The sequence below is a fragment of the Azolla caroliniana genome, unplaced genomic scaffold (assembly GCF_043228905.1).
Source record: "Azolla caroliniana isolate FFs.n. ecotype wild unplaced genomic scaffold, voAzoCaro1.0.p SCAF_7, whole genome shotgun sequence".
NCBI lineage: Eukaryota > Viridiplantae > Streptophyta > Polypodiopsida > Salviniales > Salviniaceae > Azolla > Azolla caroliniana.
The window spans coordinates 2,459,461-2,528,207 of record NW_028230442.1 but is presented as its reverse complement, the minus strand read 5'-3'; the positions used below and the strand labels follow the sequence as shown (position 1 = coordinate 2,528,207).

At 36.4% G+C, this 68,747-nt stretch overlaps 6 protein-coding genes across 6 annotated transcripts; 3 read left to right on the top strand and 3 right to left on the bottom strand.

Moving 5' to 3' along the window:
* Positions 1–3,921: 3,921 nt before the first annotated feature.
* LOC147861518 (20 kDa chaperonin, chloroplastic-like) lies at positions 3,922–7,183 on the bottom strand. The gene is made up of 5 exons (XM_087322900.1): positions 6,973–7,183; positions 6,067–6,246; positions 5,080–5,235; positions 4,900–4,977; positions 3,922–4,233 (listed from the first exon to the last, which is right to left on the bottom strand). The coding sequence occupies exons 1-5, from the start codon at positions 7,144–7,146 to the stop codon at positions 4,060–4,062; spliced, it is 762 nt and encodes a 253-aa protein (XP_087179026.1). The 5' UTR covers positions 7,147–7,183; the 3' UTR covers positions 3,922–4,059.
* A 4,321-nt stretch (positions 7,184–11,504) lies between these two features.
* LOC147861517 (ABC transporter F family member 1-like) lies at positions 11,505–16,110 on the top strand. The gene is made up of 6 exons (XM_087322320.1): positions 11,505–11,592; positions 12,504–12,764; positions 13,310–13,383; positions 13,480–13,690; positions 14,405–14,639; positions 14,734–16,110. Exons 2-6 carry the CDS (start codon positions 12,543–12,545, stop codon positions 15,783–15,785), a joined length of 1,794 nt encoding a protein of 597 aa, XP_087178446.1. The 5' UTR covers positions 11,505–11,592; positions 12,504–12,542; the 3' UTR covers positions 15,786–16,110.
* A 1,754-nt stretch (positions 16,111–17,864) lies between these two features.
* Positions 17,865–20,214, top strand: LOC147861516 (guanine nucleotide-binding protein subunit gamma 1-like). The gene is made up of 4 exons (XM_087323034.1): positions 17,865–18,146; positions 19,462–19,514; positions 19,604–19,648; positions 19,741–20,214. The coding sequence occupies exons 1-4, from the start codon at positions 17,982–17,984 to the stop codon at positions 19,811–19,813; spliced, it is 336 nt and encodes a 111-aa protein (XP_087179160.1). The 5' UTR covers positions 17,865–17,981; the 3' UTR covers positions 19,814–20,214.
* A 6,470-nt stretch (positions 20,215–26,684) lies between these two features.
* On the bottom strand, positions 26,685–31,886 carry LOC147861515 (uncharacterized). Its single transcript, XM_087322642.1, has 10 exons — positions 31,299–31,886; positions 30,825–31,005; positions 30,559–30,692; positions 30,284–30,396; positions 29,751–29,877; positions 29,314–29,469; positions 28,880–29,035; positions 27,790–27,869; positions 27,658–27,707; positions 26,685–27,445 (listed from the first exon to the last, which is right to left on the bottom strand). The coding sequence occupies exons 1-10, from the start codon at positions 31,875–31,877 to the stop codon at positions 27,309–27,311; spliced, it is 1,713 nt and encodes a 570-aa protein (XP_087178768.1). The 5' UTR covers positions 31,878–31,886; the 3' UTR covers positions 26,685–27,308.
* Positions 31,887–40,820: 8,934 nt separating this feature from the next.
* On the bottom strand, positions 40,821–50,073 carry TPLATE (ARM repeat superfamily protein). Its single transcript, XM_087321960.1, has 6 exons — positions 48,249–50,073; positions 47,790–48,154; positions 44,005–44,308; positions 43,491–43,613; positions 42,709–43,161; positions 40,821–41,609 (listed from the first exon to the last, which is right to left on the bottom strand). The coding sequence occupies exons 1-6, from the start codon at positions 49,971–49,973 to the stop codon at positions 41,094–41,096; spliced, it is 3,486 nt and encodes a 1,161-aa protein (XP_087178086.1). The 5' UTR covers positions 49,974–50,073; the 3' UTR covers positions 40,821–41,093.
* Positions 50,074–54,555: 4,482 nt separating this feature from the next.
* On the top strand, positions 54,556–57,377 carry LOC147861513 (multiprotein-bridging factor 1b-like). The gene is made up of 4 exons (XM_087323000.1): positions 54,556–54,827; positions 56,314–56,397; positions 56,503–56,585; positions 56,696–57,377. The coding sequence occupies exons 1-4, from the start codon at positions 54,686–54,688 to the stop codon at positions 56,813–56,815; spliced, it is 429 nt and encodes a 142-aa protein (XP_087179126.1). The 5' UTR covers positions 54,556–54,685; the 3' UTR covers positions 56,816–57,377.
* Positions 57,378–68,747: the final 11,370 nt, after the last annotated feature.

Sequence of the window (68,747 nt, the reverse complement as noted above, 5' to 3'; positions counted from 1 at the left end):
TAATTTATCGTATAAGATCATTACTCATACTTCAGTACGATTCCTCTTAAGGGGAAGAAGACCAAGGGGAACCAAAACAAAAATTATCCTTGACATAATGCTCGCAAGAGACACTTGCCTTTGTGGACTAGACAATTTTTTAATAAATAAAAAAACATGAAGACCAAGTGGTTTATCGTGAGCCTTGCCCTCAAGTATAACATGTGGGTTCAATAGGATGGCCATTTATTGCACATTTATCCAAAGATTGAATCAATAAATACGTGCTTTATTCATGAGAGCCTTAGAGAAGTGCTTTATAATGATCATGGATGATAGGGACTATTTTGTGTTTATGATTTTTTAGAAGGTTAATGATAAGAACTTACTCCATTCCAATACATAACCTTATCTTCAACTTTTCCTCAAAGGTATCGAGAGCAGTTGGCTTCTAGTTTAAGCACCCAAGCACACAGACACGTATATGTGCTTTCATGGCAAGTTAAACCATCTTAACTAGAAAGCAAACATCATACTTGAATTTCTTCTCCTCAATGAAGAAAGATGAGAATGTTCCTTTGAAAACATTGCTTACTCATTAATTTTGAATATGCTTATTTCGTGTTAAAAATTATGGAATGATCATAGTGTATTGACATTTACGACATCATGTCTTACCTATAGATTTTTTCACAATTTGAAAAGTTTGAAGCAATATGTCTTCATAATTTCCCCATATGCTTAACATTGTTGGTATTACTATTGCCTCAAATTAGCCCTCGTCAATTGCATGTGTTATTTCAGCAATAGTAAGGCAATATGTTTATTCTTTATTCTTGTCTCAAGCAATATGTTAAGTGGGCAATAATATGGCAAAATTGTTCCCTTTTTCCCAATTGTATGTGCTTTTGAGAAAGCACATTGTCAAAATAATCTCACTTTTCTCTCTTTTCTGGGATTGATCAAGGGCATTTTGGAAAATAGAAGGCCGTTTGTTTGTTTTTCTTTACGACTCTTATAGCCCTCGGGAACTAATTAAGTAGAAAGTGTGTGAATCACAAAAGCACATAAACTTGAGGTTGATATGACCATAGTTGGGAATCATGTCTATAATGAATGTATTATATATTTGACAATCAAAAAACTTGTTTTCTTTTTAAGTAGAAACATTGCAAATACATTTGTTGTCTTTTAGTTTGATATATACATAATTCAAAGTTTCATCATATGAACTGTTATGAATCATTAAACCAATACGCACGTTGCCATGCCTATTATCTTTACCTTTTCAATCAAATAATTAGAATGGCGAAAGGTTATGTGTGAATTTCATGTTATCCCATTACACATGGTGGATGTGTTGCTTCTAGTGTGTTACACCAAGCACACATCTTTCTCGCAATTGGAGCTACATTTCCTCATTGAGGTTTAATGGGATCCAAGCTATTGTTTTCTATTATGAACATAATTGTAACCATAGCAGTGGGCTAATGCATAAGGAATGAAGGGTGAGGATTGAGTTATCTGAATCCTACAGGGGTGATAACTTACTTTAGAGTGTTTCATCACTTGGCTACTTTTTATTAAAAAAACCAACCAAGTGGGAAACACACGCAATGACCTAGGGTTTGAGCCTATATAAGAAGGCTAGGTACCTTCACCAAGGGATCTCTTTTCTGTATTGTTTTGAGATGGAGAGTCGAGACTCTGACAATGTGGCAAAGCTTTAGCCTCATACACATGTACATCCTCCTTTGTCAAACCCAAGGTATGATCCATGTCCGTACATTGTGGTATGGGACATCGGCAAGGGAATTGGATCCATCTCTCACCTTTGCTAGGGGGTGCTCAGGAGGATTGGCACCCTTTCTTCCTTATTTTCCCTCTTTAATTTTGCTTAGCATTAATAAAGATTCTAACATTTACCCTAATGTTGGTTGGATTGGTAAGTATGGTTATTAATCATGCTTAAGCTATATGTGATTGTGTTGATGATCTAAATGAACGTTGATAATCACATACTACCATTAATCAAGGTTATTATGAATACGAGATTAATCCAAGTCATAGAGTGAAGCACTTAACACTAAGGCTTTAATCAAGGTTATCATGATGAGCGAGGGGGGCTTTAGCTTAGATTATGAGGAATGAAGTAGTAGTAGTATTAGTAGAAGCAAAAGGCTTACATTTTATACTTAGAATTTAAGTATTATGGCCTTTGTCCCCTTTCATATTATGACATCAAGCTCTTCACATGGTATCTAAATGTTCTCTTTCTCTTCTACTACCAATGCCAATGAAAGTAGTTGGTCAAACATACACTAGTACTTAATAGTTTGATTGATATGGATCAAAGGAACTTACTTGTGGAAAGTATATAAAAACAACATAAGGTTCACAAAGTGAAGGTGAAACTTTCACAAGAAAAATTGAGTCAAAAGCTTTCACATTCCATATAGGCAGTTATGTACATGAGTAATATATACAAATGTATCCCAATGGCAACAACATACTACTAAGTATTTGCAGAAATGATTGAAACCATAGGAACGTGTGTTTGCACCCACATATAAGATATGGTGTTGATCCATTATGCTACATGAGATTATACCTTTCCATAATGAAGCAGGTAGTGCCAAGACATTCGCACATTAACTCCTCTTGTTATCGATGACCTCTTCAATATTATTAAACATATCCTTAGAAGTTATGATGTTTTGTACCACCACGATCCTTGGTTTAAGTTGTTTGATGGTTGATTAGGATTGTTGTCAATTATTATGTCAGCCATGAGTTTGGTATATTAATGCAAGTAAGTGGTAAAGACATCATGGAAAAAGCATGGTGATGTGTCCCATAAGCTTATCCAATATGATTATATGACCATACCAAGGGGATCCCTAGGTTCAAGAACTCTTAACACATTTTTCCTTAGCACAACCTTTTCCCCCAAAAACCAAAGCCAAACATTGCTACAAAGAAATAACCCATACACATAAAATGAGAAAGTTAAAAAGTGGATGGTACCATCAAAAGAGGCAATGGTTGGAGTATTATCATCAAGTGACACTACAACCATGAGTTTGATATATGAATGCAACAAGTGGCAAGGTCCTAGCTCTATCTCTTGGACAAAACATTGTTAATTGTTCTATAGCCAACATATATTTCAACCATGCATAACCGTGCTAAGAGGATACCCTTGGGTGTAGCATTATTTAAGACTTTGTTTTTTAGACCCATCATTGCTTAGATCCCCAAAGGCATGGGTATGCATAGTAAAGGTGCACAATGTCTTACTGTCTAGCCATTAGCACTCACTGAAGCAAAGGTTACAACACCTATACATGAAATAATCCATGCTAATGGGGCAAACATGATTAAACCTTACATTGAGCCAAAACATACAAGACAGAGAATCTAGGGATTCATTGAAATGGTGAAATGATCCAACAAAAATCTTGTATTCCTTTGCAATACATAAATTTTTTAAATTTCCTTAGTAGTACCTTAATAGTTTTCCAACAAAAAACATTAGTAGTGATAGTGGTTAAGGTCTTTGATCTGCAAGCACCATCTTAGGTAACGCTTTACATCATGTATACAGTAACCATTTCCACATCATATCCTTACAGTTTCATACAAATTTCCACATTCTATTTCACATTAAATATACTGCACGAATCCACATACTCTAAAGGGTGTTTGCCATCAATTATACCAAAGTTTCATATTATTACACAAGAAGTTAAGAAACAATTAAGTAGTGTTTGCATATAAATTATACGCGAAGCATTTTCCATATCACATCCAGGGACTAATAACAGAATTACAAACAACATTTTCACATCTTGGAATCTCGCCTAATTGGGTATTTGCAGTTACGCTCCAACAAATATCATCCTTTAACACGACACCAATCACATACCAAATATCAGAAAATAAAGAAACACAAACACAATTTGAGGCAAAAAAAGAAACTAAACTCTATAGCTTTTCTCATATGCCAGTTGAGATATCCCAACTCATCTCATCGAAAAAATGGCTTAAGTTTCAAGAAGACATTCCACTGCAAATAGCTTATGGTAGGACAGCTAAGATATCCATAGCTTTGATCACTACAAACTCCTTTCCATCTTTTGATTTGAACTCATGGCCAATATACCTTGAATACATTACGGTGTTTCCCGGGATGATGTCGAGAGGTTTTTGCGTTCCATCCTCACAATATGTTCCTGGGCCCACAGCTTTAACCTACCAAATACACAAAATTACCAATCTTAAGCTGGATTTATAAAATTAGGGTTAAGGGGTTAGGGTTTATGAGAAACTTTGTGTTTAAAGTGCAGCTGCCAAGTAGACATAAATCAACCATCTTGATTTTTAATTTTGGGATTAGGATGCGGGTTGGCATTGCAGCTTACGAGATGAGTTTAGGATTTAATCTTTTGAGTATAATAAATGGCAGCAATCTGATTTTAGAGTAGGTTTTTTGAATTTTCTACACGGGTTTTGATTGTGCAGTACGGGTTAATATGCTGACTGTAAAAATATAGGAATCTTACCTTGGTTGAGGTTTTCTCAAGTTTAATCTGCCAAAATAGAGATGAAAATGGGCAAAAGGATTAAGGGAGGGGTAGTGGGGTTTATATGCGGTTCAGAATATATGGTTTACTGACCAAAAGACACTGAAATGGGGAATCTAAACTAACGGTTTAGGATTGAGTGTTGGGCTTAAGGGTTTATGAGAGGCCGCTACGGTTTAGCCTGTTGCATAGACATCAATGTCTGGAATTGCAGCTGTGGTCTAGGGTTTGCAACAAAAAACAGCTTAGAGTATAAGCTTTCTGAGAGCATTTTACAACAAAAATCAGGCTCAACCAGCACAATATAACAAAAAGATTCACGAGCACAATATACCGTTCCGACAATGGGCTTTTCCTTCGATGAAGTAGTTAGCAATACACCTCCTGCACTTTTATCCTCTGATTCAGCTATCTGAAAAATATACAAAATAATGATGAGATACATCAACAAGAATCATTTACAGCTTACAAAATACACTAGGACTGTTGTATAACCGACTAGGTTCACAAATACCTCAATAAGAACTCTATCATGCAGTGGTTGCAAATCTCGAACGTCATCAGTATCAAGGAAGCCTAAGATGTCATCTTCTTTCAGCAAAAGGTGGTTTACACCATTAAACTCAAGCTCTGTTCCAGCATACTTGGAATAAACCACATTACTCCCTTTCTGAGCAAAGGTCATTATACCAAGAGAAGGCACAATAAGTCTACTGTCATGGCTGTTAATTATAAAAGCTAAAACCAGGACTGCTCTTGATTGTACTACGTTAAGTTATCCTTTAACCAAACAATAATACAATACGTATTATCAGTTTTGGTGACAAAATGCATGTAGTGCATGCATAATTCTACATATAAATAATCATGACGTAACTTTCTAAGAATAAAATATCTAAATAAATCAGAGATTTTAGGTACAATATTAAACATTCCTTTTTTAACCCATTTCATGTCCAAAACATGCTCGAAGATTTCAAGCTAATAACCATAACGAGCCCAACATAATAACCACCATATAGAACTTTGTGCAACAGAAACCATAAGGAGAGCAATGTAATAGCCATCATAATAAACTGCTTGTAACAATTTGATAGCCGTAATAAATCGGCTAGAAACAATAAATTCAATGGGCTTAATAGCAACCTTATATAAGGCTGCTATAAAAGCAATCTAATGCAATAGCAATCATGGTCCATAATAGACTAGTGCAATAGAACCAATAATAATCCTAGTGCTAGAGCAATGATAATAAACTTTAATCAATAAGAAACCATAATAAGCCAAATACAATAGAAACCCTAATAACCCTTCTATACTATCATCCAAAATAAGCTTAGTTGAATAGAAACTACTCTGAACCCACTGTAATAGTAACCATAATGATCCAAGTGTGATACTCACCAAAATGATCCTAGTGTAATAGTAAACATAATTCACATAAATCTTTCCATAAACCATACAAAATGTACTTAGAAAAACAGAAAAAAGGAGAAAATACCTGCACACTTGGCTCTAATTTCTTGTCACCAAAGGACTTCCCATCCCCAACCTCGACCACTTGACCACTCTGAGGCTTACTCTGAGCAGCCACAGGTAATAAAATTCCACCTGAAGTCTTCTCCTCTGTTGATTCAATTTGAACGAGAACACGGTCGCCAAGGGGCTTCAGAGTAGTGAACTGAGAGAATAGTTTGGCATATCTTCATTAATTCTTCATGTACACAAAATCATGTGCCTCAAAGGTAATGTAGTAAGGTAAAGCTTAACATTATCTTCTTGCATATAAAGATCATATGCTTCAAAGCAGTGTGTGGAGTGAGCTAAACCTAGCTCTATCTTTATATGTACAGAACCAAGTGAAGTAAACCCTAGAATTATCCACATGCATACAAAATCATATGCTTCAAATTGGTGACGTGAGGGGAACATAAAAATTGAACTGAGATAAAATAAATAATCTCTTTACATATACCCAACAATATGCTACGAAGTGGTGCATTGAGGTAAATTACTCCCTAAAATTATCTTCATTTATGCTTCAAAGCAGCATGAATGAACCCTGCTTTTGGATACAAAAATCCAATTCTTCAAAGCAATTTACTACACCATAAACCCGTGCAGAGATTTTCATGCATTCAAAGAATTTGTATATATGGAAAACCTAGAATATCTTCATCCAAACAAAACCATATCCTTTGAAAGTCATAAGTTAGAAGACGAAAAAACCCCAGCTGCCAAATGCTCATGTGTTCTTACTCCACATGAAAAAAATTACATAGCATAAAGAAGGTTACATATATTACAGCTAATAATAATGCCATATTCTATCGAGCGAAAAAAGACTGTTTTCCAGAAAGACAGGACACAGCGAGAGAGAGAGGGAGAGGGAGGGAGGGGGTTATACCTTGGTAGCAATGGAGGTAGCAGAACGAGCTGAAAGGGATGTTCGTGATGGACGATTGGATATGGTGAGAATTGGTAAGCTTCTGATGTTGGTTCCAAAGAGGTTGCTTCTGCTGGAACCCAAGTTGCAGGCTGAGCTTCCTACCATCATCGTCATCATCGCTGCAGGTGCCATGGAAGACCTTGGAAGCCACAGGGGAGCAGACACACAACTCGTCTCTGTCTTAATCCACGCACCAAAAACAGAGGAACTTAGATCTCCTCTTCTTCTTCTTCTTCTTCTTCTTCTTCTTCTTCTTCTTCTTCTTCTTCTTCTATCTTTGATGGCTAAGGTTTTGCTTGACACTCTGCTACACCCCCCCTTTTTTTCTCTTTATCTTCTTTGGCTGAGGTTTTTGTAAGTCCTTAAGTCTACTCTAATTCTTTCTTGTCTATCCAATTTACATACTTACTCTTAATAATCAAATGAGAGACTTCTCTTATATTATTTGATCGGGCCTTTTAATCCTCGCACATCCGATCCTCCTTTTCCTGGCCCTTGCTTGTATCAATTTTGTTGATCGGATTTACTTATTCCGAATCATCGGAGAGACATTGATCTTTGATTGGGACCTTTTAATCCTCGCAGATCCAATCCTCCTTTATTGGCCCTTGCTTGTATCAATCCTATCTTGTCGATCTATTTACTTCCTCCGAATCATCGGGGACTTTGATCTTTGCTCAACCCCCTTTTTAATATGTGCCGATCCGATTCACCTTTACTACACCTTTGCTTGTATCGACTCTATCCAGTGTTCATTTTGGCACCTCCTTATCATACTCCCAAGCAATCGCATTAGGCACTTCACATATTGCTGCCTAGAGCTCCCTCTTTCTCTGCAAGCCAAGAAATGGTACTCTCTTTGTGCGATCACTCATCGAGTTGGTAATCCACGATACAAAATGTGTTGCAATAAGTCAATTGAAAAAAACCGTGATCCCTAGACAAATTTTTTATGCTTGGCAAAACGAAGATTTTAACTCCCAAACACCTCAATTGCCATACCAAACCCAAATTTGTTTGTCGATCATGGACCCAAACTTGTGCACTTGTGAAAAATGATGTTTCTCAATGAAATGCAAAATGCTTTAACCTCTTGAAGGCATTGATGAAACATTTCATTTCATTTCTTGCGATGTGAAAAGGCCAGTATCCCCAATAATCATCTCTAAATTCCCAATACCTTGTTCAATCAGCATATATAATAACCACATCTCCTTACATGGAGATTAGCTATAGACTATGGTCTATCAATATCAAAGCTATATATTGATTTTCCCAATATTTTGTTTGAGTAAATGGAATAGCTAGAAACCATCTTCGAACACAAACCCAAATGTAAATTATGTCGACCGTATCTTATATCCCAAAATCTAACATCTATGCTTCAGTCCTTATTTCAAAACCACATATCTTTGTTCATTGATGGTTAGATAGAGCTAAAGTACACCAGTGGCAAAGTAATTACAAGAAACTAAAACACCATCCCACATTTTTCAAATCTCCCAACAAAAAGAAATGCAATACTTGCGCGTTGAAATAATGGAGCTCACACCACTATGGCTATATGTTTTAGACTCTCAAGCTCTTATAGAAGGCCATACAAAATGCTTATATGCATTCTAGAACAAGGTAGGCGATGATAAAGCACGAGGGCATGATACCTTGGATTTATTGAATGGTCTAGATATATGATTATATCCATGCTCATCCGATACCCATTTTGCATTACCCAATACTTATATATATATCAATGCAACAAACACATGGCTTCATCAATACTCATACTATAACAATGCACGTCATAGCTCGGGTTAGATGTGTGATTACCATAATGCAATCAAATTCAATTTTAGTTTGAAGGAGTCATTCACGTGGATAAGGAAATGAAGGCATTTTAGAACCTCTTCTTTTTCTCAAAAATTAAAATGTTTGGATCCATATCAATTGGGTGATGACCAAGAGACCACAAAAAAACTACCAAAAGGTTTACAAACATAATTACACATAATCTCATGAAGACTAATCATTATTAATTAATAATAATTTGGTAATTATGAAATATTGTTGTTAATATTTTGTTCGAGTCATGGAAGAGACAATGTCCATTTTCTACTTTCCAATTTGTTCCATGCCTCTCATGGTGTGGAAGGTAGAGCGTGGCAAAGATGCAATTTCCTCTAACAATGTTGGACATTTCTTTATTTGTTGAGTTCCAAGAGACTTTGAACTACCCTCATACATAGTATAAGCAATTATGATGTTTTTGTTCCCCATCTTACAACCAAATTGTGTACCAAAGGAGTGGGGTGTACAACAAACCTTCATCAACAAAGATGATGCTATCCAAAAGGGAAACCACATGAACTATTCTTTGTTCCTGAAAGCATGGGCAAATATGTGTAAGACTTGATCACCATTGAAAATCAATGTGCGAAGGTATGAAATCACCACACCACCGTTGAAATTCATGGAAGAAATCTTGTGGCTTGCAAGATTGAGATCCAATGATTGTGTATGATGTTATAAAGTAGGCAATACATTCTCACACCAATTATGTCTCTTATGAATGTTGAAAATTAGAAGATTTCCTTTATCCATTTTATCCATTTTGAACAATGTCATCAAACAAGTGGTGTAATGACTGCACATGCAAATTTTGTTGAAGAAAAAACAAAACTCTAGGAGTATCCTTGAACTTCCATTTATTTACAAGAATAGCCCCCCTCTAAAGTCAAGTACTACTCCTAAAAAAAACTCAATACATTCCTTTTCTTTTCTATTATTGTCAAGAGGGGATGAGGAGAGTTGGGAGTTAGGAGCTTGAGCCTAGGAACAATACATTCCATCAGCTTTTGTCCGAAACAAAAATGACATTGTGTATGGTAAGGTCAAGTTAACCAACATGATACAAACATACATGTCATATCTTTCTTGTGTTGGGGACCTGGACATTCATGCATTCCCTTGAGTAAGTTTTCATTTGAAATACAAAACAATACATCCTTTTAGGTGGGGGTTTGGGGTGCGAGTGAGGACATATGGGGTTATGAGGAAGAAATAACAAGAAAAAAAGTCAAGGATGTGATGGGCTAGTTAAGTAATGGTGTTTGGGAAATCATGGACACAAACTCAAGGCCATAAAGGGAATATAATAGAATCTATTTTTAGCAACCACGAGCGGGCCAACAATTTTTTACTTATGGGACCAAACCAACATGTCAACTTGTATGTGGCTCCTTCCTAAGATGGGGGTTCATCCTTCTCGATGGAGTTTTGAGTGCAACATGAAATTTAAGTGGCCATCAAACAAGTCATCGTACTTCTCGTGAATTAACTTGCATATTGAGCATGCAAGAAGCAAGTGACATTCCTCTTCCTCTAGGTTCTCTCCTTGTGCACCTTATATATCTTCATGCTTGGGTGATGATGCCATATGAATGCCACATCAACACAACTTGTGCGAGTAAGTTTAGGTAAGTGTTAAGGCTCTTTGAGAGCCTAGGCTCAATAGTAAGATGCTCTTGGATGGATATATCTTGAATCTTGGATTGAGCCCAACATCAAGGGTGAAACACTTGCAATGTAATGTTCCAATTTAAAACCCACATTAACTATTCATTAGATAATCTATGTTGTAGGCTTTGATAGCAATGGGCACGGTTCGGTTTCAAAGCAAAGAAACCGAACCGAACCATTTATATAAAACAAAAACCAAACCAAACCGTTTAGGGAAAGGTTGAAACCAAACTTAAACATTTTATAAATTTTTTAAACCAAACCATTTAATAATATATTTTTAAACCTAACCATTTAAATCAAACTAGTTAAACATCTAATAGAACAAAAAAACATTAAATTAAATAAGCATTTAAGTTAATTTTATTAAATCAATAAAAGAAACTTTAACTGAACCATTAAATTAAATAAACATTTAAGTTAAATTAATTAAATCAATAAAAAACCATTAAATTAATAAGCCATTAAGTTAGAAAAAAGAAGTTAACCAACAACTGATAAACCTTTAAACCTATAAACCCGAGTTTTAGAACCGAACCGAACCGTTTATCGAAAATCCAAACCAAACCAAACCATTAAAAATTCTTGGAACCAATAAACTGTTAAAACCATGGATTAACGGTTCGGTTCGGTTCGAGCCAAAACCGTACCCATTGGTAGGCTTTGATATAATATATATATACATATATAAGTAGGAGGAGGCTATTTATGTAGATATATGTAATAATGGGCACATAAACAGAAGTTATAGAAGAACCGACAAACCACAATGAATGAATGGCTGAACCAAAAAACAGAAGACTCTCTCTCTCTCTCTCTCTCTCTCTCTAAACACACACACTATATACATATATAAACAGAAGACAGAGAAAGATCATTCATTCTCTCTCTCTCTCTCTCTGCTCGTCTGTTCCTCTGTTCCTCAGTGATTAGACGCACCGCCAGACACAGAAAAAAAAACAGAAGAAGCCTCATCGAGTTCTGCCGCTGGCATCTTTGCTCTCACCGGAAGAAAGAAAGCTCTTCGTTTTTCCTCCCTCCATTCTGCGCCTTCAAAGAGAGGTATTTCCTTACCTTCATTTTTGTATGTTTTCTAGCTTCCCTATATCTTCTATGTCTTTCTTGCCTATCTTTCGTCTCATACAGACAGAGTCAGAGAGAAAGAGTTCAGAGTTTAGAGAGAGATACGAGTTTAAACTGATAGAAGTTTTGGATTGCTAGATTGCAGTCTTTTATTGTAGATGGTTAGATTGCAAAACTCTCTTTTCTTATAGATGGTTAGGTTGCAAAACTCTCTTTATTGTAGATGGTTAGGTTGCAATACTCTCTTTTGTTGTAGATGGTTAGGTTGCAAAACTCTCTTTTATTTTAGATGGTTAGATTGCAAAACTCTCTTTTATTGTAGATGGTTAGGTTGCAAAATTCAATTCGTGGTGTGATTTTAGATATAGATTCTGGCAAGGTTTTTAGACTGATAAGAGAGTCATTTTAGGTTGATTGATTTCTTGGTTCTGTATCAACAGTATGCAAATTGCAAATTTACCTATTCTCTATTGATGAATTGTAGATTAATAGATTCTAGATTGATGGATTGTAGAATATATACCTCTTCATCAATCATTGATTGATCTTCTATTGGATTCTCCTCCCTTGCACTAGAATAGATAGATTCTCAATTGATATGAAGACATGATATCAGATGCAAAGGATTTTGGATTAGAGTAATAGATTCTAACTCTCTAATAGATAGCTTTTAGATGGGTAGATTCTTCGTTAGATATGAGATTTCAAGTTAAATTTTGGTATTTGTCCTGTTACCTCATACATGCTAATCTTCAATCATCTTCTCAACTGGATTGTTCCATCACACAGGTTTACAGAAACAGTGCGAGTTTTTCTAGGAGAAAAATGATGTTAGTCTGATATTTCGACTTATTTTCTAAGAATGGAATCCTTTGCTCCCTCTGTCGCAGGTTTTGTGAAAATCATTGTAGATTATCTAGCTAAACAAAATGGTATCAGATGCAAGTAAGAAAAAGATGGCTCAAAAGAAAGCAGCAGCTGCTGCCAAACGAGGCTCAAAATCTGTATCTGCATCATCGACTTCATTGAAAACGAGCGAAAACTCAAATGGAAATACAGATGGAATTGTTGAGAATATTTCAGCTATGCATATCAGTGATAGAACATGCACTGCAATTCTCTCATCACATCCACTGTCTAGAGATATACATGTAAGACCTTCTTTTCATGATCGTGGACAAGAATGTCAGTTTATTGAATGGTTATTGCTCATAAAATGTTCTTTTGCATGGTTCGTAACTTGTCATGTTCTGCACGATTCTGACATGTAAAATGTCTTATTTCGTATATTTTTGTTGTGAATGCCAGTTTTTTGCATATGATAGTTTGTTTGCTATTTAAATCTTTATCGAAGTCTCGAGGGGGATGATAAATTTGATGACATTATTTATCAATGCGTCCTGAAAATTTTAGGGCTTTTTCTAATATCTCATGGTTTAGAGTTATTCAGAGACATTGATTTCTAAATTTCAAACATACAATGTTCTGGGTTTGGTTCCTCAATGTTATGTTTAGCACAATTCTTGCTCACAAATGCAAGTTTTCTTTATACTTGGTCATAAATGCTAGTATTTGCATAATTTGATGAAAGGTATCGTGCATAATCATAGATTTTTATAGTTTATCAGTGCTGGTATAGTTGTGGATGTTCCTACCTTGGTTTAGGTGTTTGACTAAAAAAATTCTTACATTTCAGATTGAGAGTTTAACGCTGACTTTCCACGGACATGATTTGATTGTTGATTCTAGTCTTGAGCTGAATTATGGGAGGTACTATGAATTACAAAATCAACTCCTTTCTCTATATGCAGCTCTATATTTTATTGATATTATTGGCTTACAAATTCATACTTGCTGATTTGCTAGGCGATATGGATTACTGGGCTTGAATGGCTGTGGTAAGTCCACGCTTTTGGATGCAATAGGATGTAGAGAACTACCTATTCCAGAACATATGGATATATACCATTTGGCACGGGAAATTGAAGCAACAGACATGACTTCTCTTCAAGCTGTGATGAATGTGGATGAAGAGAGGATAAAGCTTGAAAAAGAAGCCGAAATCTTATCTGCAAAGGTAGTTTCCATTCTTAATTATATAAATTCTATATCTGTTATCTTGTTGGGCAAAGTTTTTTACTCTGGAATCTAGACCTTCCCCTCCTGCCAGAAACTGAAGCGAATGAATATGGTGATATGCCATTAATTGAATCTGGAATTTTCTCTCTTATTATAAAGGGGGTTATACAAGTAAATCTCTTGATTCAGGTTTCTTTTGTATTTTTCTGGTTTAGGAACCTCTATTACACAGTGGGAGTGCAATAACTTTTGCAGTTCATGAGTGTTAAGGTGTCACATGAAGGTTGCAATGCATCACCATGTAATTTGCTGTGAATGCAATGCTACTTGTAAACAATTCATCTAGACAACAAGTTCCAATTAGTATACTACAAGGACGTCAGCTAGTCTTTGCCTTATAATGAGTAGTGCACCTAGTGGTGTTAAGTCTCACTCTTGCTATGTAAGTAACTGAATAGAATTTAGATGGCAGTTGTAACCATAAAAATTATCCTAGTAGTGTATGCGCACCTGAAAACTGGGGTATTAATTTAGGCTGTGAATTGCTACTAAAAAAGTTTGCCATAGTTCTTCTGGAAAAAATACAACCAAGTTATGCTCTACGGCGTCTACCACTAGAGGTTGAAAGCATATTGCAGTACTGGTATCCAAAAATCAAATGTTAGTGCGTTATCCCATGATATGAGTCTGACAAAGTTCCTTGTGTTTACAGGATGATGGTGGTGGTGAGGCATTGGAAAGAATATATGAACGTTTGGAAGCCATGGATTCAACTACAGCAGAGAAGAGAGCAGCTGAAATTCTCCACGGTTTAGGGTTTACAAAAACCATGCAAGCAAAGAAGACTCGAGATTTTTCTGGTGGTTGGCGAATGAGAATAGCTCTAGCTAGAGCATTGTTTATGTGCCCAACTATACTTCTTCTAGATGAGCCCACTAATCATTTAGGTAAGTAGTTTCTCAACTAATTTGAACCCAAAGCATTTGACTTAACCTAGTGTGGTAGAAGCACGTTTTTCTAACAACAATGTTATCCATGCAGACCTTGAAGCATGTGTCTGGTTAGAAGAAACTCTGAAACATTTTGAACGCATCCTCGTGGTAGTATCACACTCACAGGACTTTTTGAACGGGGTCTGCACAAATATAATACATATGCAGAACAAGAAACTTAAGTTTTATACTGGAAACTTTGACCAGTATGTACAAACGCGAGGAGATTTAGAGGAGAATCAGATGAAGCAATATAAGTGGGAGCAAGACCAGATAGCAAACATGAAGGAATATATTGCTAGATTTGGCCATGGTTCTGCAAAACTTGCGAGACAAGCCCAGAGTAAGGAGAAAACGTTAGCTAAGATGGAAAGAGGTGGGCTTACAGAGAAGGTGGTGAGAGACAAGGTGCTTGTATTCCGTTTCACTGATGTTGGGAAGCTACCTCCACCGGTCTTGCAGTTTGTTGAGGTAGATTTTGGCTATACACCTGATTACCTTATATATAAGAAGATTGATTTTGGGGTAGATCTGGATTCCCGAATAGCCTTGGTTGGTCCAAATGGAGCTGGAAAGAGCACACTGTTGAAGCTAATGACAGGTGAATTGACCCCACTTGATGGCATGGTGAGGCGTCACAACCATCTTAGAATAGCACAATTTCATCAGCATTTAGCTGATAAATTGAACCTTGATATGCCGGCTTTACAATACATGATGTCAGAATATCCTGGTCTTGAAGAAGAAAAGATGCGTGCTGCAATAGGAAAGTTTGGGCTAACTGGAAAATCTCAGATTATGCCGATGAGGAACTTATCAGATGGACAAAGAAGCCGAGTTATTTTTGCATGGTTAGCATGGCGGCTGCCTCATTTGCTATTGCTTGATGAGCCAACAAATCATCTGGACATTGAGACAATAGACTCATTAGCTGAAGCATTGAATGAATGGGATGGAGGGCTTGTTCTTGTGAGCCATGACTTTCGACTTATAAATCAAGTTGCAAAGGAGATATGGGTGTGTGAGAACCAGACTGTTACAAGATGGGAGGGTGATATCATGGACTTCAAGCAACACTTGAAGGCAAAAGCTGACCTCTAAATCCATCTCGTACTAAGAAAAGGAATAGTGTTGTATTGTTGCTTAGAAAAAACTATTGTCAGAAATGGAGTAGAAACATGTCAACATTTAGCAAATCTGTCTATGAAATATCTACACAGAAATGAGGCGCAGGAATCTTCGACACTATAAGGCAAATATTTTAATTCTTTGTGTTATGGTGAAGTTTTCGAAGCCCAACCTTTGTGGTTGTGAATGCATACATTCACAAAAGTTGCGGGCTTCTTATTGATATGTCCCATCATAAGAGAACATCCCTAACAAGAGGACCTGGTTTTTAAATATGGAACTTTTTGAACTTTAATATATCATATACCTGAGTATTTTGTTGTTTTTTATTCAAGAACTTGCTCATGGATCTGGACTTGGTTTGTAAAGAGGTTGTAGTTTTTTATTCTAGAACTTGTTCACATGGAAGGATCTGGACTTGTTTGTAAAGAGGTTACTAGCTTGGTAAGTTTATGAGAATTCTAACTACTAGCTAATTGTAGTTGTTAATAGAATGGTTTATAGTCATGGTTATTCTCATAGGCTGTCTGTTTCTACATGAAATCATTGTGGAAGATACAGAATTTGTAGATGGCAAACCTTTTTTTCCTGTAAATAGTCTCTAACATTGTGAAGTAGTGATCAAGGTTTTCATCTTTTTTTTCTTTTCATGACATAGTTGTGCTGTAACAGTTACGAACTATTGAGGGAGCTTGATTCTCCACTAACGCAAAAGTCAATTGCGAACGTTCTCTTGTCTGAGCCCAACTGCTTGGATTAGGACCATTTGGGTATTGACTATTCTAGGGCTGTGTTTATGGCTCCTTTGTTAGGTTATTCGTGTCTTTTAAATTAATGTTTAGGTTATTTGTATGTTAAGTTTATGCTTAAGTTATTTATGTAGTTTATGTTTTGCGTGTGTGTTTGTTATGTAGGTTTATGTTAAGGGTTTCTATGTTCTCAGTTTTGGTTTTTGTTTATGGTTTGTAGTTTAGGCTCATGTTTGTAGTATCATCATGAATATGTATCGCCTGACGATGTTATTTTATAAAGCTCGTGGAGGGGTAGACTTTGTTGAGGAGATGTTGCCAATGTTGAGAGAGGCAATGAAACAATTGAAGGAATTAGATGTTTTTATGAGTGAGAATTAGCTCCATCAAATTATGTGGATTATTGCATTGGGATAACTGATGGGGTGTTTGATACTCTTTTTTGTGGCAAATCGCATTATTGCATTAATCAAAGAAAAGACACATACATGTGCATTATGATTAGTTCTCTCATTGTTAGTGTCATCATTGTTGGCCGAAGAGAATGCCTTTGCTTATAGTGTGCCTCTAAAAAACTCCCTTTGGACACACTAAAATTTTTGTGGCAAACTACGTACTACATCTCAATCAAAGGGGAAGGCAAATGCATGTTCATTGTGATTAGTTCTCTCATTGTGATCGTCATTGGCCCAACAAAGTGCCTTCGCCTATGCTGTGCCTCCATCAAATTCCCTCTAGACACCTATACGCACTTTACACCCAATCATTCCTAAACACTTGCATTTCTTGTCTTACTATGACTGCTCTCATAAGAGCTAGCCAATGGTTAATTCTCAAATACCATTAATTGCGTCTTGTTTTAAGGAAAAGGCATTCATGAGTTGTGGACCTTCTTCTAAGCTTTTAAGCATTGTGGAAGAGTCACAGTCTAGCCTTCGATACGAGTCTAGGTCATGGGAGCAACTACCTCCGAATTGAAAGGGGTCATGTAGAGGCCTCAAATTATGCGTTATTTCACTCGGATAGAATCAATTACTCTCCGGTAGATCCCGACAGAATCAATCAGTCAATGGCTATCAATCAATCAGTGGTAGATCCCAATAGAATCAATCGATCCACGGTAGATCCTAATAGAATCCATTAGTTTGCGATAGATCCCGGTAGAATCAATCATTCTGCGGTAGATCCCGATAGAATCAATCGATATACATACATATTTGGTAGCTCTATGCTATTCTTGGTATAATTTATGAGCCTTCCCACTACTAAAAGTAGACAAACCGTTCCTCTTCAGCTCTTTCTTTGGATCCAAATTTTATATGATCAGTAGTTGAATTTACACCACTAAAGTGATCTGCAGAAGAAGAAGAAGAAGAAGAAGAAGAAGAAGAAGACTCAGAAGCGGAGAACCTTGAGGAATATGCAGAACCCTAATCGATCCCCCATCCCTCCTCCTTCACCATCTGATAGACGGGAGAACGAATGGAGGCCCCAGCCTCGCCCTCAGTCTATCCCTGACATCCGTGGCAGACATCGCAAGCAAGCGGAGCTCAACCGCCTCAACCAGGAGATTCGAACTCTTCAGGTTTTTCTTTCTTTCTCCCCGCTGCTTTTCGCTTTCTCCTTTGCTTCGATTTTCGCTTCCTCTGATTGATTAGTAGTTATGGGGGAAATGGGACTAAATTCTTTCCCCCTTCATTTCAATTTGGAGTAGAAATCAAATGCTTCTGTAGGAATGAAACTGTAGAGTAGAAATAGAAGGTTAGATTTCAAACTACAGACGGAGTCAGGAAACAGGTAATAGGTTTCAAGATGTAGTAACAGTAAACTGATGGATGCCAAGTTGCAGTAGAAAAGAAATAATAGTTTTGATTGTATTACTAGAACTAAGATTTATTAAGCTTTGGAAATGTAATAGAACGAAAATGGCAGATTCCAACTTAAAATTCCATCATTCTTCACATCTTTCAGATTCTTCTTCTTTGCTTTCTTTGCTTCCATTTCTCCCTCTGTTTTAATTGAGCAGGTGCAAGAGAAATGAAATTTTAGGATTTTGTCTTCAGTAGAAATAAGATGGTAGGTTTGAAGCTATAGTGCAAAAATGATAGATTTCAAGATACATCAGAACCAAAATTGCTGTTTTCAATGTGAATGTCAATATTGCCATCGAATCCTTCAGGTTTTATTTTTCTTCTTCTTCAGTTCTAGTTTTCCTGCTTTATTTCATCCTGAAAGTACCACAAAAATGGTGGATTTAAAGGTTTAGTAGAACAAGAAGGGTATAGTCTACAGTAGAACAAAAATGGCAGATTCCAAATAAAAATGTAAATCTCATTCTTTAAATCCGTGAGGTTCTTGTTTTACCTTCTTCAGTTCGATTTCCTGCTTTCATGATTGATCAACTGCAGGAGAATTAAAATGAAATCATTTTTGATGAATTTTCCAGCATTTTCTTTATTCTTCTTCACTTCCTGCTTTTCCAGAGGCAGAACTAAATTGGCAGATTTTGAAAACAATTGCAGAAGAAAAAATGGTCTTCATTTTCCATTTTATGAATGAAATGGGTAGATGTATAGACCCAATAGAAATAAAATTTCAGGGTATAGTAGAAGTAAACTGGTTGATATGTATGGTAGAACTAAAATGGTTGATTTCACTCCATTGGTGATCGTTACTTGCAGAAAGAAATTGTCATGTTTGGTTAGTGAACGTAGTTAATTATTTTGTTTTAAGTATTCATATGGCAGTAGAAGATGGTAAAGACTTTAATGGGTAGGGCATTTTTCTATGATTGCAGGCATTACCAGATTGTTTTTAGTTAATTTACTAATTGTATAAGCATGTGAACTACATTTGAAATTTGAGGTTGATCTTCTACTAAGCACGATTCTGATGAGCAGGAGGAGCTTGAGAAGCTAGACAACACTGAGGTATCTTCAGTTGTTTGCAGAGAGTAAGCCATTGAATATCATGAATTGATTTCTCTCTTTTCTTCTTAAGTTTTATGCCCTATTAAATTGTTTGTGAGATGTTTTTGATCAGACTGGTAACACAAATAACTAGCAAACAAGATCCACTTCTTACAAGGTAATTTGAACCTCATTATTTGTCCAGTTTTACATTGGAGCATGTTAATCATACCGAGGCTTTTAGAGATGCTAATGTATGCTTTCTTTTAGGACCAATGCTGATCAATCCACGAATAGGTGGTTTGAACAGCCCCCCCCCACTCAGGGCTGTTGCTGGATGTGATAAGAGTTCGTGTTGAATAATAATTTCCAGGGCTTCAGTTTTATCCTACATATGTAAATTACTATCAACAAATATTCTGTGTATTTTACTTCATTGCACGTGCTAAGTCGGATGAAGGAATATGGGACTTGGGATGCTCTATTCATCCGCAAAACTGCACTAGCTCTTCCATGAACTATAACGAAGAAATTATTGTTAGAGTTATCCATGATTAGCTGAGCTCTGTAAAGACACACATCCCTTCTGCCATTTTTCATGTGACACATCATGATGTTCTTAGACGTGGTATGATTTATTTGATTACCAATTCCTCGGTTGCATTGACAATGTCTAGGGCATTCAAAGTATTTGTTTGGCTTACTATATGTCCAGCCTCCATTTGAATAATGAGTCATTTCTTTTATGAATTTGGATGTGTGTAAATAAGGCTAAAATGAAGGTTTTAGCACCACAAGTTGTATGAGAAGCAGGGTTTGCAAAAGTGTAAGAATTTAGTATTTTCTCATAGTATAAATAATTAACAAATTTGAACTCTCCTTTAAGCAAATGCCTATTCATGGATTTAACTGGCAGAAAGAATACCAAATTGTGTGGTTTGATGGTAATGCATCAGTTATTTTCACTTAACTCTTATCTCACATTTTCATGGCGTTGAGTGTTTGCCCAACCCTTGGTTATTATAGGCTTTTTGAATATTATTAACTTTAGTTAATTCTACAACGGAATCTCCTTAACATCAATTATTTCTACAACGAAATTTTATGCCTATAACAGGTATACATAGTATTTGTCTATGATTTGTTACTCACCTTTGTCACATTCTTGACATGTTCATTGTTCTTTGTATGGTTTATTACTCCCATATTTTGTAATGGATAGATGTCCTTTGATCCTTCATATACTTTATTTCTCACTTTGTTTCACGTAGGATGTCTTTTCTTCTTCATGTAATATATTATTCACTTATTTTTTGCATCCAATGGATCCATTGGCACCTACCCAGGGTAATGGGGAATTGGTCTCTCCCCCTCTCCAATCACACACTTAGAGAGCTAGTTCCACAACCGTTTTTCTAACTTCTTTAGAATCTAGGTGTGCTTACCCATTGTTATAGAAATAACTTGCTTGCGTGGGAAACATGAGTGGCACCATTGAGGACTTGAACTAGAGAGGATAGGAATGTCAAGTCATTGAGAATAGAGCGCTTGAGGATGTTATGTTTCGCACTTGGTCTCCTTCAGGGAGTTAAATTAGCAAGTAATCTCATGTGAATGGGACTTTCTGAGTTTGTGTTGCTTATATAAATGTATACTATTTGTATGTGTGTGTGTGTGTGAGAGAGAGAGAGAGGGAGAGAATAGGCATAAGTAGATAGATTTGTAAAAATGTGTACTAATAGGTGTTTATTTATGTGTAAAAATGCAAGTGTTTTAATATACTCAAATGAGCTATAATTATGTAAATGTTTGTGTATGTGTCAAGGTGTAGGGTAGATTGGACATGTTAGTGCGGGAGTAAGACTAAGTTGATTTGTAGGTGTAAGTAGGGATGTGTTTGTATATGAAAGTGAATCTCTGGGGTATGTTTGTATAGGTAAATGTATATTGGTAACAAGAGGGATATTTAGAGAAATAAAGGTTCTCTTCGCTTGTGGCTAGGGAACCTTAGGGGAAAATAAATGTGAAAAGGAAGGGTAAAACGCAAAACTTGTGTATAAGTGATGTGATAGAGTTGAGGTGATGTCATTGGTTGATGTCACCCACAATGCAAGGAAAAATTCCTCGAACCTCTGGGAAAAATTCCTCAATGTTGACGTGGTACTTGAGGAAATTATTTGTAAGTAATTACAAATTTGTCCCTTTGTCTGAAATTTCTTCAATCGCATATAACTTTTTGTTAGGTGATTGGAATCACGTTTTGAAATTTCCATGTGATCCTCGACACAAATTGTTTGTGATAGTGTAGCGAGCTTTGATATGGTATTTTGGATATTCACTTTCGATTTAGTTCTGAATTTGCATAACACCACGCACCCTACTTTCATCATTATCCTTGTTCGATTATAAATACACTAGATAATAGATTTATTGAAATTAACAAGGGAGAATACATCAACAAGTTAATGTTGGCTCTGTTACATGGAGTAATTTAAGGGCAAATAGTTAAGAAAGATAGAAATATTATAGGAATAGGCAAAGCTTTAGGAGGAGATACTTGAGTTTTGGTTCAACGAACCTAGAAGTGTTGGGTTCATTGTCTTTTGTCATCGGTCTTGATTCGCAATCTTGAACTCTCAATGAATTTCAATTGTGCATCCACCTCGTACAAAATATTGATACTTGACAATGAGCTCTCTTCTCCCTTTGATAGACCTCTCACATTTCTAACTTTTGCATGCACCTTTACTTATCTTTCTTCCATGCCTAGAATGAGGAAAATATTGATCACCGTGTTGACCTTTCTTTCTTGAAAATTAGCTCTTGCCAATTGGGCCACATTTTTCTATTATCTTAGAGTTCGTTTTGTCAATTGTTGTCCTTATAGTGCCTATCCTACCCATCAATCTTGTATATAGATCTAATACATTTCCTCATGTGAGCTTCCCACATCACGACACCATTCAACACATTACTGGAGATTTTGATGATCTTTGCCCATGTGTAGGTGCAGATATGAGTCTTTACCTTCTTCAAGAGTTTTTAGCTTCGCTTACCAAACCATGCCTAGTCTAGCGCAAGGTGTTAAACTTTAGCAACACATCCCCTTCATTTCTACCACACATGAGTTCCAAACTTTCCTTGAAATTTTGGTTTATGCAGGCATTCATAATAGTTGGTTATATTGTCAACAAAAAAGTTCTAAGCTTCTTTTTGGGTTTGAGAAATAGTTTTAATCTTGATTGATCCTTATCATTGCATGCATTTGTTTCTCAAATGCTTCCCCTAAAATATGGCACAGCCTATTAGTGGACCAATTCCAAAGGACTAACTTGTATTAGGCACTACAATCTCAAGATTTCAAAACATCGATTGCATGTATCCTTGCTAGTTTTAGATGCTCATCCCATTCATTTTTTTGTGTGAAGGCAATAACCCTATTAGGAAGCTTTATATAGCCTACTTTCTTTCTCTTGGTTCTTATATTTGTTTGTTTAAATTTATTCCTTAACTCATATACATTCAATAAATATCACTACTTCCTCAACATTTGCATATAACCTAGGTTGCCCAATAATCAAGCCTATGTAGTCATCAACTCAAATATTCATTAGAGACCATTTACCATATGATCAAATTGATGGTGTGGCATTCCCTTTAGATCTTATTTGATATATGGTTCTAAACCCAATGATCCACATCTCATTATTGGAATGTCATGCTTCTAGTTCCATTATGGATTGAGTGGTTCAACCATCACCTCTCGTTCAAATTGTTGATAGACTAGAGTTTGAGGTCTATGTTATTTTGAGCTCCATAGCTATGCAACTTGTGGATTATTTAGGTTATACGTCCAGTGATCGAACTTGTGAACCCTTAGGGAATCTTCCAAATGCCCAAGCCTTGATCAAAATTTCATTGTTGGCATGGTGATAAACTAAGTTGTAACTCATGCACTTGGAAAACTCATCATTGCAGGAGGGGAATAGTCTAATGAATGTACAAAATACCATTCGTTTAGGGAACCTTGACTCTATGACCGCCTTGATGTGCATGTTAGACTTTAACATTATCATATGATAACTATGTCGGATCACCAAGTGGTAATCATGCACAATAACTGACCAAGAAGTCTAGGAGTACAAATTGTAGGGAAGATCCAATTTTGGTTCAACATTAGTCTTTGGTATAATCTTGCTATTCTTATTGATAATAAAAGTTTCCTATGTATGTTAAATTTGAGGCCACAGTGAAATATAGGGGTTGAATGCATGACCTTCTAGTCTTTCCCAAGCAACCTTACCAATTGAGCTATCTCTCTACAAATAGGGATTGAATGCATGCCCTTCTAGTCTCCCCCAAGCAACCTTACCAATTGAGCTCTCCTCTACAATATAGGGGGTGAAAAACACTACAACGGTACCCCAATTGAATAGTGTGATTGCCACACTAATAGTGGGACATGCTAAATCGTTACTACGCAAGACAAACACCCCATTGAGGAAAGGATTTCATACCTAATAAACAAAACTACCACATGATTACTTCCTTTAACTTTTATAGTTATACTCACTCTATGCCTACCATCAAATCCAAAAGCATTGTGCATATCCTAATTATGATGCAATCCCCATATCTCGAAAATAGGAAAACAATCTCCATCTCTGATTTTGAGTCGACTTTGAGTGAATTGTACAAATACCCACTATCTTGGCATCAAATAACAATGTGACAAAACTTTCCAAATCTAAGATTTAACTTCAAATATGATGAGTGATCAAACATTGAATGGAAAGATGAATATTATCTTCCACTTCAACATTGCAATAGAAGAAATTGCCTATTGTTAGTCCATGTCTCTTTCAAGGTAATCCCAAAGACAAACCCTTAATCAATACTCTCCAAATGAAGACCTTTGCTAGATGTGGCAATTTAGAATTCCAACTAAAATTTAAGATTTGCCACAATCTACGCTTACGTTGGTTCGAATCCAACTCAACCCAAATATGAGACGAATACACTCTTGTGTATCTTGTTGATTTTTTTAGAGAATTATAGTTTTATATCTTCAATTCTCGTTTAGTGTTAGACAATGACCATCTTAGTAGTCACTTGTAAAAATGGTGTAGTCATTTATAAAAATAATGCTTGACTTCGTAAACATCAATCAAGCCACAATGACTCTTTTGTTTGTATAGGTAATGGACATTGCATTGATGTTACATTGTGTGGTTGCTATCAAATAAGCGAATAATTGGGTGGGATGTATAGTAATTGTCCCACTTCAACAAACTCCAAAATTCGTTGGAATCGAGCTTTAACTATATCTCCACCTCTTTGTTCCCCAAATGATACAAGCAATTAAACTGAGAGTGCAATATTGCATTATTGGGGCAAAATAATTACTAGGAAGTCGTCTATAACTCTTTTTGCAAAGAATTACAACGTTGCCCTCTTAATGATGGTGCCTATACAAATAAGGAGATGGCTTCATATGATGAGACAACTAAATGTTTAGCACATGAAGAATGAGGAATACTTAGATTAAGTAATTGTCACCATAATATCTTAATCATTGTCCTATGTTGAGAATCAAACTCAACTTCCCTATGGTGTGAACACGTTCTACAACTACTAATGTGTGGACCCACCACCACTACTATGTAACATAACTAATGTGTCATAAGACTTAACTTCTATGACACATAGTTAGTAGTAGGTAGTTAAGTTCCCTCCTCTTACCCAAGTGGTAGTTGTAGTAAGAGAGTGTAGAGAGAATGTGACCATATAAGCACCTTCTCCTCTTCTTTGTGTGGTGGTTGGTTATTATTCTTGTGAATAGAGTTTCCTAGAGTTTCTGTCTATCTTGTGTCGACTCTCTCTCTCTCTCTCTCTCTCTCTCTCTCTCTCTCTCTCTCTCTCACACACACACACACACACACACATCTATTCTGTTGCACAGAATCATACACTTGATTCTTTACATCCTCGCATGTGTTTTATCCTCACTCTCCATGAAATATTAAGACAATCGATATCTATGGTTGTGTGTGAACACACGTCTTGCAATAATGAAAAACTACAAACCATCATTTGCATAAATAAATCCAATATTGCCGATAACCCTAAGCACTTAAGGGTTTATAGATGATTCGACATAACCCATGTGATTCCCATCTTATCCGTCATTTTCCAGTAAAAATATTGAAGAGCTTGCAAAATAGAATGCAAAACCCTCTTTTATTCAACTCAAAAGAAGGTTTGATTTGCTAATATAGATGAAACAATCCTGAAATATCTTAATTAGATTATTCGGATTGATTCATATCTTGATATAGATGAAGCACAAATTGTCCTTGGTAGTAACAAATAATATAATATCATGGGTTCCATAATATATAAACTTATATGACATGGCTAAGATTGTTACTTCCAATACATAAACTTATCCATCCAATGAATTTGGCATAAAATTCACTCCCAGTAGACCCAATTTGACATTCCAAATCTCTCTCAATACATAGGATGAGGCGAGACTTCCATTATGCTCTAATATGCTCAGACAATTGTTTCTTGAGAGTGTGTAAATGAAATTTATTTGATAGATAGATAAGATCTTAATGATAAACTTGAAGGCTTGCGTCAAGTACATACAAGTGCCTGAGCTTTTGCAAAAAAGCTTGGAATATGATCTCTTTTTGCATGCTTGATCATGTTGCTCATGTTGATAACCGAAATCTTATCTATTGTATTAAAATAAACCATGAAATCGAGCACCTTCTCTTCCAACATCGTCCAACATAATATCCATGTTATTGTCCTCTATAAATTGCATTTAGTGTATGCATTTGGATAAGAAGAGCCGAGCATAACGAATTAAGTGATGAAGAAAAGATATTCATGTTATTTGTCATTATCTGTATATAATAGTGATAAAGCCCAAGCGGATAGATGACATATAAGAAACATTGTTTAATCTCTGAACACATATACAAACAAGTAAAAAAAGAGATGTATAGAGAAAAGTACCACCTTTTTGACGAAGTACAAAAGAACAAATAGACCATCAAACAAGCATTTGACACTATTCATGTCAGACACATGTAAAGAAATAATAGGGGGGAGAGCCTAGACACATACAATCGAGAGTGCCAATGGGGAGTGTTAGGGAAATTATGTGAGTGTGTAGAAATGGGTATCCAAAGTCAAAGAAATGGATTAAAAAGTTGAAAATTACTTGTAGACTTGTGTCTAGAAAAAGTGGGTGAAACAAGAAATTTTGGTTTCATCCAATGGTGATGAATGGAGTCCCTCTATTAAACCAAACCAAAGGAAAAGGCAAAACCAAACGACATTTCACTTCAACTTTTGATCTTTTTCAAGTTTGAAGTCTTTTATTGGTCCAATAAATTCTAGAGCTATTGATATAGACTCTAGAGCTACAAGTAGAAAAAGCTACCTACACAAATATATGTAGCGGCACATCGACCAAGGATTCATATCGACTCAATCGAGACAAATAACTTATGCGCACGCAATATGAAATTATTTCTTGCCACAAAGATGAAGTTGATTGATTTTATAAGGAGGTGTCTATAGCACAATACAATTTTAATCATGATATGGAAACTCTAGTATATTTCATTATTATTCTTGTTTCCTTAAATGCATTGGATATGGACTCAATAAAGAGGATAGCAATTCCCGAAAGATTCTTGCACTAATAATGGTGATGATGCTATCATGAGCCCATGCTACCATGGGCACATTCATGGTTCATGTAGAAATGTCTTCAACCATGACAATGTATAGACAAACTTTTGGAGTTGATCAATGAATCATGAAGAGCTGAAGTTGAAGTCGGAATAGTATCGATGAAGCCACCGACTTATGTGTTTCTTTTCCTCATCGCGTTGTTTACGTAGCCAATGAGGATCTTGGGACGTAGATGCCCGTAAGTCCAAATGATGTGCACCTTAAGTTGCATAAAGAGCAAGCTATCATTATCACTTGTTTGTTGGTATATAACGACACTCAAACTTCCATGTGAGACACCCCGACCCAATTGTTGTACGTGAGATATATATATATACCTTACACCCCCAAGTAATGTAACTCTTAATACATACCGACACACAAGGATTATATGTAAATATTAGAGAACTAACGTATACATTACATATGTACCTTTGGGAGTCACTAAAGCAACCACTGTCTTTGAGATATCTTCTAAAACCCTGGAAAATGAATAATACAAATCAATAAAAATTATCACAATGTGTGTGTGTGCGTGTGCGAGAGAGAGAGAGAGAGAGAGACCCTCCATTGCTCCACGGATCTAGAAGGCCATTTGAGAATATAATATTGCTCGCAAAGTGCTTCAACACACTCCGGATATCCTGCCAATTTAGAAGTAGAGTTTTAGAGGCTTGAGATACATAAAGACATAAATACATATCTACATATATCTATAACCTTGGGGCATATGCTATCTTTATCTAAGAAATTTCAAGTACCACGGCCCCTCATAAAATACATCTTCTTGAGGAAAACCTAGTTCTAGTAAAGGAATTCATAAAAAGTAATATCCTCATATATATAAAATAAAATAAAAAGCATATGAATCCTTTGCAAGTATACCAAAAGTAAAGTATTCGGTTTCATTGAAAGTATCACCCTCGTAATAAAGAAGTGACATAATTTTTTCTTCCCTTTACGAACCGAACTATAAAAGTTTCATCTTTTCCAAAAAGGATGGTTTTTCCTGAGCCTTGATCCCATTTTGGAGCATGTTTCCTAATTGATGTACATACTTCATGAGCTACTACACCCAACATATCATGACATTTTACTCCTTAGTTCAACATTATGAACTTGTACAAGTAAGGCTCCGGATACATCACAACCCTCACAAAATTGTTTCTTAAACTCTCTCTACTTCTCTAATTATTGAGGGGATTTTTGCAAATAAAAGCTTAGGGGTATATATATATAGGATTCATTATTAAATATGGGTTATTCGAAATCGAGGCAAGAAATTAGGCAATGGTTATTCACTTCCATTAATGATTGCGTAAGTTAGGCACCACCAAAAATGGTTGGTGAAATGAAGGCAATGGTTATGCACCTCCATTGACAAAATTGCTTAAGTTAGGACCTCCTTACTTTTAACCAAACCTTCACATTGCCAAACCTCTATAGAGATTTTAGACCTAAGCACTACCAATGGGACTTGGGGCCCTAGTTTTGCTCATGTTTCAGTTTGTTCTATTATTATTTCAAAGCTACACATTATTTATTGGCAAGGTTTTGCATAATGCTTATTCCTAATGCCCAACATTGGGAAATCATTGTCGTTAATAATTTGTGCCTAATATATACACAACTTATATAGTACATACAAACTTACATTTCCCCCAAACTCTTGAATGATCCAATGGGGCCTCGGTGAAACTCCAAATTCTTGGATACATTCCTCTGCTGCGCTCTTGTACGAGTAATTGGATGCAGGGAACATGCTATTCTCTGGGTTGCTACTCAGAGGCATCACCATCTCTGTACAAGCCTAGGATACAAATTACAAAGTTAATCAAATGTACTAAAATACCATCGTTATGTATTGCTAGCTAACCCAGTATACATGTGGTAATATAGGAACATTGGCAAATGAGTTATTAGTGTATTAGCCCAATATAATATAAGTTTGGGACAAATTAAGTGTGAATCTTATACTCTTATACTTCAATCATGTAATTAGCACACACTTTTCGCAGAGCATGTCATGGCGTGAACCCCACTTAAACATTCAATGAATCAAATTTGAAATTAATTGCTTGGAATTACCTGCCAACTCCACAAGGCAAGGCCATGTGGATCGGAATTACTCATATTGAAACATTGCTGGACTTGGCCACTACCATTGTAGTACACATTCGCACCCGCTATGACCCTTGTCAGAACATCAGTACCTTCAGGGAACGAATCAATTGCTTCGCATGCCTATAAAAGAAAATTTTGAGTGCTAGGATTTCTAACAACATTCAGAATGACTCATGTTTCAGGAATTTGCATGATAAGCTTGGGGTAATAGGGGGGAAGTTTTCAGAACCATGATTAGGAGAGGGGGGATGTTGCCAAGAGAGCATTTTCGATTTATAATATAAAGGATAGTCTAAGGATTTCATGGGAAATGAAGGGTATTCTGGCGAATTATCAAAATCATATGAGATGCGGTTTTTATAGTAGACGTATATCAGGTGTATGCAAGTGTAATTTGTTACCACTTTCACTGGATTTGCAGGCATTGGCTCTAGGAAGTTTGCTTCATAGGGATAGTTTGTCATCGCCATGTATATCCATGCAGAGTATAAAAAATCCTCCACTGAGCTCAAATCCACCATATTGTTGCTATGTTATGATCAACCAATACAAACATACAAGTAGTCATTAGTATTAAAACATATGCAATTTAGATCATAATTCTTCATTAAATCAATCAACAGAGTAGAGTAGTAATGTCACGTAGCATATGAAATGAAGCCCCATTATACTTGCAATGTGAATATCTTCAATCTTCGGAATAGAAAACATATTACAACACTCATTATCATAATGAATGAATGAATGAACGAGTGAATATACAGTTGATATTAGGGTATAAAATGGATGAATTTATGGCATTGCTAATATCTACAGTGTGGAATCCATATATGAGAGGACACACAAATGCGTCCAATCAATATGAATAAATACAATGGAATTGTGTTCACACACACATATATATAGCGAGAGGGAGAGAGAGGAAGAGACTTACTTGCAAAAATTGAAGAGCTTTGACACTCTCTCTATTCCTCCATCTTCATCATAAGCATCATTCAATGCGTCCCATGAATCCTTGATAGTCTCAAAGCAGCTTAGGCTCTCATTCTATGAATCACATCGATCCCTTAGTTCCCTTTTTAAAGGCATCATTTTGCTCAATCAATCAATTCAATATTTAAGATTCAAGATTCAAGACTCAATCTTGATTGAGATATTATCACACTTGGCTATACATTATTAATATTAATGATCATTGATGAAACCTACCTTAAAATTCTCGGATACAATTCGAAAGAATCCATCCCAGGGGACAAGATTATCGAACTCAAGGATCGGTGCAGACGCTGCGAGTGCCCCAATTGCAATGTGTGGGTATTTCAGGCGGAACCAAGCCGCTAACACTGATAAAAATATTTGCAAGCAATTCAATAAACGTTAATGGTTCATTAAAACCAGAATACATCATATTTTAACAAATACAAATGATTTTGGGTGAAAAAGAGCTTGAAAATAGGTATAAGAGATTCTCTTACTTCCACCATAGGAACCTCCGAACACAACCACAGGGCAATCCTCAGCAGACAGGTTCGCCTTTAGGTCAAGGATGAGGGTAGCATAATCCGCGAGGGCTTGTTCCGAAGTCAGGTAGCCAAGCGTTTCATTCGTATGCTCCTCCACTGCAATTCCTGGGATCGATTCTCCATAGTACCGATGCTACACCAAGATTTGTTGACTCAATAAGGATATTATCATTACTAAATTGCATGAACTAAAGGGTTATATCATATATATACATACATACATACATAAATACATACATATATATATCATGAATGCGGTAGAATGATGGTATCAGAAACCAGTCAACATCTGGCATGCATCCACACATACACATGAATGCATGCATGAATGAATGAATGATAATATGGCTACATGAGAAGCATTTGACATAGACAATATGGCTACATGAGAAGCATTTGACATGATGAATGAATAGAAGTATATACCTCAGGAAAGACCACCAAGGCTTGATATGTAAGGGCGAGTTCCCACAGGAACCCTGTGTTGTTGGCGAACCATTCTATGTCGCCTTCGTTTCCACAGTAGACAAAGATGGGCGAACGGAGGCTTGGCCCGCCCCAATAATGATCGTTCAGGAGATAGCGCTGCTCAAAGGTGCCATATGATTCAGGTGTGAACGAGAAGTGGTCCAACTGTTGTGTGAAGAACATGGTCTCATATGTGATGCTAAGGTTAGTGATGGCGGGAAGAGATGTGGCATGATCATGACTATGGTTTCTGGTCCCATTAGGGTTTTTGTGGTCACTAGGGTTTATGCTGAGTGCGATGTTCCTGTGATGAGCTACGCCATGGTAATTAGCAGGGCTGAAGGTGGATGTGTATTCATGACGATTACTGTGTTTGGTGGCTCCACAATCCGCAGTGAAGCTAAGCATTAGGGTTGAGAACAAGATCGCCCACATGGAGAGATGGTGCGCACACATCAGATTCAGATTCCGATTCAGATTCAGGTACAGATTCTGATTCTGATTCCGATTCCGAATCATCTCCGAGGCCATCATCATCAAACTCAGAAGAATCGAGAACCGATTGTCAAGATCAAAGTCAAAAAAAACGACACCCACCTAAGAGAGAGAGAGAGAAGGGATTTGCTAGGTCTCTTTAATTAATTATGGCCGATGGAGAGGGGGAGGATATGCTGTTTTTAGCGAGAGAAATCTGTTGTTTTCCATTGATTTTGCGTTCTATAACGAGAGAACGTCTCTAGAGTTTAGAGAGAGAGACGGGGAGAAGATGATCTCTGTTTATGCAAAATTATAGATTTGGCCTTTCCTTTTCTTCTTTTTCCCCTTTTGGCACTTTCCATTGCCCACCACCAATGATGCACTCATGAGAGAGAGAGAGAGAGAGAGAGAGAGAGAGAGAGATGGATCTCGCAATAAGAGATATCTATGGCGTAATAAAGAGGTGAGAAAATTAGGTTTCGAACCCAAGACATAGCGATGTACTATAGTGTAACAACTTACCACTAGAAGTTAGGCTAATTATGATGAGTCTGGGTGAGTGTGTGTCTAAGAGACTCTGTGTGTGTGTGTGTGTGTGTGTGTGTGTGTGTGTGTGACCAATGCAATCCTTGGTTTGCTTCGATCCTCACATGTGGATTGATCATTCGCCAATCCAATGCTTTGTTTGCTTCTCTCTTGACATGTGGATCAGCCATTCGCCCATCAAATGCTTTGTTTGCTTCAATCCTGTCATGCAGATCGATCGTCGCCAATCCAATGCTTTCTTTGTTTCTATCCTAACTTGCAAACGGATTGTCGCCATTGCCACCCACAAACCATCCATCGAATCCTTGCCCCATGGCACTCCTGATCGAGTCGCCTGACCAATGCATCTGCATTTGTTTTATTTGTCACGGTCACCAGTCTGTAGTTGTATGGCCTATTCCGTCTCGTTTTCACCCATATTACATCCACCATATGTTCGTTTGCACTGTGTACATGTACTCCCTCACTCAATCGTGCTCCTACGACGAAAATCTTGGGTACAGTCATCACCTATACCAAGTAGGTTGCTCATCTTCCAACTCCACCACGCCATAACTCAATTCTTGAGACTCGATCCTACACCTTAAACAAATTTTGGGACAAGTGCATGTCTAGTCAATAATGCGGTTGGATATCCCTCCATTTTCTTTATGTGAATGTGTGCATACATGAACCTATTTGTACGTTATCGTGCATTCATGTATATGATGTGATGTATATTTTCAAATAGAAACATTATGTAGAATTGTTTCCATGGCTTCTTTTCCCAACCAGATTAGTTGATCTTTTTATACCTTTCTTTGCTTTTTCCCTTAGTTACTCCTGGAATGACACAGTCTAATAAGGAGGATGATCTCACTATGAGTGATGACCTACATCATAACACCTTTTCATTGCAGAACATGTCATTTCCCCTTCCAATTGTTAGGACTTAGAAGTACGTCATGGCTATTTTTGTTGGAATGTCTTAGGAGCTTTGACTATTTTATTGAGACATTGAAGCCACCGGTATTTGTGGAACTTACAAGCCATCAATATTTTTGAGCTCAAAGTACAATGACTGAATATAGTAAAACATATGTGCAAGTATACTTATTGGATCATGCATAAGTGCAAATGTTTATCATATCTCCCATTTACGAATAATTAAACTTGGTTTAGCGAATACATTAATGCGTTCATTTCACAACAATAATCATTGAGCCTTTCCCGAATGAGTTATGAGAAACAAGTTTGATATATCATTTTCATTATGAATCTATTAGTATTATTTTCATGGGCCTTCATACAGTTCAAAATGCATCCATATCTTCATGAGGTATCTATCATACGTAATATGAACACAGTTGATGAATTAAATAGTACCTTTCCAACTTTCACAAAACAAAACAGTTGAAATCTCTGACAAAAAGTTTGCGACGACCATGGAAAGATTATGTAGAAATATTTTTTTCAACTACCTCGAGGGGAAGTTATTGACATAAGAACAACTCGAACTCCTAGTTGGCACAACACAATTTCAACAATGGCAAACATACTTTTTATGTCCACTGAAACTTTTAGTGCCCTTGGAAGGATACATTGCCCTTACGAATACAAGTCCACCATGAATCGATGCAATCGTAAATTTGTTGTACAAATGTAATAAAAGATCATTAGTATGTAACAATTGGGAAACATAAATGATATTGAAGCATTTTAAAACGTTCCTTATTGTTAGGTTACCCAACAGTAATATTTCACAATGCCAACTAGGTTAACATGGACTATTCTAGATAGTGTACAATTTTTAAATCTCAGTATTTTACCAACTTCTTTGTCAACATTTACAAAGCTCGATACAAATGCTAAGTTTGACTTTCCTTTGTCCTTAGTATGTTGCATATGTTCCTAATCTATTGGTAAGCAAAAAATACGCTAAAACCTATCCATACATTCACAACTGAATGGATTTGACGAGAGTAGCAAAGCCCAAAACAACTTATATACATTGGCTTTCTCTCTTTTAAATGATATGCATGTGTGATTTCCTTTTTCTTGAACTCATACATAGGTCATGCTAATACCACGTACACAATCATGCATGCCTTATAAAAAAATTCCATGCAAAAGATATAGTGAGATATTCAATGGCACTAATTTGGTAAAGTAAGACTTAGTTTGGAGCATCATGTCCAAAATCATGCATCGAAAGTAAAAATGAGGACCTTAGTCACCTCACACATGAAATCAATCTAAGTGCAATGAATATATATTCTTGAGAATTATTAAAGCTAATACATCATCCTTTAATCTCCTTTTACATTCATTTTAGAGGCGATAAGATGTAAATGTGTATACTTCACTTATTATTCCCCTTTATAGAATGCCCATCATTTCCTAGGATTATTATATTACAGGAATCCTATATCCTAATTCATAATCTATTGATTGTGGTAAATCAATCAATCAATCAATCAACAAATTATTGTTATGCATCTAGAGACTAAAGACGAATGAAACCTCAAAAAGAAAGAGACAACCTAACAAGATATATGGATTTCTTGTTTTAGGAGATCAACATCTGACAAACACTCAAGGTAAAATCAATGTCAAGAATTTGATCATTATGTTGGCCCTTTCCTTGCGGTCCCTATTTTGCTTTATAATGTCATTTTCATTTAAGTTTTTTATACATTGCCTTTATTTCACCAATAGCTTACATTATACATACACATAGAACTAGTGACAAGAAGCAATCAAAGTGCGTAATCCACGCACGTATGGCCTCAAAAGTATAAGTACTATGGGTGATAATGTTAATAACTTGCTTCCATGCTATTTTCAAGAGGGAAAGGTACGTGTAAAACACATCCCATAACATAAAATAGACAATGCTAGTTCACAAAACATATTTGTAAGGAAAGGATTAAAAACATTTCAATAATGGAATTATGTGATCTCATGTTTATCTACAAAAACATTTCCTCTCTTTCCCTTTCTTGGATGGATTCTCCACATTCGTTGCACCAAGGCTTCAACATGGAATAGAGAAATGGAACATCAATTCTTCAAGGTGTGTTTGTCCATGCACATGAACGATATGACATATATCAATACAAGATAGTCTCTTCTACCTCGAGTATTAATGTTTGTTTGTGTGTGTGTGTGTGTGTGTGTGTGTGTGTGTGTGTGTGTGTGTGTGTGTGTGAGAGAGAGAGAGAGAGAGAGAGAGAGATCTTTTGAACATCGATGGGAAATTGGTTGTGATCTATTACACGGGACCTATCCCATGACAAAGATTGAACTTGAGTTCTCAACCTCCTAGACATGATTGTATTTGGTGAACATTATTTGCTTTGTCTATTTTATTGCCTTTCCACACATTCCAAATTGTAAAATGGTGATACCAGGTAACGGATGTGGGACGACAATCTCATATTCCATTCTATGCAAAAGTGTTCTTTGACGGGTATTGATGGAAAATAGACTTTTGGTTGGTGGCTCTCAAACTTTGCCATATTCGGTACAAATACAATGTCATGTATAAATTCCTTATGTGCCTAGTTGTTACAACCATATTGGTTGTAACAGTTATGTTACACAAATTCTTTTTTTGTGTGAAGATTCACCTTGGTATTAATGGAAAGATGCCCAAAGGCTACAAAGAACTCATACATGAAAACATAACCATCATCCACCTTAGTGGACGATATCTCCACTTTATTCTCTCCCCAAAAAGAGGTGAAGACCTCTTTGCCTTTGTCCACATTAGTGCATCATTAGTTGAGATAAATTTGTTATGATTTTAGTGGACTATGGTTCAAGGTCTCATAGCTCTACCCTCATTGTCCATATATATTAGTGTTTGACTACCTAAGGAATTCGGCTCTATGGTACTATTTGAGCGCAAATGGGTTATTGTTTTTTTATATGCATGGAGTTCACATACACAACATAAGCTTAAAGGAAATTTGATGTGAAAATTTTCATCATAGAGTTTTGTGGGCTTTTTCCCTCAATGGAGTTGCCTTTACCTTTATATCATCTAATAACAACTCAGTGGGCTTATTTTACCATAAGATCAATATTGTATATTTGGAAGGCTCGATGTTTGAAGGTATTTCAAAATGTGACTGAAAGACCTGCCCAAATAATTTCGGGAATTTGGATAGATATTGTGCATAATATCAGAGGGTTGTTGGATAGTATAAAAGGTAATACGCACCAAGCGGAGCTTAAGGGTTTGGAGTTTCATGCCATATGGGACATAAGTATATTTTATAGATGGCTTTTTGATCAGGTGGAGTGGTTTTACTCAACACCAAAGTATTTATTTAAGCCGATGGTTAGAATTTAGAAAAATATAGGGGATCTATGGATATCTTGTATGTTTAGCCTTATGGCGTTTTCTAATACTAATACATATAGTATCAATTTTTTGGAAAAAAATAAAAAAAGATCAATATTGTAGAAAATCTCATTTGTTAGGGTTGTTTGGTGGAGATAGGAAAGTCAGATGTTTGCCCAACTCAATGGATAATGATATAAAGGATAATGTTGTCCAATGGAGACCAAATGGTCACATGTTCAACTCCTACACTTTGTAAAGTTGTGCATCCACGAGATTTGAAATAGGAACGAAAAAACAATAATTCTATAAATCTTCTCAAAGTTCAAGGAAATGCTTCAAATGTATCATGCGTGAAATTGAGTAGTGATTTCAATGCTACACTAGAATCCACATTAGGTTCATACACAAAGGTGCATAATATTCTTGAAAATGAGGGGAAGCATGTTATATAATGTGTTCAAAGGTTGAGCATTCAAGTAGATTATCATTACTCAAAACTCGCAAACGTATTTGAGGGAGTAAGTTATAACATGAATAATCAAAATTTTGAGGCCATAACATACAAAACCAATTAGATTACTCATCAATACCCCAACAACTTGTCTACTATAAGAGAGAATGAGCTCTAAAACGAATGAAAGGGATAGGACAAATTTTGAGTAAGGGGGATTCTCCCACATCATGACGCATGGGTTGAAGATGGTTTATTGGTTGCTCATAATCAAAAGCTTCACATTCTTCCATATTGTGACACATTATGCCTTCCAAAAATATCATATTCATTGTAGGATCTATTTACATGTCATCAAAGAGATGTATTACTTTCCATTTTTTGGAGCACTTATCGATGTCTTGCAATGATCTTGGCACCAAGAGTTTTTCTTTCATGCATTTTTAGAGCTTTTGTTCTTGCTTTGTTAGCATTCCAAAAAGTCGATGTGAAGGTTTGTCACATCATGTGTGTAAAGTCGTGATTGTGACAAGGTTCAATCCGATAATTCTTTATTCAACCATAATCATGTTATCAAAAAACTGATCATAAGAGGGTCATATACATGATTGCCAAATAATGATCCTCTCATTGTTGCTTTGATGTAGATTTATGTCTATACCATACCTTTTATTTTACTTATAATGCATGAGATACCCAGCCTTTGTTGTCTAATCACGATATAAACTCTCACCCATAATAGTGGTGTTTTGATGTCCTTTTATATTTTTTATGGCATGTGGGTTTCTCAAGAAAACCGATGATTTTATAGAAAAGAATACAATACTTTTTTTAAATTCCAATTCCCCACCAAGCCATCCATATTTGAGAGCATGACTCATTTGTCAAGGCATTTCAGTATTTTGATCAACCACAATTCAATTTATTTTCGTTAGATATGAAAGAATGTAAATGTATGTATACATATATACAAAAAAAGAGTGATGATGATAAATAGATGCCCTCAAGAGTTCTACAATATAGCTAAAGGGCCCAGTAAAATAGTTATAGAGAGAACCCCATTTGCTTATATAGAGGGTGTAAAACATGCATGGTTCATGGTTTTCTAATAGATATTGATTGGTCCTATAATCAAGTAAGGTGATATATATGTGCCATTTCACCAACTTGGAGAAGTTGTGTAAAGTTGATGCATTTGGTGATTGGTGGTTGAAAATATGTTTTCATGACGATGCATGCTTCACATTTACGAAGCATTGCTCATCCTCATATGATTGGGACAAGGTGTTCATCAATATGTAATATGCTCTAGTTGCAGTTGTGATCTTGGGTTCTTAATCATGCCTACCAACACGAAAGAGATGGATAGTTCATCTCACTTTCAATGGTATGGGTATGACAAGATGTGGTTGGATACCTTGCTACATTTGCTTTTGAGGCCTCCAATGTGTTGAGTTTATGTGGAAGTAGTAGTACCACAATTTGATGTCCCTTCCATTATAGTCCCAATTATCTACATGTGCATGTCTTGAGCATATCCTTCGTAGGTAGCTTGAATTGTGTCTACATTCTTTCTCTTAAACTATTTAAACAAAATGTTGTGTGCCCACAGCCCAACTAGAACTTTGCTTTTGTTTGTCTTTTATATAATGCTTACGTCAATTCCAATCTTTGATTGACATGCCTCCATGTCTTTCACTTGGACTACAAACTTATAGACTCTCACTGATGTGATGATTCGAGTTATTGAAACTATGCATTGACGAGATTAATTGTAAATATTACAATGTTCGTGGTCAACATTGGAGTAAGTGCTCTTTATGCAGATATAAATAACAAATGAAAAACATGTTTTTTATGCAAAGGTAAAGAACAAGTGGAAAGCATGTTACCCTTCTTCCTACATTGGTAGAGAATGGTTGTAGTTCGGTACAACGGGAAATTTTCGTGTGGCACTAGAGGAAACATATTGCAAATGTTCTATTATATGTAGTAATGTTCTAAGCTTTGGAATTTACACCTTGTAGCATTCGATGAATCTGGCAAATAAGAGTGCTCAAAAAACTTAAAGCGTACGATCTTAAAGTTATGTAACTAAAATTTACAAATAAATTATTATGAGCATCTTTATTCATATCATTTATTGGTTTTCAAGATCAGATCAATCTCATCAACACCATTCAACCTTTTATACTACTTTGCTTATTTTCAAGAGAATCAAATTACAAAACAGACACAATATCTTAGGACAGTGCAAAATGGGTTGAAATATAAACTTCATTTGTAAGATCACATGCGAAATGGATTTAAATATAAAATTCATTTGCAAGATCACACTTAATGAAGGTTAGGAACATTTTGGTTGCATGAAGCATTTTAATACATTGGGTAAAATCTTAGGACGACAAGCACAAACTTGAATTCATTTAAATGTTCATCTACCATTAGAGAAACGTCCACAAACCACTTCATGCCCAAAAAGGGAATAAATCATTTGCCTTTATACATTCAATACAACTTTATGCATAGAACTAAAACGTGTAAATGTGATTGGTTTTGTGGATTGTGTAATGAAAGGTCCTAAATTTGAGTTTAAAGCCATTAAGGGGTGTTAAAATAGTTGACATGTGAATTCAGCACTAAAAATCTAATAACATAGTTAAGGGTCAGCATGCAACCAAGCAATCGCATCCCATTAGTGGTTAAGATACATGAAGAGTTTAATCGAAGGACATGATGGGTAGAAGTGGAAGACAAAGACCATTTAGTGATCCTACAAAGGTAATATGTTCCTATTGGGGTGAGGGAATATGAAGGCTCATTTGTTGATACTATATGGAAGAAGAAAAATGGTGATGAATGACTTGTTAGGGTAGAACTTCAACATTCATATATTGAACACCCTTTGTAGAGGAAGATGGATAAGGCATAGAATGATTCATGCCAAAAATAATGAAAAGAGGTTTGTTAAGGTTAGAACCAACAATTATTGTAGATGCAGCATGGATTTTATGCCAAGAAAATTAACATACAAAGCAACAAGAGAGAAAACTCAAAGGGAAGTAATTGATCATACATATTAGTTAGGAGCTACTAAATCTAACTACATTAGACTTGAAGAGATTGGTATTAGAACTTGCAAATAGAAAGCAATGACTACACATATTAGAGTCCTTGAAGTTAGCAAGAATGATATGCAATTGTTTTAAGTTTTAACTATACCCAAATTTTTTATATTGCTAACAAGTTGTTTTGTTGAGGCTCCAAATTGGTCAGATTGGTGATCTTAATGTTGAGAATTTTCTAGACACATCTACACAAGAACAATACCTCATTACAACTTGAATGCATTTACTTTCTCCATCGACAAGTGTTTTAATATAGAAGTATTTACTTCTACATACTTGTTATATTCATGACGTGTAGGTGTGTTTCTGATTAATATAATTAGGATGATTATACATGGCTTATTTTTTGTTACATGTATCCCTAGACAATCACATGACCAATAACCAACTAATAAACATGCCTGTTTTTGCAGAGGGTTTGAGGTGCATCCTCCATTATTTCTTTGTTTTTAATCCTATAGATGCCAAGCTATATTCATATCCACCATTTGGCAAAGGTAGGGAAGCTTCTTTGTCAAAATATGTTGATGTTTTACTCAATGAAGTCAAGAATTATGGAGACATGCATTAGTTCTTAAACCAGGGAAAGCAATAGTATTTGCTTTTGCTTTTTTCATGATTTCCTCATCTCAAAAGAAACGGGAAATCCCCAGATCAAACTGCACGATGAAAGAGTCTCTACTCTTGTTTTTGAATAAGAATGAAGCATGTTAACTGTATGGAGGAAACCAAAAAATGAACCTTAAGAAAAAAAGCTCGGCAAACAAAAAATAGCCTTCCCTACCCACAAGAAAATGACACGTGTGTTTCCAAAGTACTTATAATTTAATAGAAGATTGGTTTGTGCGAAAGACTTCCCATTCTTGTAGAATTGCAGCTTGCAATGCACGATGCTCGATCTCTTCAGCACTAAATGTCGTAAGCGTCGATGGTTCTTTAGGAACTTTTGGTTTTTCCGTCTTTCCATCACCATCTTCAGGTGATGGTTCTTCATCTTCTTCTTCTTCTTTGGCTGGTGGTGGTGGTGGCCTTACAGAAGCTGCAGCTTTAAACACTTCCATTTGCTCCATTGATCTCTTCAGTTTTTCAGCTGCTGCTTGTTGAACTTCTTCCTCGGTAATATATGCTACAGCCCCATCTGTCAGATCATCCAGCCACTGCTGCAAATCTGATGTAATCTCGTTCAGTATTGATGCGGATGATGCTCGAAGAACAAACTTGCAAACCATGGTGGTTGTCTCATCCCCAAAGTCAACATTCCTGCTCATCTCACTAGCACCAAATATGACCATTCCTAAGAAGTCTCCATGCCAGGTCTTCGCAGCATAACACATCTGGAAAAGGCAAAATGGCAGAACCCAACACTTTTTAAGGCTATTCCCAATACACACCCTTAATTGGATCATCTACTTCTTCAATACTCATAAAATATTGTTTAGGGTTTTGGGGTTAGATATTTTTTGTTCAAGCTATTATGGCATGAGAATGGACAGAGGATAGCAGGAAAGAAGAGAAAATAGCCATTGAACAGTCGTGGGTTGAGCAATTGAGAGAGATGTTCAAGCTCTCAGCCCATCACTTTTCTAGGTTTTTGACACGGAAGTAAGTCCACCATTTTTCTTGTTTTTTGTCACATGAGGAGGTCCTTTCTAGTTATTCGATGGTGTATCATATCTGAACATCGTAGCCCCAGCGTAAAAATTGCATCTTTGAGTAATATCTTATGTGTAGTCTGTGGTCTTTTGTTAAGTATCTTAGTTCCATATAATAACACAACAGTTTTACCAAAAAAAAATACAGATGTTTCAGCCCTTTGGAATCTACTATGAGAGACAACGCAGAGCAGAGTGTAGCAATAACAAACAGCAGAAGAGATCATTCAATGTCATGAATTATTATAGACACGGTATTAACTTGAGCACAAATGCATAGGTAAAACAAACATATAGTTCATCGCAAAGCAGAGGCCATCCAGTTAAAGGATCTCATGTCAGTCAGTTATCATCAAGCACATTCATCTTGTGGTTTTGTTGGTTGAATTCTTCCTTCTGTAATTTATACCTTCCTAATAATCTTATTGGAGTTGCACAAGTGGGTGTTCAAGTTTTATGTTCGAGAAATGACTGTCTGTTGTCTCTTCGCGTGGGTCTGGGCGGCATTAAGTGTTTATAATGCCAAGATTTGTCTAATATTTAGTGGAGAATCCAGCATAACAGTGGTCTTCCTTCATGTTCTATATCACACGAGACCTATTTATCATCTCGTCTGAATTTTTACTTCGCATTTATCACTCTTTGAGAAATGCCACCCAACGTTTATCTCTAATCCAATCAATCACTAACAGTTTTTTTATATTTTTAGTATCTTTAAAACCAAGCCATGACTTGAAAAAGAAGATCATATATTAAAGGAAAATATGAACTCAAACCATACCTGAAATCCTGCCACAGTGCGTAGTATGTGTGAGGATACTTGGAAAATTGGTTTTGACGCCAGAGTTTTCAGGCCAATGAGGAAAGGAGGTGTACCACTCTCAACCGCAGCGGTTGCCTTGAATCCACTGCCCTCATATACATAAGCTCCAGTAAACTCACATATAGCAGGTAAACTAGGCCAAATTCTCAAAAATTCAACTGGTGAGCATTTGTGTGGCAGCAAAAGCTCAGTCAACGGAACTAAATAGGATTGACAACGCAGAAATGCTGGTTCTCCATAATCGGCTTTTAAGGTTCTTTTGTGCCTCACTCCATCCTCATCTGCAAAGTCTGCATCATCCATATCACCCACACTCGCACCACCATGAAATGGATAATACATAAGTTGCACACACAATGCACAACGTTGAAAATGTGATACTGTCACAGTTATGCTACAATGTGTAGGTTCCTGCATCAGCAAACAGAAGCCATTTGGATGACAAATCAAATGTATCCCTTTTCAATATACAGATTGTAAAGACTTAAACATTTACAGTTAAAAAGTGAGGGATATCCCCACATAAAGAGACAATTTATGATGATGTTAATCTGGATCTCTTAACAACAAGAAATGGAACAATACGAAATTGGCAGCTCATAAGAAAAAGTCTTTTCTATATTGCATGACTTTGAGACAATGTAAGAAACATCAGAATTAACCAAGGATCATGGCAGGGAGTCTTCCTTTGATTTTGGACACGTGGGTTTAGTAAAGATCAACAAGTTGAAAGTGCAAACCTGAGATTGGAGATGTTGAAGATTTCGAACAGCTTGTGGAGACCCATCCATGAACTGTAATGCACCAGTCAGACCAATGCGTACATCTACCCGATTTATCTCTTGCTCAGTCATATTCAAGACCTATAAATAAGAAAAGCATTAGATATTACAAATGTCCAATGTGAATTTCTTTATGAAAAGGAAGTGATTATGAAGAGCTTATAAACATATGATCGGGCATAAAATTCAGATTCTAATGGAAATTGGAATTGTTTTATTTCCTCTAGAAGCAGAAAGAAAGCATTTATTGGGATTTTTGTAGGTTTTAACCTTGATTAGAATCTGTAGTAGCTATCCTTTATTAGAAATTATATTAATTCCTCACGCTTATTTTCTTATCTATATTTTGTATCTTGATACTATTTTCCACTGGCTGCTCATCATGTTTGCACTGATAGAACAATCCAGTTCAACAATCTGTGCCAGAAAAAAGGAAACTCAAATTATCAAATAAAAAGGGACTGCAATCAACCTTCATATGAAGAGTCAAGCGACCATCAACATGATCCATCAAGTGATATGCTTCAACATAACATGGATCACTGCTTGCAGATAACGTGCGAGTCGTTGGAGGTGATTTTAAGAGTGAAGAATCAGCCCCCTTAGTAACCAGGAGAAACAATTCACTTGGCTCAGGCCTCCAAAGCTCTTGGACAGCTTTGCGGACAAGATCTTCAATTTTCCGGTCTTGTGCAGAAGATGCATCAAAAAACTGCACAGAGAGTTTGTGGTGACTGAATGGATAATCCCCTGTTGCACCTGCTGACCCTACCCAACTGTCAAATGTTTTATGCTTAATCATTAGCTTATTACTCAATCAGAAATCGGAATTTTGAACAAAGAAAACTGCTTCTATTATACAGTTCATTACATGTCACTAATTACAATTAATAAATGTGAATAATATCTTCAGAATTCCATTCTAATAAAACGCCTATAGCTATTAAATACATACATGGTGATTCATCGTTAACTCCCTACATCAGAGATCTCATATCCAAGAAAAATCAAATATTCTTGCCAATCTTTAGTGAAATACTCGAAACATGGTAATGTACTTATTGCACACATATACAAATCTCAATATGGAACTGTGGAACTCAAATCTCAATATGGGCCTATGGAACACAAAACAGAAATATATTCTCATGAACTTACTCATGGATACTAAAAGGGTGCCAAATGGCAAAGTGTGCTTATGATTCATTAAGTAGTATGCAATCAAGCGTCTTCAATCTCTTATGTTCAATGAAAACAATAATGGTTATGTCTTTCACCCTTACTTTTGAAGTTTGTGAGATGTACTTGAAATAGAAATCTACATTAATGTGCATTGTCAGCAAGGGTTAAGTAGACAAATCAATTGTACAATGTGAACCTCTGATTATTGTCCAAAATACTGAAAAAAAGTCCCGTTTAAAAAATAGAAGACAATGGATGAGGTTTATACATAAATTAGGAATGCTCAATATCCACCTTTCTCTCTATTTCCCTAAATGCTCCCCATTTTCATTATTTAATCAAACACCCTTGACTAGGGGTGGGGAAACCAGGGGCACAATAGGTGACACGTGGATCTCTATTCTGCCATATGCAATGACTTCGTGCTCATACCAGACTCACAAGGACTCCAGCACCACCTTGATGCATTACAGCAGTTTTGTTACCATTGAGATCACAATGAAACTAGGGAAGATCAAAGTGATGATCTTAACACCTCTTACACTTGGATGACCAGGAGTGTATTAGAGTTTACATACATAGCTAAGGCCATCAAGATTGTAACTTCACACACATACCAGTCACTTTTGTGAGGTCTAGTTCCACATGATGACAGCAACTGAAATCATATTGACAAAGAGATGTGCTTCTTTAGGATCTTTGGAAGAAGCATGCTTCATTCACTTCAAGAGCCGTGGAAAAAGTTTTGGTTGTTCACATATAGGTCCCATTTTGCAGTAATTTATGGTGCAGAGATAACGACCACTGAAGCCTCTGGGAATGAAAATGATGTTCTATTACAGACCATTCTGATCTTGATGACTGGTAGCTTTCTAGTTCGATCAAATTACATGGACATACACCTCTCTGGTCACCTATGTACATTACATCAGCTTCAGGTGGAAACAGCTCGATACCTTCATCAAGTGCACTGACAAAGGCCAGTTGATTCACAATGCCGCTTATGCCATGATGCGTCAGAAATAGAACACTACACATTTAGATGCTCAACTTCGCATGACTTCAGGACACATCCTCCCCCATGACCAGTCCACCTTCTAGAGCTTGTGGGAGCCCCAGAACAGAGAGAGTTGTGACTACTCCTGCTAGAGCTCTTCAATCGTCAAAGTAATTAAAAGAGTAGATACTAGGCCCTACACAATGTTACAACTAGCTATTAATGTAAGCATATGATAAGGATAACATAGATAAGACAGGAGAGAGGAGAGAGAGAAATAAGGGTGCCAATCCACCCAACCACCCCAAGCGAAGGGATCGAGAAGGACTTGAGCCTCGATCAGCATCCCATACCACCGCCGTGGCGTCGAGTCGTACCTGGTACTGTCCCGCTCGCTACAAGATCCACCACAAGGACAGAGTCTCAACGTAGTTGATAATGTGTCAAATGAGGGTAGCTAGGCCTCATATTTATAGCCAGACCTAAGGCCCCCGAGCAAGTTCACACTTGGCCTTAAAGGGTTGTCTCAATCCCAAGGATTAAAAGTAATCCTTCCCTTCTTTACACTCTTGTTTAACCCTCACACTTTATATCCATGTGTATAGAATACTACGGTAAAATCTTACCACAGGATATTATATGGTCATGCCCGTAACACACAGCAGTTAGTCACCGACTATTTTGACCCTCCACACCTTTCAGCTATTGTTCTACTAGTATTCTCAAATCCCTCTACAACATGCATTGGGAATATGAGCATGTTTGAGGTGTGACTCCAAAGAGCCACTGAGATTTCTATATTAAACCATAGAGGAGATTTGAGAGGCAGATATTACAGTCAGATTCAGTCTATCATCACTCACTTTCAGGATCTACTTCTGTGATCCTATGATGAGGCACAGATACCTAACATGATGCAAAGACCTATGTAAATCATCTTAATATACTGTGTCATTAATAATCTTATGTTGGATGTTGTATCATGCACCTCTTTGATAGCCTTGTTCAGTACCTATCACAAGGATAGCTTTGTCATTTATTTAGTAGATGATTTTGTAGTTTTTAGTTCACCTAACACAGTCTTGATGTCATGATTGGTACAGTTTGTTATCTCGTAGGCCATTTCAGCTACACAGAGAAGGTGGTATAACCTTTCTTTCATTTTACAGTTCCATGCTAGTATCCAAATTGACAGCTGCAAAAATAGGGTCTTGTCTCCAACATTTCAAAGGGGTTGCAATAGATCAGGCAAATGCAATTTGACAAGCACATAGACTACATCCATCTGAACCACAACCCTGTCACCCTTGTTATCAACAAATCAAGGTATTATCACCACACGCCATCAAAGATTGTTTCCTCACTTTGGAGACCTCTCCATCTTGGATCTCTGCACATTGATCTTTCCAAGACTGGAATTTCAGTTCATCTAAGCTCACAAGGTTAAGTACTTAGCTAATGGGAACATCTTATATTGTAGGAAGTTTTACTAATCTAGCTATATTTATTTTCGTTTATTATCCAAAATGAGACATTAGTTTAAGATATAATCTCTTATTCGGTCTCATTTTGGCCTCTTAAAATATGTAATGTATCTTCCTTTCACAGAAGACAGGGGTACCTGTTACCCTAGGCAGTATTATTAATCTAGCTATATTTCTTTTAGCCTTTTAAAAGACATTAATATATTCTTTCTCTCATTATACAACATATCCCAATCCTCAGTCAGTTCCACCACTAAAGTTTTAGCATTCCCACTGTTTCAAATTAAGAATATTCCATTAGAATCAACTCAAATCTTTTTCTCGACAAACACTTCAAGGGACACAATTTCAAGCAGCAATAATTATTATTATACTGCAAGCACCTAATGTTGAAAAGAGAAAAAAACACTGAATATGTGAAAAGAAACTTTTGAACTCCCTTCACTAGCACTATTTCTTAATAAAATAAGATCAATTAATATCTGAGCTTAACCAATGCGTAGAATAGACCACTGATGTCCATCAGTCTGATATGCCTGAAATCTATTGTAAGCCACACCTCATGGAACCCAAATCTGGTGAAGAAATTCTAACCTGGACTCCGGGTGCTTTAAAGTATGCTGAAATATCTGTAAGATCAGACGACATTGATGCTTGCTGACGGAGTCAGAGAAAGTGCTATTGCGAAAATCTTCTAATTCCTTTGTGAATAGCTGCGCAGCTCTAGGATACCGTGAACCAAGATGTTGAGCACACAGTAATACTGCTTGGACATCCTGAAGCCTGTTTGTTGATACATTCAATGGTGAATCGCCATTGAAAAGCACTTTGTGAACATTTGCAACAACTATGTTGAGAGGATCTTCAGGATCATCTGCAAGAAGGGGATCCAGACCATGCAAGTCAAAATGCTCTCCAAGTGCCCAAATCAGTCTTGCCAAAAGCCTTGATGTGGATACCTGATCGTCATAAATAGCCAATATAGCCATGTTCAATTTGATAATATTACCAACCAATTATTAAAATATATTTTTTCATCTACAAGAATATTACCTCAGATAAGTCTTTCACTAGTTCACGCTGTAACATTTGGAGACGAGTTTCATTCAAAATCTGTTCTTGAGTTGCTCCATCTTTAATTTTCTTTACTCCCCCTCTTGTATCATAGATATGGCATAGCCTCACCAGAAGCTTGAGGTAACAATCCATAGCATAGGTTCTTCCTTCACAATCCCATTTAATACAAGGCTTACAAACTTCCACAACCTCAAGGGCAGTCTGAGTCCAACTCATAGCTTCATAACCTGCACCATATGCTAAGGCACCAATCACCCTACTTTCAGTTCCTGAAGAAGTTTGCCTCGGAAGAGGTAATGAGAGCTGAAAACAACTTTCTACTAAACATGCAACTAGCTCCTCTCGGAAGAGGCTAGAGCTACTTGCATTTGTGAGATCCTCTTTCGTCTTTGGGTCTTCAAATAATGATGCAATATCTGTTCCAGGAAGAGGTTTTTGACCTCTCCTCACACTCTCTCTCGCAAATAAGTCTACACACAAAGCTGTGCGACAAATGCATGCTAATGCATGCATTCGATCAGCCTCGAGCCTTAAATTCCTTACCATTGTCAGCAACCGTTTAAACAAAGAAACTTGCATGTGTAAATCAAGGAGTTGAAGATTCTGAACTACTGCCTTAACAATACTTTCTCGACCAGCGATATATTCCTGCCGATCCCATAGAGTCAAAATTGCTGTAATGGACGCTGATGCCCACTCGGGTTTTCCTCCAGGAACATCAGCAAGTGAAAGCAGATTGATTCCCACTTCAAAGACCAATGCAGGATCTAAAGAGGAAAGGAATGGTACCAAGTGTGAAACCAGATCTGAAACAGCCAATATCCTTTCAGCATTCACAAAGTCTCTCTCGCCCATAGGACCTCGAGGGCTACCATCTCCTCCTGAAATGGCTTGCATTTCTTCCACCATTCCAGTTGCAACAGCTTTAATAGCAAAAACTAAGGGTTGCACGGTTGAACCAAAGCTCTCAGTAGGAAGCACTAAAGATCGAGCCATGAGTAGGTTTCTCTTTTCCCATACAAATTTGCACATGGAAATGACCCAATTGGATCGAATAGCTAAAGAAGCTTCAGTAGAAATGAGCCTATCACCTGCTAGTCGGCTCATTCTCTTAGTACTAAATTCCAGAAATAGCCTTCCAACTGCCTCAAAAGCTACCCGAGAAACCGCATCCGATACATCAAGCATAGTTTGACCAATCTGCATCCACCAATTACTAACCTTGTCCGACAAAGGAGCACTTGATTCACATAGTGTAACCACATCATCTCGTGCAAGAATACATCCTAATGTCTCAGTTATTGCATACCGAAGGTGTTGATTGTCACTAGTGATACAATTCGAGATCTCTTTATTACAATCGGAAATGAGCTTCCCAAGGCGCCAAGAGGGGATGGCGCCCAAAAAGGAAACTCCGGCGGCGGTGACATCCGGATCAGGAAAGTCGAAATCATTCTTAATTCCACGACACACGGTTTCCCATTGCTCGGAAGTAAGTCTAGTTCCTCTAATAAGGTCAAAAGCAAGCTTTTTGCATACTGCATTTGCAGGGCTGGCTATGATCTCATCACAAGCAGATCTAGAAACAGAGGATACGTCCTTACCTGCTGCGGCGAGCTGAAGTGCGGTAAGGAGAGCTTGTGATTGTCTCAGAGCATCGTTGGAAGCTAAATCTAACCGGATCTGAATCATCGAATCCATGATTGGGCGTAATCAATCTCCTCCTCCCCCCTCCTCTTTCCCTCTGGCGGCGATGATGTGAATCGCTGGGTACAGAGAAATTCTCCTGCTGCTCTGTTCTTCTTCTTTCCTTCTTGTTCCTCTGGTTCACTGCCATAACAAAGTCATGAAGAAATCGATGCCGATGTGGCACACAATTATTGGAAGCCGATGCTGATGTGGCACACCATTAATTGGGCACGACGCAAGGCGGCCCCCGAGACCTGGTCGGATACAAAACAAAGTCATGCAAACCGATGCTGATGTGGCACGCACTTGTTCGGTCGCAATTCAAGGCGGTGCTGATGTGGCATCAAGTTATATGACCCGGAAAATGTAAGAGCGTAGTAATAATTCTGCCACTTTTCGCCCGGTCCAGACTTGGCCGTATACAAGATTGATGTTGATGCGGCACACCATTGTATGGAATGCATGAAGAAAGTGGGTAGATCTGAAAAGTGGTCTTGCTTATAAATAGACGGGATCAAATGTCTTATGATGGAAGTTTGTGCTCACGTGGTACACAATTATTTGATGCAAAGGCATGAAGAGTGTTATAGAGGTTGATTTAGCTCTTTAGCGGGCCAAGTCTCGATTAGAAACTTTGAATTCGATTTGATCTTTTTCTTATCACCTCGAGATAGATTGGATAGGGAGACGTGTGCAATACGATGCCAAAGAATCCACCGATTTCGCCTATGGATACGAGTTTTTCCCAACAAACAAATCACCATGAAACTTGTTGAAACACACATTGGCTCTAGAAAAATGTGGCTCATTTGAGCCGAAGCAACCCTATGTTTATGTGGACATGGATGGTACACAAACTAGAAAGTTGTGGATATCAACAAATTTTGCTTAAGCCATTGTTAATACTAATTGTCGAATGAATATCCATGCTCTTTGACATACGATTTTGGACATGAAAAGGTTGCAGTTTTCTTAATGCTAGAAACATAAGATTAAACTATCCACTTTCACATACATATTTATTACGCTATATATCACTTATCTTCATCTACATGCCACATTAGTATATTGAACATTTGACATGACCATCTCGATTGTGGCCCAATCAGTTTGCTTCTGCCTTTTTTTCACGAATCGTTGTTACGTCATACATTGCATCTCATAATTCACATGGTACATTGGTATATGGACCTAACAACCCTACAATCTCCAAACATTTGATATAATCATCTCACATATAGCTAAGTTGCATGAAGTCAAATGTTCAAATGGCAAACAACGAGGTGGGCTCTAACATGTGTTGATGTGAGTGGTTTTCTCATTTGGCAAGGAATATAGTTTTATAATTAGGTGCAACATGTAGTGTATTGTGTCAAGCATGGGACTCCACATTTTTCCATGTCATGTATACATTGGTGTTACAAAAAGGCCTCATTCACAAAGGAATATATTGATGCAGCATTAAACAAGTGTGTTGCATCCCATCATCCAAACCATTTTTCCATATATTGTATCCAACTAGAATACAATTTTTTGCTTTATGTGTCTTTTAGATCTTTTTCCTTGGTCTCAATTATATTTTAGGTAGACAATATGAGGGACGTTTTTGAACCTTAAGCATGTATTCAATAGCCCTTTATATGGCCATGATGTTAATGGGAAGTGATATTACCTGAAGAAGCAGGAGGATATATGGCGTTTGTTTATTGACTTGGGGAAACAACGATAATCAATTGGGTCTTGGTTAATGGTTATTGATAGTCATCCAAATTATTGTTTGACTTGATGATCGCTCGAATCTCAATCAACGATAATCAATTGTCAAGTTAGTTATTGTACAAATCTCAACCATCGATAGGGTTATTTTTGTCTACTTATGAATATTGCTAATGAATTCCACACACCTCAACAATATTGTCTGTAAACAAAGAACAAATGTAAAACTAAGGAAAGAAACAAAGGAAGAAGGACAAGGACAATATAATAGAGAGACTTAAACATCAATGTTAAAAGGCCCAAGGGCACTTGTAAGTATCTAATGCTATAAAATGAGACTTAGATAAGTACTTTATGCATTTGCCCAACATTTTAGAGAACTTGAGATATACCTTATGCTTCCCCTAGTCCTCGCAACCTTTTAGGTTATGATATGTATTCTAATATTCTTCTTTGCTATTGTAATACTGAAGCTTACACATGAAATGTTTGGGTTGATTTTAACTTTGACCTTCTAATCCTGATGATCATGCTTAAATTTTCCTTTGTTGCATATTTCCTGAATAGTTAACCTATAGTGTTTAAGAGTGACTACATGAGTTTAAACTTGCTTGTATGTATTTAGGTATTAGGATTAGAGCTTACTTTGTTCATTCTTTAGTGCTTGTTCATAGGCTCATGAGTGTATTGACACTCGCTCCTACTTGACTTGCCAACAAATGAGTAGAGGTTGTCTTCTACCCTATAGATCTTGGTAAAATGTTAGTTAGGTAAGACAACTATCAAGAACAATGTATGATAAAGTCTTAAAATTCTCCACAACAATCAACCATCAATTGTCATCCATGTTATCATCCGACTCTCGAGTCTCAACCATAAGCTTGATTATTGCTCAACTCTTGAAGACCACTCATCAACCATCAATTGTGTTATCGCTCCACTATCAACCGTTCGTTTGACTATGGTCCCACGTCTTTATGCACTCTTGTGTGAGTGTTTTTTTGCTACATTCTTCACATTCGTAATCATTTGTCTTCTTCTTCGTCACTTGTGTGATTGAGAGTGGCATATTCAATGTGTTGTATCACCATCAGGGGGGTTGTTGCCCCAATAGCAATAGTGTATTGATGGTTTCATTAGTTGTAATGTGACTTTTCCCATAGTGGCAACCCTCGAATGGTGGTGGCATACCTCTTAGCATTGACAAATCCGTTGATAATGACAACCCAATAATGATGAAATTATTGGCAATATTGGGATATTGACAATCACATACGATGTGTTGATTCCTAGATTGAAGAGTCATGTTTTGATGATGCGAGTAGTAAGATGATTCCAAAGAGGTACAATGTTATGCTTATGTAATGACTTTCTTTGTCAAATTATATTGTTTATATTATGTAACATTGAGTATTTAAGCAATGATAGTTTTTTAGTTTTTACTTGATAGTTCACATTATGTATTTGCTTCAAGATTATGTAGGTATCAAGTAGGAATACATTAAGTACCTATGCTCCTAAATGCCATGGTCTCAAGTTACTATTACATTATTCGTAATAGTCGAAGTGCACAACATATGGGAGATGTGTCCCATGGTATTAGAAGGATCTACATGAAATCAATGGATAATTGTATTACACATTATCAAGGACATCATAAGAAACAAATGAATAGGGTCAAAGATTTTTCTCAACTAAAATGCAAGGGTTCAAACTGGACCAACACACATTCTTCTCTACTCAGTGGGTGTGGATAACATGCTTTTGCTTTTCTACGCCAGATGTGGACAACTCCTTTGTATTGGGGACGTCTGTGATAGTGTGATTGAGATGTTTGGAAATGGCCTAGGAAATGATGAATAGATTTTGAGGCACGTTTCAATCTCGTTCCTTCCTTCCTCTCTGCAACTTATTTATCAAGACAAGGAGGAGTGCCCTTACTTATATTATATTCTTCACTTATCTTCGATGTTGTTGGAATACGAGATAAAGCAATGAGGACAGTGGGAACAAGACCTTTTGGTGGTGGGACCTTGGACCGTTTAAGTGTTGGTCCTGGGGCACCTATCCTAGCACATTCTTGCTTGCTAAACCCAAGTTGCCGTTAGCTAACTGCCTACCAAACTTGACCTGCTTTCATCTTGGGGCCTAACCCACTTTATTCCTCGTCGTTGAGGGAGCAACAAATTGTAAATGTCAATTCAATATCCTTTACAACAACCTGAAAGGTTATCTTTATTTAATTTGTATAAGATTGGTACATGAGCACATTTAGTGTGGTATGTGGCTAGATATTAGGCCTCCAGAAAGCGAAATTAACACTATTGTGGGTGGAAAGATTATTATCTTTTAATAGCAAGGAATCATCATTATTGGGTATTTCAGACACTTGCTAAAATTTATTTACAAATTAATTCCTATCTTACTGCATCTGACATACCTCCAATAAGCATCAAGGCTTTCCATCAGACAAACATGTACTCTTCTCACATGTGAGTCTTCGATGGCAGATGGAGTACTTTTTGAGCCGCCGGTGCAAGGCAGGCTTCTGTCACACACGAGTTAGAGTATGTGGAGAGGCCAAGTGTAAGCGACACGATGAGTCGGATGGGCATGAACCGGACATTTCCCCCGAGCATATATATGGGTTTCATATAGGAAAATTTGGATGGGTTGGCTTCTTCTGCTTCTGCTTCTACTTCTTCCTCCTCTCAATGGATTTCATTTTAAATTTTTTCAAAACACGCCAGAATTTCAAAAAAGAGAGTAAAAGTGTATAAAACAGATAAAATAAATACATAAATAAAAATATGAAGGAAGTTTCGAGAAAGTTCGAGAGACTTCATCTTTTTCGTGCAGAAGAAGGAAAGAGAGAGATCAAAGAAGCAAAGAAAACGAACGAAGAAGCCAGAGAGACACAGAACTAACAGACAGACAGACAGACGAACGTCGAAGAAAGCATCTCCATCTCCATCTCCATCTCCATCTCCATCTCCATCGCCATCGCCATGGCTGGAATTGGACCTATCAGGCAAGACTGGGATCCTGTCGTTATCAGAAAGAAAGCTCCAACCGCCGCCGCTAAACGAGATGAGAAGACTGTCAACGCTGCAAGACGTGCTGGAGGACCTATCGAGACCGTGAAGAAATGTATGAATCTCTCTCTTCTCTTCTTCCCCTTCTCCATTTCACATTCCATTTCCTTCTTTCTTTCGTTTGTTTATCTCAAGGCGCGAGTAACTGTATTTCCCCTTGTCATTCTTATTTCGTCAGTTATTCCACCATGATCTATATTTTCTCGGATCGTGAAGTAGTTCATGTTTTCGTGCTCCTTGCTTCATATTTTCGTTTGATCAGACAGCAGAGAAGTTTACGTATTCTTTTTCCTCTTGCGTAAATTATTTATTTCGAGGCGGTGGAAAATCGTGTTGTCTCTTCTTTCTGTTGACTGATCAGCGATGATGCTTATGTATTCAGCCTTTCCTTTCTCTTTCTTTTTATGCTTTTCCTTCCAATCTCTCTCTCGAGCCAGGCAGTCAAGTTTCCGCCTTCCCTTACATTTCCGCCTGTTCATATTTTGTTCTCTTACTTATCATCTTTTGATACGTCGAAGAAAAAACGTTCTTGTGTTTACTTTTTGGTTCGCTGATTTCGCGTTTGAATTGATCCGATTTCTTCAATTTTCATTTACTTACATATTTCCCTGGAAGTTGATTAATTTGTTCAGAGTTTTCGATTTGAGTCATTTGTTTCTTTAGGAAGGGATAAAATCATTACCTGAGGCAGAAGAAGATTCATGATTTCATTTTTTCCATTGATTCACTTTTATCTTATGTCCTTGTAACACACATTTGTTTATTATCTGAACTGCGTGAGATTTAACTGTCGGAAAAAGGTGATACTACGGTTGAAATGATTTTCGTGTGCTACTAATCCTGTTCAGAGTTTTTTTTCTATTGCATCACTTTGTGAAATATGTTGAAATGTTTTCAGTAAGGAAGGGGTTTTGCTCGAAAGCTAATCTTTATTTATGTTAGACTCCGAAAGTTGTGGTAGTGCTAATTTCTTTTTGAAGGAATTCGTGGGTGTGTTTAAGAGTAAAAGAATAGTAAAGTGCTGTTGTTTTAGGCTTGTGGATGGCTCTAGGGATGTTGAGATGATGAGTGGTAATTATGCACAGCCAATTGATTGCATCTTAAATTTGTATCATCCATCTGCAAAACTTAAAATATTTAAAGCCAACTGTTAATCAAATTGAACCTTTAAGAGCAATATAGATGTTTATGAACTATTACTGAAGAGAAAAGGTGCTGTGTTATAAATTTGATCCTCATGATGGCTTTGCAAGTTAGTATTGGTTTTCATACTTAATTACAATGAAGACTTCTAAAACAATTTTTATGACAAGTCTTCAGATCTATTGTAAAAGACTGAATTAGCTATTTTGCATGTTTGAATTAGCGACATTAATAATAGGAGTGAATTAGTGGTTCAACATTTTATTTATTGCGATCTTTCATCTTTTGCTCAAGATATTAGGGTAATACAATGAATCTAGTGTTTTTGTGCATCTTGGATGGAGTAAGTATTGGTTATTTATGTTCCTTTTGATAATTATTTTTATATTTTGTAATAGTTAATGCGGGATCCAACAAATCATCTACTATTACCCCTGGACTGAATACAAAAAAACTAGCTGAGGAGACTGAAGAACTTGCTCGTAAGTTATGTTAAATTTTTTATGTTTATTACACATAAGTGTATGTTCAAATCCATTCTAAATTTGCTGTATTGTTCTGTGTTTTCCCCATGTTTCCTCTTCTAGATGAGAGAGTATCTTCAGATCTTAAGAAAGCAATAATGCAAGCTCGTCTTGATAAAAAGCTCACTCAAGCAGAACTTGCGAAGGTACATTAATAGGATTTTGGTTTTTTAGCATGATTTTTTATTCTCATAATACTCTACTCTTGTGTTGATGATTCCTCTTTCTTCTCAATATGCTTTATTTTTACTCGCAGCAAATTAATGAGAAACCCCAAATAATACAAGAGTATGAATCTGGTAAAGCAATACCTAACCAGCAGATCATATCCAAGTTGGAGAGAGTGTTGGGAACAAAGCTCAGGGGAAAGAAATAAAGCGAATAGTCTTGAAAAAGCTGTACAGTTTGTGTAGTGTGCTTGGTTACTCTTGACGTGTTAGAGAAATAGGCTTTTAACTTAACAGAGGATGTATGTGTCATTCAAATACTGTGATCTGGATCGGCACTCTGATAGCTTTTTCATGCCTTGGTCATGTTATGCACATCTGTATTAGTGCATAGAAAACACCTGGAGCAGATATGAGCTAGCCAATGTTTAAAACATTGGTGCTCCATCACAACATGGTCCCAGGTCTCACATTGGTTTGCCTGAATATGTAGTTGTGAATATAGGTCTGGATATCCAATATTAATGTATAGTGTGACTTTGCAGACATCTATTCATTTGCTTGTTATGACTTGCTATATTATAGACTAAAAATTTGTTTGTTAGATAGACCAGGTATCATATAACATATTGACATCACTTGTATGGAATTCTGCAAGCCTGGAATTATTTATCAGCTTTTCATAATTTATGAGTTCAGATGCAACAAATTAGTGCCTATTAGCTTGTCATGGCTTTGAAGAAAACTGAAAGTTTATTTCTGATCTAATTTCCAATGCCTTGTTAATTGAGGTTTTTGGAAATTGAGTTTGTATTATAATATTTTAAAATTGGTTTAGTGCAGATTTATTTTTTGAAAGCAAGCTTGATCATGACTATTGAGTGTAATTAGACTTAGCTTTTTCTTAATGATGACATAAAAAATTATTATGCATAGAAAGGAGAACACAAGAAATAGACTTTTGAAGAACTTTGGAATGTATACCTATGAAGGATTGATAGTATTCAGGTAAATGTGTTACACCTGGTGTTAGTGTGAGATATGTATTTTACTGTCATCCTGTATTGTGGCAATTAATGTTGCAATATTCAGATAAAAGCTTAGCTTGCAGGGATTTGGAACTTACAAATTCTATATTAACAGGATGTTTTAACCAATACGCAAGAGTTAAGAATCAATAAAAAAATCAAAACATGGTTCACATGTTTATCCAATATACAACGGTTAAGAATTAATAAAAATTAATAAATAAAGAACAAAACATGGTTCAAAATATGGATGTAGCAGATCTCTTGAAGCTTTCAATTGATGCCTTGAAATATGCTGTTAGTTGTTACTGAGGAAAGGTTAATGGAACACTAAGGAATAAGAGAATATTGCATTGCAAACATAAACGTTGAATGTTGGGTTTGATACAAGGCAAGAGTGCCTATTGATTGTATTCAACATTATATCATTACTAGCATGAGTATCAATCCTTGAAGAACCCTCACACTCCCGAGCACTTTAGTACACAAACTAGGTGTTGAAGTTGCATTAGACAAGAAATTAAGTGCATAAGGTATATAATGAGTTGCTTGTAGAGGATGAATGACACTTGCTTTTTACATGCTCAACATATAGTTCAATTCATGAAAGCTATGATGACATTTTAGAAGGGGTGATGACTTGAGTGTCACAGTAAAGAGAACGCCTACAAGGTTGAGCTCATATGTGTATACTTTCTTCATACATTGAGATTTTGTGCTTCAAAGTATGGATATACCTTCTTAGTAAGGAGACACATCAAAAAATCTTGTGTTGTCCTATGGGTCAATATTGGCCTCTCTATGAACACTAAGAAATAGTAAATCTAATCTCCATTTTAAAAGTATGTTGTTAATAATTAGGTAATTAATTAAGGGTTAATTAGTGTCTAATTATGTGAGTAGTTAATATTGTATGTGAGCAACGGAAGATTAGGTGATATGTGTTTGTGTGTGTGTGAGAGAGAGAGAGAGAGAGAGAGAGTTACACGTATTAACAATAAGACAAAATGGGGGATAATTAATAAGAGTGGAGCTAGATAACCTTTCTCTATATTAATAAGCATCAAGTTCAAAAATACCCACAATGAGGTATATATATATATATATCTCATGTGCAAGGGTGCACAATGCACATATGTGAGGAGAATATAGGTACAAGGATATAAGTCTTATATTAAATGTACTTGGGAGTGGAGGATCTAGAATGTATCTTACTTAAGTACAATGTCGTATTTAAGGGTTTAAAGTCAATCAACACACTAACTAGATTCTATTTATGTAACTACTAGGTTACATAATTGACCAAATAACTAAACCTAGTTGAGCTCGATATCTCAACAAATACATTTATGTGATGTTATTTGATGTTGATGCATTTGCTTGAGCTTGTTGCCTAGGTTTGATGTTTTTGTACATGGACTTTTCCCAAAACTTTATTTATATATATTAGGACATAAACATTTATCATTTAAACAATATATGGGCCAAAATACCAAAATTTGTGTTTATTCATGTTTAATATAAATATGGAATGTGAAAAAAGTATTTCATAGCATGTGCCATGATATCCAATTCCACCCAACCCGCACATCCTCTAGTATGCGGCTAAAACATTGTTTCCGTTGGTTTGTGTATTTAACTAGTAATGATTCATTTGTCATATCAAATTACATGTCCCACCATCTCAAGGCATCCTCACTTACTTTATCATGGATGGCTCCTATGATCTTCATTGCTCATGTATCTAGAACATTCAAACTTTGCCTTTAGATCACATCAACCTTTGCCAAACTCTTCTCTTGCAATAATTTTGACTTCAGTTTCTCCTCTTTTAAATGTCAGGATCATTAACATAATTTTGAACGTACATTTTATCATCATGGAAATAATGATCTCTATTATTAAATCTCTCTCATCATCACCCTAAAAAAAATTGTGATCAACATTTTCACGATTAAATATATATTCATCATTGGTATCATTGATTCGATCTTTATATTCTCCATTAGCATTAATCACTTAGAAACCAACAATTTCATCATCCTCACAAAAGGCCTTTGCCATTACCCGATCAAGAACACCATCATGCTCATACTAATCATGAAAAACATCACAAAACAATCATTATCAAACCCTTCATCCCTTCATCATTATTTGAAAAGGCAACCTTTTGTTACGACAAAAATCAAACATATCCTTCTAGTAAACCATATCATTGTGACAAACATCCAGGTCGTGTTATCACCACATACATCCATGTAATATCAATTTCCTCGACACGATCATCACTTCTAACCACACACACCTCATCATACGCCAATGCTCTATAACCCACATCATTGTCACTAAATTGAGCCTTCTTTTGCATACTTTGATTATCATAAACACATATTCATAAGACACCATGTCTTTATCAAACACACAAAACACATTATCCATATGAATTGCATCATCATCTCCATCACCCAGCCTACCACAATTATCTACACAAAACCCAACTTATTACAAAACCTATCACAATGTTCACTGAGCCTATCACCACCATCATTAAAAAACCTCTTACTTTTATCACAATCATAAACTAAGCCAGTTAACCCCTAATCATTACCATCACAATCATTATCACCTTATCCTTATCACGATGTACATAATCACCATTATGCTTATATTTTTTAATATAACATCATTTGCTTATAATGAAAGCACAATAACTAGATTCCCAATTGCAACTTTTTCAATGATTTCTTGTTTTACAAACTCGTGGATCTTTTGTTCAAATTCATCAATGCATAAATGAAAGAGAGTTGGTGAGAGTAGTCCGTAGATGTCAATATTGATTGTTAACATCAATGATGCTAATGAAAAAAGTTGGAATTCCATCTTCCCTATATGTACATATTACATAACATGTCACCTCCTCGGTAGATTGAAAATTTTAAAAGCATACATCCACTTGGTACGTTGATCACGTCCATGCATCTCCAAAGATGTTCACAAGGAACCATGATGAAAAAGCTTTTAAAAATTTTATAAATCAATAATATAGTGTTTTACCTTTCAAATAAAATTCTTCTATTAGCACATAAAGAGTGACTAGGTGATCGAAGGTTCTACGGTGTCTTCAAAAACTAATTTGTCCATAAGCCCTCTTACCATTATTATCCACCCATGCACTTATCCTCAAATAGGCATCCAAATAACTTTCCTATGAGAGAGAGAGAGAGAGAGAGAGAGAGAGAGAGAGAGAGAGAGCCTTAACGTGGTTGGCATGGGATCATGTTTGTACTCCGAAGCGTCTTGGTGGAGCATCAATATTGAATGACATCATCCACAAGAAAGGGGATGTGTCAATTCATTACAAATGGAGGTTTTGGCGACATCAAGGTTGTTGAGGTGGAAAGGTAAACAAATTCTTAACCTTCAATTTAATTGGATGGCTAGATTGGGTTTGGTACAGTTAAGGATGCTATGTTGGTGTCACAAAGAAGATTAATGGCCTTTTGAACAGTAAGATCACATTTCGCATTCCAAAAGGTTATACCTTTATATTGGGATAAGTTGCAACAAATATTATCTTCATATGAGCCAATTCCTGATTTAGATGGGCGATCTCAAGAGCTTGATTTGAGGTTTGTTGGAAATAAGAGATTGACTATAATCTCAACAAATGTTGCTTATCACAAGTTGATTGACAAATGTAAGTGGTTGGAAGAAAGGATTATAAAGATATGGGGTTTTCATAAGCCCTTTACTTGGTGGCTTCATGTGATCGAGGCAGGTTGGTGTTCTCGATTGATGTTAGGAGCCAAGGTATTTCTTTGGAGAGTTATGGTTGGAGCTTTACCATTGGGGGATGCATTAAAAAAAAAGAAACATTACTCAAGGATTGTGTTTCTTTTGTTCGGTGGAATTGGAACATCATAAGCATCGATTTATTTCATGCCCGATGGCAAGGATGGTCTGGAGGTGTATCAATTTATGGTGGATATCTCTAACTGGAGTAAGCTTGTCTTCCTTCAGTTGGGTTTTTGCACATATGGAGAAAAATGAACCAATGCCTCATTTTCAAATTATTTTTGAGTTCTTGAGGTATTATGGACTATGGTTCAATTGGACTACTTTTGATTCGCAAGTTGGGGTGAGAAAATATGTTCTAAAGTTAAAAGGACTTCTTTTGTGGCAATTGACAGTGCTAGAGAAGTCACAAAATCTCAACCATGAAGAGAGAGAACTCTGCAAGGTCACATATCATCATATTCGCTATTTGAATTGGTGTGTAGTCTTTAGATCCCATTGATAGAAGGGGTTCTATACATTGTAGTAAGTTAGTCATGGTGGTGTTTTTTTCTTTCGTAATGAAAGTCATTATTTACAAGAGAGAGAGAGAGAGAGAGAGAGAGAGATGAGAAAAGATATTGTTCTAGTTTTTATGTTATTGGGGACTACAACACAATTGGAAAATGTGTAATGCTTTCGTGTTTGATAATAGACATGGGGTAAAAACCTAAATAAAGAAAATGAAAGGTATACTCATGTGGAATTTTTGGATGTTAGAACATGTGGGGATCATTTCCTCAAATGCATATTCGAGTTTTTTAATGACATTATAGGACGTCTATCTCCCTACATAGGCATATGATAGGTAGAGGAGACTAAGAAGTGATGTAACTAAGTGGATTTTACATACAATTAATATAATTGTGTGCATTTACAAAAAAAAAGAAAAAAGAAGAATGAGAAGAAAATGGATATTCCTCTCTACCAATGAGACTAAGGTGACCAATGAGACCAAAATGATGAAGTTTTAAATGTAACTTGTTCACTGGTTCAATACAAAACTTTAGCAATAAGAATAAAAACCAAGAAGGAAATATTGGGACAAAGCCTTACAAACCCTCATCACATTAAACTACCATTCTTGATCTCAACTATAGCCTTTGATGCTTCTGAATGATAACTCTTATTTGCTAATGGAGATGGGGTTCTTGTTCTTCTCGATCGTTCTAAAATTAGAAATTTCCTCGGAAGTGGTACAAGACCCGAAATGGGTTGAAGTAATGAGGGGAGATGTGAGACCTCTATGAAAACGAGACGTATAACCATGGTCTCACTCTTCCAACACAATAAAGTTATTAGATGTTGATGGGTGTACAAGGTCAAGAGCAACTATGATGGCAACAACAATTGATACAAGCCTTGCCTTGTAGCAAAAGGACACGAGCATTCACATGACATCAACTACAAAAAGACATTCATTTGGGTGGCGAAGATGAAAACCATGTAAATGTTAGGATTGTAACCAACCACAACCGGTTTCTCGTATAGATATTCGGTGCAAAGAAACGAGCAAGATAATGCACAGACAGAAAACGAAAAACGGAAACGAAAAGATACAAAGTTATTTAACGTGGAAAACCCAAATGGGAAAAACCACGTGGAGTTCACAAACTCCAAACTGAATCACTATGTTGAAAGGAAATTACAATAAGAAACTCTGAGGCAACGACCTCGAGATCTTCTTCATCTAACAAACAGGCAGTTACAAAGTAGTCATTCACTAACTCTCACTCTCTCTCTCTCTCTCTCTCAGTTATAGAGGCAACTACCTCTTCAGTAATTATACAACTATGATCAACTACAAAATGATTCACACTCTCATAAAGTTTTCCCTAGTTGTATTTATACTTATACAACTTTTTGGCTATTTACAGATATAGCCCACATGGGGCACATTTAGACTATTTACAAATATAGTCTCCCGAATCAGTTATATAATTGGTTTTCGGTTTTCAGGCTCGGCCTAATTACCCACTTACTCCACCCAATTCAGTTCGTTCTCTTCTTCCCGTCTGGAGAAACCTATTTCCCAACAATAAACAATGATTACATTAGCTGAAGACATTGATCTCAAACATGCTCACATTGACCTATAGATGACAAACATATTTTGTACGACACTTGGTAAGAACAAGTTGTAGAAATTCTCGCTTGCACTTGGTCTCTACTTGCTTTACTCGCTAAGCTTCTAGCCTAGTAGAAATAAAGGAAATAAAAGATAAAGGATCGAACTCGAGCTAGATACGAGGGATCTAGTCCAATGATTTGAAGATGAAAGAGTAAGTTGCAATCAAGCATAGACTACCTCATAGTTGAGCTTGATGGTTATAATATAGAAATGAAGAAAAGAATACAAAAAAAGAGAGAAATTAGAGAAGAATGTAATTATACTATGAAGAACAAGAAGGATTACAAGAATAAACCAATGACAAGGTTGAACCGGAATTATTCATTAATAACTAAAGAATTTTGTTACATAACATGGTTGGACACATGTTTGTGAGGATGATCTCCACTTAGCAATAATCCATTAGCTTGTGCCATGTGGCAAAATCTTGTATTATTATGGATATATCATAAATTATGTCGTATTGATTCTACTACATTTGCACTACACTAATTGTCACTACATAATTTAAAGTGAAAGTATACACCAGATTCAGCGACTGGTACACAACTACATTTGGTCTAGTAAGGAAGATCATGCAACACGGGCCAAGGTGGTGTGGCCTATACTCACATCACCTAAGTCGAGAGGAGTATTGGGTCTTATTGATCCGCTCTCACAATCAAAAGCTCTACTCGCCAAATTTGTGGTGTGAGGACTCCAACCAAGGAATGATTGCTGAAAAGTGCTATTGTGGTTACGCTTCGCTTGCTTTAGGCTGCAAAAAGGGGCCAATTGGGCCCCCTAAACTGGATGGATTCTAAACATGGATCTCAAACCTAATTTCTCCCGCCAATTGGAGGAAAGATTCAGTGCATCCATGTGGAAGGCGTGGTGTGACATTAGACGAGGGCTCAAGCGCGATCAACCTAATTCTGAACATCCTGGCTCAATCAACGTATCCTATGGAACCCGTGTATCAGGGATGAATCTAATCAACTAATTGGATCAAGGGGTTGTCATGGGGATACATTGCGGAAAGTCCAGGAAAAAGTATAGAATGTTGGAGACAGTTTATGTCATTGCCAATACAAGACCAAGCCAACATACTCAATGGAATCAGGGGTGGGTGGGCTATGAGATTTGAAATCATTAACACTCTACTGATTAGGGAAGCTGCTAATCAAAGGACGACAATGGAGAAATGGATAGGCTACGAGGAGGAGGGCTCTATGATCCCAAGAGGTAGGGAAACACCACACATGATTGAAGGCTTTGAATTGCGAGACAATGAGACACCAACACAAAATAAGGCAATTCGAGCACTAGCGTATTGGGCATAAATGGATTGTAGATCTTGATCCAATCAAAGTACAACCAGATTGACACATATGTACTCATGAAAACACATGGTTGCGTAAGGTTAGATGGGACCCTTTGCAATGGACATGGCGTGATCCTTATGCGGGGAAAAGAAGCAAACCCATCCCTTTCTTTCAAGTCACAACTAGATTGGGTCGCCATATTCTAGCTGCTCAAACCGCCCAAGAGTTGGTTGTTGCAAAGGTTTGGCACACATATCATGTTCCTCACACAATTATCACCAAGTTTTGGTAGAAAATCTAGAAACAACAACATGTGAGGCGAATCACCACTTTCCAATGGCTATTAATACATAAGTCACTACCGGTTGGTGCATGGCAGCGTGGGAACCTTAACTCTCCTAATTGTGTAGTGTGCCCAAATGCAGTAGAATCAATACGACACGCTCTATGGGACTACCCAAAGTCCCATCGAATATGGCGAGGAGGTGGGCGCTTATTGTAATTATGCTAGGTGCAAGGCTCAATCAAGTGGGGAAATGTATGTTGGCTATCATGGCAGGCCCCAATTGACAGAGATCAGGAGGAGGGGATGACTTTGGTGATAAAAGCACAAGAGGTTTTTTTCTCCACCATCAACAATGTCCACTCAACTCCTATTAATGCCAAATCTGAAGTTGTGTTGGAATTGGTCAACTCAATAACACTTTGGATTCTATGGAAACAACGGTGTAGAAGGAAGGGTCTTCTCCAACCAAACCGCGCAACCAATAATGTTAATCCAAGAGATATGGAGTGAAGTTGTAACTACTCTACAGTGCCAATATGATGGCCTCAAGGGCGGCTCCAATGTAGTTGAAAGACAACGACTAGCCTTCATCCAACAGTGGTCATCCTCTCCCTTTCTTGAGTCAATGGGCATCCACATAAGATGGACCTATCGCGTCCCTAGAGTGATTTGTATATAATAATCTCATCTGTAAAATTTTATAACTAATGGAAGGAGTTTTATTTAGGAAAAAAGAAAAGACAAAAAGTTAAAGCTTCTATATATGTATATAATGGACTATAGGGGTTCACGAATGACCATATTTTATATACTAACTATATACATATACTTGGGTATAAATGTTTGTGACATTATCCACTTCCTTTGATGACAAGCTCCATTAGTTGCAATGCATGAACCGGGCTTGGTTTATCGGGATATCGATGACGAAATTTTGTTACAAACTTCTATGGTGTTAGTGAGATTCTCTGTTGTTGTGATGTTGTGCATGGAAAGTGAGTAAATGAGCAAAAGTTAAATTTTATAATAGGCAAAGATTTTAGGTGAAAATAAATATGACAATAAATGAGGGCTACACACATTAAGGAAGGTGTTTTCATAAAAATAAAGAAAATCCTATTTTAGGAAAGGGGAAGAGAGAAAAACACCAACTTAAATAAACTATAAAAGAAATGAGGGCTACACAATTAAGGGATATGTTCTCAATTAAGGGGTTCATGGAGGGTGTTGAGTATCCATTTTATGTTCCATTGAGGTTGAGTTTAGGTTTATTTAATCCTTTTTACTAAACAATCAAGTTTAGAGATAATCCACAAATACTCTTGTTGGTTGAATGTGAACTCCATTACAACAATAGATTTTGGAAAACTCCTAAAGGAAAAATAATTTATTCCAATTGAAAATGATAGTCGTAAGTGGGAACAAGATAGAATTGATGAAAAGAATATGAAAATATGTGAGAAATAAGAGAATAATATAATTCTATTAAGAAGAAGAACAAGATTACAAGAATATGTTGAAGGATGACATCGTATTAGAATGATCATCAATAACTAGAAAACTTGCTTATATAGCATGGTTGAACACGACATGCACACTATTCACCTCACATTTATGTATAATAACCACATGACATTAATGTAAGCATGTCACTTGGTGATAGTACATTGGCTTGTACGAGATGGCAATATCTCATAATATTAAGTCTATAACATAGATTATTTATTGTGATCACAAACCTTAAACCCAACGACATCCCATACCACCACATATGGTCTAGAGATGTACCTTGGCTTAGATTAGATGATAGGTGCTTGCCTTGACACGAGCTTCTTGAAACCAATGAAGTCTCATAGTTCAACATGGAGATGACAATATGAGGTAGCTACTCCCATATTAATATCTTAAACCAAAGGCCCCTTGACTGCCACATAGGTGCCTACACGTTACTAATCATGCTCGGTTGTCTCAAAGCCTAGGATAATTATCCTTTCTTATTTGTTTATTTATGATAAATTAGCCTTCTCATTCAAACCCAAAGCTAAACCATGAAATCTTAGGATAATTATCTTTTTCCGCCCCTCGTCTTGGAAGGACCATGCACGAGGGCTTTTACTAATCGACCTGTTGGTTGATGTGGGTATGAGGGTTATATTTTACTGTATGAGTTATTTGTAGCCTTTGGCATTTTTCCATTAATACCAAGGTAATAATTATTCGAAAAAAAGAAAGAAAAAAAAAACTTTCCTCATTTATTTATTTATGATAACTTAGCATCCCATTTGAACCTAAAGCTATGTCCATAACTTATTCTAGTAAACGGATACAATGGATGTCATGGGCTCAAGTTCCTATAAACGTTTTTGTGATCACATAATGGTTATCACATTTCAAAAATATACTTCGGTTATTTATATATATGTATGTCCATGGTAGATAGAGGTGTTAAGAACAAGCTCAATATGTATAGTGTGTTGATCCGTCCACTAACAATAATAGATTAATACCATTGGGTTCATTAGGTGCAAGAGGAAGTCAAGTGAAAGCACATGTACAATCCATATTGATGAGTTATATATTTGCGATTTTCCTTATAACAAGTATCCATTCATGATTCTTTTGGGAGAATCACATGCTCTCCTATCACTCATGATGAGAATAAGATGAATAACATAGATCATTGAATATAAATGATTATTGATTACACAATGGAAATTTCTTGTACTTGAAATCTCAATCTATTACGTACATATTCCTTACTAAAGAAACTAAATAGTTTTTGGTGGAAAGCACATGTACAATCCAAATTGATGAATTATATATTTGCGATTTTCCTTATAACAAGTATCCATTCATGATTCTTTTGGGAGAATCACATGCTCTCCTATCACTCATGATGAGAATAAGATGAATAACATAGATCATTGAATATAAATGATTATTGATTACACAATGGAAATTTCTTGTACTTGAAATCTCAATCTATTACGTACATATTCCTTACTAAAGAAACTAAATAGTTTTTGGTGTCATATCATGCACACCAATTCTTTCTTGCAACAATCGTGGCTTTCAAATCACCTTCCAAACCCAAGGGTCATAAATAACACTATTTCTTTAAGGCAACGCTAACAAAAGAAAGTACTTCTATTGATCATATTGACCAATTTATAATAATTTCCCAATCATATGCATGCAAAGGCTTACGTTGCAGATCATGATAACTCACTCTATGAGTTTATTATTGGAAAGGTTGATCATATACATGCACAACGTTGAGTCTTATCTTAGAAAAAATTGTGAGCTTTAAAGATGGAAAGATGTGACATTTGTACATGAAGAATGGGTGTGTTTGTCTCCTAGTAACAAGCCAAATTTTACTATTTGCATATGTTAGGGTTTTCCTAAATGACATCGGCCAACATTAGGATTTTATGTACAACCTATAGTTTCGTGGGATGCATATTTTTAAAATATGTCAATCTTATTGGAATGGCAAATCTCTAACCTAAGAATTCATTAACATTCTAATCATTTTGTTAATTGTCTAAAAGCACA

What these genes read in the sequence shown, in the direction of transcription:
- LOC147861513 (XM_087323000.1), top strand. Translation starts at nt 54,686, where the DNA reads ATGGCTGGAATTGGACCTATCAGGCAAGACTGGGATCCTGTCGTTATC. An exon ending in GGAGACTGAAGAACTTGCTC is followed by an intron (nt 56,398 to 56,502) that starts GTAAGTTATGTT and finishes TTCCTCTTCTAG; the next exon opens with ATGAGAGAGTATCTTCAGAT. An exon ending in CTCAAGCAGAACTTGCGAAG is followed by an intron (nt 56,586 to 56,695) that starts GTACATTAATAG and finishes TTTTACTCGCAG; the next exon opens with CAAATTAATGAGAAACCCCA.
- LOC147861518 (XM_087322900.1), bottom strand. Translation starts at nt 7,146, where the DNA reads ATGGCACCTGCAGCGATGATGACGATGATGGTAGGAAGCTCAGCCTGC. An exon ending in CTACCTCCATTGCTACCAAG is followed by an intron (nt 6,247 to 6,972) that starts GTATAACCCCCT and finishes CTATTCTCTCAG; the next exon opens with TTCACTACTCTGAAGCCCCT. An exon ending in AATTAGAGCCAAGTGTGCAG is followed by an intron (nt 5,236 to 6,066) that starts GTATTTTCTCCT and finishes ACCTTTGCTCAG; the next exon opens with AAAGGGAGTAATGTGGTTTA.
- LOC147861517 (XM_087322320.1), top strand. Translation starts at nt 12,543, where the DNA reads ATGGTATCAGATGCAAGTAAGAAAAAGATGGCTCAAAAGAAAGCAGCA. An exon ending in CTTGAGCTGAATTATGGGAG is followed by an intron (nt 13,384 to 13,479) that starts GTACTATGAATT and finishes CTGATTTGCTAG; the next exon opens with GCGATATGGATTACTGGGCT. An exon ending in CCGAAATCTTATCTGCAAAG is followed by an intron (nt 13,691 to 14,404) that starts GTAGTTTCCATT and finishes TTGTGTTTACAG; the next exon opens with GATGATGGTGGTGGTGAGGC.
- TPLATE (XM_087321960.1), bottom strand. Translation starts at nt 49,973, where the DNA reads ATGGATTCGATGATTCAGATCCGGTTAGATTTAGCTTCCAACGATGCT. An exon ending in TAGTGAAAGACTTATCTGAG is followed by an intron (nt 48,155 to 48,248) that starts GTAATATTCTTG and finishes TATGACGATCAG; the next exon opens with GTATCCACATCAAGGCTTTT. An exon ending in GCACTGTGGCAGGATTTCAG is followed by an intron (nt 41,610 to 42,708) that starts GTATGGTTTGAG and finishes TGCCTTTTCCAG; the next exon opens with ATGTGTTATGCTGCGAAGAC.
- LOC147861515 (XM_087322642.1), bottom strand. Translation starts at nt 31,877, where the DNA reads ATGATGATGGCCTCGGAGATGATTCGGAATCGGAATCAGAATCAGAAT. An exon ending in CTGCAAATCCAGTGAAAGTG is followed by an intron (nt 29,470 to 29,750) that starts GTAACAAATTAC and finishes TTTCTTTTATAG; the next exon opens with GCATGCGAAGCAATTGATTC. An exon ending in GATCCGTGGAGCAATGGAGG is followed by an intron (nt 27,708 to 27,789) that starts GTCTCTCTCTCT and finishes TTCATTTTCCAG; the next exon opens with GGTTTTAGAAGATATCTCAA.
- LOC147861516 (XM_087323034.1), top strand. Translation starts at nt 17,982, where the DNA reads ATGCAGAACCCTAATCGATCCCCCATCCCTCCTCCTTCACCATCTGAT. An exon ending in AGGAGATTCGAACTCTTCAG is followed by an intron (nt 18,147 to 19,461) that starts GTTTTTCTTTCT and finishes TCTGATGAGCAG; the next exon opens with GAGGAGCTTGAGAAGCTAGA. An exon ending in TCTTCAGTTGTTTGCAGAGA is followed by an intron (nt 19,515 to 19,603) that starts GTAAGCCATTGA and finishes GTTTTTGATCAG; the next exon opens with ACTGGTAACACAAATAACTA.